General features: G+C 44.5%; 3 protein-coding genes across 3 annotated transcripts in view; 2 read left to right on the forward strand and 1 right to left on the reverse strand.

Annotated features, from left to right (window-relative positions):
- LOC137562257 (G2/mitotic-specific cyclin-B2-like) overlaps nt 1-4,635 on the forward strand; it is a 16,211-nt gene extending 11,576 nt beyond the window's left edge. The window contains exons 7-8 of the mRNA XM_068273589.1: nt 247-357; nt 4,525-4,635. Coding sequence (XP_068129690.1) covers nt 247-357; nt 4,525-4,635 — 222 coding nt within the window. The remainder of the gene's footprint in view (nt 1-246; nt 358-4,524) is intronic.
- A 14,551-nt stretch (nt 4,636-19,186) lies between these two features.
- On the forward strand, nt 19,187-46,456 carry LOC137563281 (G2/mitotic-specific cyclin-B2-like). The gene is made up of 9 exons (XM_068275533.1): nt 19,187-19,373; nt 26,390-26,521; nt 26,622-26,729; nt 29,097-29,267; nt 30,299-30,457; nt 33,321-33,557; nt 35,822-35,962; nt 43,682-43,792; nt 46,172-46,456. The coding sequence occupies exons 1-9, from the start codon at nt 19,353-19,355 to the stop codon at nt 46,274-46,276; spliced, it is 1,185 nt and encodes a 394-aa protein (XP_068131634.1). The 5' UTR covers nt 19,187-19,352; the 3' UTR covers nt 46,277-46,456.
- A 24,843-nt stretch (nt 46,457-71,299) lies between these two features.
- The window catches only part of MYO1E (myosin IE), a 208,078-nt gene continuing 207,288 nt past the window's right edge, over nt 71,300-72,089 (reverse strand). Inside the window, exon 28 of the mRNA XM_068275534.1 lies at nt 71,300-72,089. This exon is cut by the window's right edge and continues 211 nt beyond it. The gene's annotated coding sequence lies outside the window, so the exon portion shown is untranslated.

Genomic DNA, 72,089 nt, shown 5'->3' on the forward strand with positions numbered 1-72,089 from the left:
GGCCCGTAGCAACGGTATTTGACTGGCCCAATTCCATACTGCATGCAATTTACTGTACATTAAATCTTGTTGTAAGTTGGAAAAATGATTATCTTGATGATCATTTCTAGTGATGAGACAATGCAATGTGGCACAAACAAGAAGAGGAAAAATCTAGCACTTGATTTAATGCTAAAAAAACACATTGTCTGTCCTAGCGTCAATGGCATTTTGCATGCTGATGTTATGCCTTCTGTTCTCTCACAGGGACAACGATTACAGTACTGTACTGGCTACACAGAAGACAGTCTTGTCCCAGTTATGCAACATATGGCCAAGAATGTAGTTAGGATTAACAATAACATGACTAAATTTGCTGTAAGTATTACTTTTTATTATGATATCTTGCTATACAAACTGTGAAAAGATGATGATCATTTATGGAGTAGGCAGAAGTACCACCAACCTTTTCTCCTGTACAAGGCTATACTGTAGTGGAAAACAGAGCAACTGCTCCATTATCCTCAATTCAGAGGACTTGCTCATGCCTCTAATAAATCAATTAGTGTACCAACAGTAAAAACTATGTATAACAGAGCCTGTGATGTAAGGCTCTGTGTCTGTGCTGGCAGGATCAGTGAGTGGTAGGGATAATAACTCACCTTGCCCGTCTGTAAATCATTAGACCTAGAAATTCTGCCCGCTTGGCTAGCCGAAGCGTTCAGAAGCTCTTTGGCCACACCCACCTGCATACCTTCCAATGATTTGAGATAAGAAAGAGGGCCACTTTTAGACACGCTCCTGCCACACCTCCTCTGCCACACCCATAGCCATGCAGACCACTAAAAATTCAAAAGCAAAAGATGTAATTACATATATCTGTACATCAGACCTGAAAAAGGGCCAAATGAGCGAAAAGGGGGGGATTTGGTTTCCAAAGAGGTACCGTCCCTCCAAAAAAAAGGTACAGTTCAGAGCTATGACGAGCGACTTATACGGAATTCCGTCGGAAAAATTTTAAAATCTCTCTCTCTCTCTCTCTCTCTCTCTCTCTCTCTCTCTCTCTCTCTCTCTCTCTCTCATACTTCCATTATGATCAATTCGATAGAAAAAGTAGCATGATTAAGGATTTGTACTTTTTGAAAAGCATGCTTATATACCATAGCTGGGATTTGAACCCAGGACCTAGTGTGTAGTAGGTATCTGTCTTACCCTCTAGACCATGACCCACACTACATGCTAAAGCTGGCGGTAGCATAAACCATACTTCCATTATGATCAATTCGATAGAAAAAGTAGCATGATTAAGGATTTTTACTTTTTGAAAAGCATGCTTATATACCATAGCTGGGATTTGAACCCAGGACCTAGTGTGTAGTAGGTATCTGTCTTACCCTCTAGACCATGACCCACACTACATGCTAAAGCTGGCGGTAGCATAAACCATACTTCCATTATGATCAATTCGATAGAAAAAGTAGCATGATTAAGGATTTGTACTTTTTGAAAAGCATGCTTATATACCATAGCTGGGATTTATTTTTTTAACTCTTGGTACTCTTTAAAGGGGAACTGAAGAGAGAGGTATATGGAGGCTGTCATGTTTATTTCCTTTTAGACAATACCAGTTGCCTGGCAGCCCTGCTGATCCTCTGCCTCTAATACTATTAGCCATAGCCCCTGAACAAGCATGCAGCAGATCAGGTGTTTCAGTGGTTCAGACTTATAAGTCTGATCTGACAAGACTAGCTGCATGCTTGTTTCTGGTTTTAATCAGATACTACTGCAGAGAAATAGACCAGCAGGGCTGCCAGGCAACTGGTATTGATTAAAAGGAAATAAACATGACAGCCTCCATATACCTCTCTTCAGTTCCCCTTTAACATTCAAAACTTCTCGAGCAAATACTCAAAAAATCAGTGATTCTAGGGGAGGAAAGAATATGTTTTTTTTCAGAGAGGTTGTGCTTTGGACAGTGTTTGGAGAACAAAGAGGAGATGTACAAGGGAGAAAAATTTAGCTTTGTGGGTTAAGAGTTAAAAGTTTAAAGTGGATCCCCTGGGTTACTGGCAATCATTGAAGAGCTTGACAGAAAAGTGCAGCAGATGACAAGCAAGAAGAAAGGTGAATTCATTTGGATTTTCACTAGCTCACTGTCAGCCAGGAAGATATTTGTAGAAAGAAAATCTAGTGTGTGAACACGTGTCCCCTGACCCCACTGATGACATTACTGGTGATATGCCATGTGATATGTCATTTTGGATCACTAATGATCAACCCATATTGTTCTCCCCCTCCCCTATCTATACAATAGAACAGGTTGCTGAACAGTATGTCTGTACACTAATCCTTTCTGAGTAACAACTATTGAAAGTTCATATGTAGCTTAACATCTGATCACATTTGGGGACAGGAAATTGCCTGGCTGTCCTGCTGATTTTCAGCCTCTATACTTTTAGCCATAGATCCTGAACAAGCATGCAGATCAGATATATGACTAAAGTTTGCCTGGATTTGCTGCATGATTGTTTCAGTTATGTGGTTCAGACAATACTGGTACATGAAAGATCAGCAGGATGCCAGGCAACTGGGATTGCTTAAAAGAAAGTAAATATGGCAGCCTCCATATCCATCTCACTTAAAGGGCAACTGAAGCAAGAGGGATATGGAGGCTGGAATATTTATTTCCTTTTAAGCAATACCAGTTGCCTGGCTATCCTGCTGATCCTCTACTGCTAATACTTTTAGCCATAAACCCTGAACAAGTATGCAGCAGATCAGGTGTTTCTGACATTATTGTCAGATCTGAAGGATTAGCTTCATGCTTGTTTTTGGCATTATGCAGACACTAATGCATCCTAATAGACTAGCAGGACTGCCAGGCAACTGGTATTCTATAAAAGTAAATACATATGTGGCAGCCTTCATATATTTCTGACTTCAGTTGTCCTTTAAGGCCTCATGCTGAAAAATACAGCATCAATTGGGTGAAAGAAGGCCAACCGCTATATCCCCAAGAAGTCTATTTCTTTCAGAGTAAAATGAGCCATAAATTTACTTTTCTCCTATGTTGTCACTTTCAGTAGGTAGTAGAAACCTGACATAACCCACAAGTTTTGGGCTAGCCCATCTCCTCATGGGGGATTCTCAGCATGTCCTTTATTCTTTATAAAGACACTCCTTGAAAGAGATGTTTACAAAGATGTTGGTCAGCCACCGTGCTTGCTGTACACTTTTTGGGCTGTTGGACAGAGCAGCTACTAGCATTCACTAAGTGCTTTTGAAAATAAAGAAAACCCTGACAACCCCCCCCCCATGAGGAGATGGGCTAGGCCAAAATCTGTTGGTTCTGTCAGATCTCTACTGTTTACTGTAAGTGACAGCAACATAGGAGGAAAGTAATTTATGGCTCATTTTACTCTGGAGTGTGTGTGTGTGTGTGTGTGTGTGTGTGTGTGTGTGTGTGTGTGTGTGTGCGTGTGTGTGCGTGCGTGTGTGCGTGTGTGCGTGTGTGTGTGTGTGTGTGTGTGTGTGTGTGCGTGCGCGCGCGTGCGTGCGTGTGTGATTTTATGCTTTTCGCGACAGTGGTCCTTTAGAGTAGGTTCACACTTGTTCTAAAAACATGTCCGTGGCTCTGGTTTTTAGCCCGGGTCAAAACCGGAGCCATGGATACCAATGTTAAAAATAGCAACCGCCTTCACTCAAAAGAAAAACTGATCCCTCTGCGTTCAGGGGGGATCCGCTTTGAAAACCTGAACAGACAGTCCGGATTTGCAACATTTTCACGGACCCCAGATACAGGGAGGGGTAGTGAAAAGTAATAGCAAAACGGATCCCCCTCTACACAGGCATCTTTTGACACACAAACTGATTTATTTTCCGTGTCTCAAGGGTGGGGGCTGCCATGCTGAAGGGGGTAGCAGGAAAGAAGGGGGGCATTGGTGGGGAGGGGAGTCGTGACGTCCCCCCTCCCCACCCGGGTTCCTCGCTCCCCCTCCCCCTCCAGCCAGTTTAATTGATAAAATCATTAAAGTATTCAAATATAAGCCAAGCGGCACAGCGGGGAACTTGCTTCCTTGTGTTCCACCACTCGCCGTCACTTCCTGCAATGCCACCCAATGAACTACAGAGGGCGGCATTGCAGGAAGTGACGGTGAGCGATGGAACGCAAGGAAGTAAGTTTGCCGCTTGGCTTACATTTGAATACTTTCATGATTTTATCAATGAAACTGGCTGGAGGAGGAGTGGGAAAGGGGGGGACCCAGGTGAGCGAGGGGGGCTACCCTCCCCCCCCCCCCCCCCCCCGTTCCTGCCTGCTACCCCTTCCAGCATGGCTGGGGATGTTTCCACGGACTGGAAACGTCCCTGCAAAAAGAAAGCAATTTCTCTCAAAATGGAGAGAAAGAAAAATTGTTTACAAAAACTGATTCGTTTTAAACAGATCGGATCTGCGGCGGACAAGTGTGGACCTAGCCTTAAACAGTACTGGAGCTGTAAACTACTTTTGAATATTTGTACAGTTTCTGACCTGTTCATTTGTTTCAGCTTGTAAAGAACAAATATTCCAGCAGAAAACTGCATCAGATCAGCATAATCCCTCATCTTGGCTCCGATGTTGTACTAAGCCTTGCTGCAAATCATCTGAAAGACTTGTAGTACCATAAAACTGAACTGATGTTTTACCTAATCTAAGCCTAGAGTACCCGCACACTCCTGTCCATTGATTGAGGTGTTTAGATTCACAACCGGTGCCAGGAAATGGTAGAAAAGGAAGCAGTTTTGGTGATCAAGTCACTGCAACGTCACTGAAGAATTCAATGTTCAGCAATCATGAAAACTTTTAAAGCAACCATTGCAAAACCTTTTAATGAATGACTGGACTGCAGCAACTGGGAGATAAATTAGGATCTCGGATTATCTAAATGTCTAGTCATGTTCTACTTTTTTCCTGAACTGCTGGTCTTTGTAAATATACTTTAAATAAATCAGTTTATAAATAGTGTTATTAAACATTCTTTCTAAATAAAAGCACTGTTCTAAGTAGCGTCTTTATAATACAACTACACTAATTATTCAAAGGGAACCTGTCAAAAGTGAAGTAATAATGTGATTACTAGTTTACAGAATGCACTACTAGTTTACAGAATGCCATCTATTTTTCACTCTCCCTCCTTTTAAGCTGTCCCATTCCTTCATTCACAATGGGGTCTGACCATGCTGGAACATATAAAATACAGAACTACCTGAGTATTCCACACAGAGAGAGATGGTCATGGACATGAACAAGTATGACATCTTTTACTGAACCATTTACATTAGCTCAGTGTGTGCTCATGACAAAGCAGCATAATGGCTGCAGATAAGCTTCTCTGCAAATGTAACCTTTCTGGCACTAACTCGGAGTCGAGTCATGCTTGGGGGGTGGGAAAAAATCAACCAAGAGTGGTAATCCCGAGCCTGACTCTGGGTAGCTGCCAGGAGGTAAAGGAAGTCAGCAGCAAGGTGGTGACATTTTATCTCGCCTCCCCTGGAATCCAGCAGCCATCAACTATTCTTCTTCCATACCTCAGAGGCTCTGGATCCCTCTGGTGTAGTGTTGTCCGGATCATGAACGATTCGGATCTTTCATCCGAATCTCTTTTGTAAGTCGAATCATCCAAATCATCAAAATGAACGATTCGGATCACAAAGGGGGTGGAGCCAGGAGCGGCACGCCCCCCTCTCAGCAGGCAGGGGGGTCCAGGAATCAGAGCAGAGATGGAGCGCTCAGTTGGAGGGGAGCCAGCCTTGCAGGGATAGGTGGATGAGAGAGGGGACATGGGTGCCACTGCCAGATATGTGTAGAGCACACGTACTGGCTATAATGTGCTGCTCATTTTAGGTACGGTGACCATACGTCCCGCTTTACCCGGGACGCATCCCGCCTTCGGGGGCGCTGTCCCAGGCTGCATGAGGTCCCGGGAAATGTCCCGCTTTTAGCAGTGGGACGTCCCGACCTCGGGACTCAGGCCACCGTACAATGAACTAGCCGCAGCGTCTCCTAGACGCTGCACTAGTTCATTCCTCGCAGCCCCGCTCCGACAGCCTGCATTGTCGTCCTCCGGCAGGCACAGGCAGAGCAGGGCTACGGGAAGATGGCGTCCTGAGGTGGAGCCCTGTACTGGAGACTATTTGTGTCTCCAGTACAGGGCTCCGCCTCCGGACGCCATCTTGCCGTAGCCCTGCTCCTGCCTGAGTGCCTGTGAGCCCGGGGAGCTGCGCACATACACCAGAGGCCGGCCGGCCGGCTGGCTAACTGACTTATGTCAGGTAAGTAAATGCTTTTATTTTTTCCAGGTGAAATGTTTGCCCACATTGTGTACATTTTGTACTGACATGTTTGCCCCCATTGCGTTCATTTTGTACTGACATGTTTGCCCGCAGTGCGTTTATTTTGTACTGACATGTTTGCCCGCAGTGCATTTATTTTGTACTGACGTTTGCCCGCAGTGCGTTTATTTTGTACTGACATGTTTGCCCGCAGTGCGTATATTTTGTACTGACATGTTTGCCTCCATTGCGTTTATTTTGTACTGACATGTTTGCCCGCAGTGCGTTTATTTTGTACTAACATGTTTGCCCGCAGTGCGTATATTTTGTACTGACATGTTTGCCTCCATTGCGTTTATTTTGTACTGACATGTTGCCCGCAGTGCGTTTATTTTGTACTGACATGTTTGCCCGCAGTGTGTATATTTTGTACTGACATGTTTGCCTCCATTGCGTTTATTTTGTACTGACACGTTTGCCCGCAGTGCGTTTTATTTTGTACTGACACGTTTGCCCGCAGTGCGTTTATTTTGTACTGACATGTTTGCCCGCACTGCGTTTATTTTGTACTGACATGTTTGCCTCCATTGCGTTTATTTTGTACTGACATGTTTGCCTCCATTGCGTTTATTTTGTACTGACATGTTTGCCTGCAGTGCGTTTATTTTGTACTGACATGTTTGCCCGCAGTGCATTTATTTTGTACTGACATGTTTGCCCGCAGTGCGTATATTTTGTACTGACATGTTTGCCTCCATTGCGTTTATTTTGTACTGACATGTTTGCCTCCATTGCGTTTATTTTGTACTGACATGTTTGCCCGCAGTGCATTTATTTTGTACTGACATGTTTGCCCGCAGTGCGTATATTTTGTACTGACATGTTTGCCTCCATTGCGTTTATTTTGTGCTGACATGTTGCCCGCAATGCGTTTATTTTGTGCTGACGTTGCCCATTGCGTTTATTTTGTGGTGTCTGGGCCCGTAGTGTTGGGCAAACATCTAGATGTTCGGGTTCGGGCCGAACAGGCCGAACATGGCCGCGATGTTCGGGTGTTCGAGCCGAACTCCGAACATAATGGAAGTCAATGGGGACCCGAACTTTCGTGCTTTGTAAAGCCTCCTTACATGCTACATACCCCAAATTTACAGGGTATGTGCACCTTGGGAGTAGGTACAAGAGGAAAAAAAAATTAGCAAAAAGAGCTTATAGTTTTTGAGAAAATCGATTTTAAAGTTTCAAAGGGAAAACTGTCTTTTAAATGCGGGAAATGTCTGTTTTCTTTGCACAGGTAACATGCTTTTTGTCGGCATGCAGTCATAAATGTAATACAGATAAGAGGTTCCAGGAAAAGGGACCGGTAACGCTAACCCAGCAGCAGCACACGTGATGGAACAGGAGGAGGATTTGCGATTTATGTACGTCAGACTTGCCACCATTGAAATTGCCCAAATAAACAGGTTTTTGTGACCCTAGGCTATGACCTCTTCGGCCTAGGACTGCATTGAACGCGACCCACGCATTGTGCGCATTCTGGACAACACCAATTACTGTTTATTGTTTATTGAACCTCTCATCTGTATTACATTTATGACTGCATGGCGACAAAATGCAAATTGCTATCCGCACGCTTCTTGTCCTCATGCAAAGCCTGGGTTGTTGTGTCTCAAAGCGTGGCCTTCTCCTCCTGCGCCGCCCTCCTCCTGTTCCATCACGTGTGCTGCTGCTGGGTTAGCGTTACCGGTCCCTTTTCCTGGAACCTCTTATCTGTATTACATTTATGACTGCATGCCGACAAAAAGCATGTTACCTGTGCAAAGAAAACAGACATTTCCAGCATTTAAAAGACAGTTTTCCCTTTGAAACTTTAAAATCGATTTTCTCAAAAACTATAAGCTCTTTTTGCTAATTTTTTTTTCCTCTTGTACCCACTCCCAAGGTGCACATACCCTGTAAATTTGGGGTATGTAGCATGTAAGGAGGCTTTACAAAGCACGAAAGTTCGGGTCCCCATTGACTTCCATTATGTTCGGAGTTCGGCTCGAACACCCGAACATCGCGACCATGTTCGACCCGAACATCTAGATGTTCGCCCAACACTACACGTGACCCGTTCGGCCAATCACAGCGCTAGCCGAACGTTCGGGGAACGTTCGGCCATGCGCTCTTAGTTCGGCCATATGGCCGAACAGTTTGGCCGAACACCATCAGATGTTCGGCCGAACTCGAACATCACCCGAACAGGGTGATGTTCTGCAGAACCCGAACAGTGGCGAACACTGTTCGCCCAACACTAGTCTGGGGTAACTGTTGCTGCATTTATTATTTAATGGTCATAGTCTGTGTTTGCTGCTTTGGAGTTATGGTATACTATTAAATAGCATCACACAGTTTCTGCACACCCATGATGCGAATCCTCGTTTGACCACATCACGGTGTAAACACTGCTTTCTTATGCCTCGCTGTTGCATCATTACGTTAGCTCCGCCCATAAAAGGTTATGGCCACACCCATTTTCCGGCGCGGCAGGCACCACATTTTTCGCCCCAACATTACCGTTCCGCTCTTGCGTCGATCTGTGTTGGCCTGAAAGTCATGATAGTCTATGACGCAGGGTTTTTTTTAAAGTTGACGTTGCAGTGCACATGCGTATTTTTACAATACGGTTCCATGCACTTCCACATACCCGAAGCAGGAAGTGACCGCAAGCGTGCGTCACTTCCTGCTCGGACAATTGCCAAATGGAACATCGTGTACTAACGCGGCGTTCCCTGGAGGTCTGTTTTTTGCGGTGCGATGCGACGGGCGCGACACACCGCATTGCTGACGCTAAAATACAGTCTGAAACCAGCCTGAAGGAAGAGGCAGTATGGTTTGGGTCAGCGCTGGGCAACCTACGACCCGTCAATAGGCGACTGGATTCCTCCCCCCCCCCCCCCCGCAGAGTCGCAAGCGGGTGATAACAGTAGGTTAAAACTCGCCTATTCTATGATTTCCAGTGTCGCGTCTTCATGGCAACAGGGCGTCACATAACACGCTGTCAGGCCCTGCGTATTCTGGTACTAAAAATTAGAGTTGTTAGCGAACCGTTCGCTAGTGAATCTCTATGTGCAAATACTACTTCCGGGTCGCCATGACCCGGAGTAGTACGGCTGCGCTGGGCAGGCGGTGCGCGTCTTTGATCGCGCGCCTGTTGCTGGACACTCTGTGCATGAGCGTGACGTCACTCATGATGTCACGCACATGCGCAGAAAGTGCCCGGCAACAGGCTTGCGAGCAAGGACGCGCACCGCCGGCCCAGCGCAGCCGTACTACTCCGGGTAATAGCGACCCGGAAGTAGTACAGGGTGAGGGGGTAGCCAGCGAACGGTTCCCGAACCGTTCGCTGACATCTCTACTGAAAATGCAATTTACACCTTCTGTGCCTTTAAATTGGCCGAGAGGCTTACCTGCAGCCATTATAAGTCAGGTTCTGCTTGGTCATGGACAAACACCATGCTACTCCTTTGTAACATTTTGCTGAACCATCATATTAGATTTTCCCCAGCAAATTCAATCACTCTGATCAAATATGCCAGAAATGTATAGAACTACGTGCTGCATCAACCATAATTTTGATTTGTGGCAAAAATGGATAGTAATTACGATCAGACAAAAATTTTGGGTAGATTAGAGGTGGAGGTAGATTAACGGCCCATAGTGTTGCACTGTATGGAACAGTGCAGTGCTGCGATTCAATACATTTTCATGGTGAAATCTATTGAAAATCTGTTTGCAGTGTTTGTGGGGATTCAAATCATTTCGGATTCAGATCAGAGAGGGATCGATCCGTTTACCACATTGGATGGCAATCTACATGTGTATGAGCACCTTTATCTGTTGTCCAGTTAGGAAAACAGATTGAGATGCTTCAGATCAAACAAATTAAGTGCTGTTGTTGCATCTGTACCAAGTTGTTCAATGTAATAATAGTTAGAACTGACTGTTCCATATAGAGCCATCATTGGTGCTATAAACAACATCTGGTTTTATTATTCTACCTACCGACATTATACTGCTAGTGTGTACCAAATTACCGTAGTTAACACTGGAACCTTTGCATGTGTTTATATATTTATTATTTATTTATTGTATTTATAAAGCACCAACATATTACACAGCGCTGGACATTAGTTTAGGTTACAGACAATATTTAGGGGTGACATACAGCAATATGACAATACAGGAATACAGGAAAAAACGCAGATCACGCAGCCAGGGCCGGTTCTATCCACAATGGGGTCCCGGGGCAAAAGTAGCCCCCCCCCCCAATGATAGCCTGGGTCCCCCCCCCCCCCCCAAATGATAGCCAGATGTGCTCCCTTCTAATTCCTGCACTAACCAGAAGTACCCCCCTCCAAACCCAGTACAGTAGCCTGATTTGCCCACATCAGACTAAATTAGCTTCCAGGTCTGCACCTGCACCCCCCCCCCCCCGCAGCTGCTCTGCTGGCCAGGTCCCCCCCTCTCACGTATCTCCCCCCTGCATGCTGCACTCCCCCCCCCCCCCCTGCAGACTAATGAAGACAGTGTGGGAGAGACATACACTCAGGGCCGGGCCGAGGCAGAGGCTGTAGAGGCTCCAGCCTCAGGGCGCAGTGTAGGAGGGGGCGCACAATTCATTCTGCTGCCATTCCCAATTGTGTTTGAAGCACAAAGAAATAAGAAAAGGGCATACATAGCAGTGACTGAAAGCCAGATAACTAGAGATTAAGGTGTTGGGGATTTTGGGGGCCCTAGGGTGCCTCTTAGTCTAATAGCAATTAGTGTGTGACGGCTGGGGTGGGAGGGATGGAGGGGCACACTTTGATGTCTCAGCCTCGGGTGCCGGAGGACCTTGTCCCGGCTCTGCATACACTCACCTCCTAAACGATCTGGATGATGCAGTTCCCATTTTTTTGCGGTGTAGCTACTCTGTCCTGCACTTCCTGCTAATCCGTTCAGACACTAGAGCCCAAATGAGAAGCCGGAAGTGAAGGACAGAATCACTACAGGGGAGACAGATGGGAAATGCATCGCCTGGATCATGTGTGTCTCTCCCACTGCCTTCATTAGACTGGGGAAGGGGGGCAGCACGCAGGTGGGAAATGCAAGCGAGCGGGGAATCTGGCCAGCGGCAGCCACGGGTGAGCATGCAGGGGTATCTGGCCGGGAGCCATATAAAGTTATTGAGGTGAAGGGGGACACTTGGGGGCCCTCATGGATTCGGGGGCCTCGGGGCAATTGCCCCCTTTGCCTGTATGGAAGCGCCGGCCCTGCACACAGCACAGTATGAGTACAAGGTAATGCTTAGTCAGTCACTGGATGGGAGCATGGAGATTAGACAGGTTAGGTTCACTCAGATGCATAGCATGGGTTCACAGTAATGCAGGTGCATGATCAGGTAGGACACAAAAGGAGGAGGACCCTGCCCGAAGGCTTACAATCTAGAGGGAGAGGTAGGGACACGAAAGGTAGGGGACCAGAGTTAACTGCGGGTTTAGAGCACTTGTGAGTGGTGGTAGGCCAGAGTGAAAAGGTGAGTTTTGAGGGCCTTTTTGAAGATGTTGAATACAGATATAACTGTGTTCCTCCAGTAGAGACCCGAAACGGGGTTGGAAGGGCTAAAGGTCAGTACACACTATGCCCAACAATCGTCTGAGTTGATCTGCTGGTTGGATCGGGCAAAATGCTGATATTGGTCACTTTTGGCTGTCTATTGGCTACATTTTCTGCAACTACTTTTGCCCGATACAGCAAATCTGTGGTTCAGCAACTTTTGTATACCGTGTGCACATAGCTTAAAGGGACCCTGAGCAGTGCCTTAAAAATGAAATCTGGACTTACCTGGGGCTTCCTCCAGTCCCCCGCAGTCCGCGAGGCCCCTCTTCGTCCCTTCCGTGGTCACGCTGGCAGCTCCGGTAATTTGGCAACTTCAGCTGAAGTCATGCGTATGCGGTTCAATCGCCATAAGTGTACTGCACATGCATGGTTCAGTCTTTAGAGAACCCCACATGGGCAGGACCCTTATGGGGACTAGCGTGATGAAGCGTTGGGGGTGCAAACGTGTAACTTCAGCCGAAGTCGCTGGATTACTGGAGCCGCCAGCAGGACCATGGAAGGGACAAAGAGAATGCCGGGGGACCTCACGGTCTAAACCCCAGGCAAGTCCAGATTTCATTTTTTTATGACACTGCTCAGGATCCCTTAAAGGAATGTGGTCTTATATGAGTTTATAGTACAAATATATGGTTAAGGCAGATAATTAAAGAGAGCAACAAAATGTTATAGTACTGATCGTTGTATTAATGACAGTGATATAGGTAATACTACAGTAATGTTTCTGTAATTTATATTCAGATTATTATTTTTTTTATTATTTATATAATCTTTTGTACAGGTTATTTTATATTATTTGTTTAAACAAAGAATGTTATTATGTATAAAGTGTATGTCTGCTTTTTATACATAATATGTCAATGGCATATTTGTTAAAAATTTGAAATTCCAATAAAAAATATTGAAAACTAAAGGAATGTGGCCATAATTAATACAAATTTGACACACAGCACTAGAGTCCCGGTTTCAATTGTGGGCCTAGGCACTATGTGTGTGTGCAGTTTGCATGTTCTCCCCCGTGTTTCCATGGGTTTCCTCTGGACTTCCTGGTTTCTGCCCATATTCCAAAAGCAAACTGCTAATTTAATTGATTTCACATTTTCAATATTTAAAACAGAATTATTGTTTTTTGTTTTTTTTACTAATGAACTATTTTTTAAACATTAATATGACATAGCAGACAATGATTAAGTTAGACAGTATGCCAAGTGGTTAGCATTCTAGCCTTGCAGCTCTAAAGTCCCAGGTTTGCAATGACTGCAATGCATATGCTCAACTTGCTTATGTGGAGGAGGAAAAATGCCAACCTGACCTCACTAGTAAGCTACTTGTCTGCACTGTTCTATAAGCTGTCTAGGGAAGAAGCTTTATTCAGGCAGTGATTTGACAAATAAGCAATACTAGTTCAGGTTCAATTCACATGGACGGCTGAATTGCACAGTTCAACCACAAACCTGTGGGAGTAAAAGCACTATTCTTTTGGTGTGAATAAAGTCGTTCGTAGCCACACATGTCCCATGGTGCGGTTACTGCTCTGTGGAGAGCCATTACATGTATATGTTACAAATGTCTGGCAAATGGCTGCTCACCTGCGCCATACCATTACCTACTCCAAATGCTGGCAGCTGCCTGACAGGTATTGACTCTTTCCCTCTCAGAATTACATTTAAAGTTCTCTGCCTGACATACAAATCCATCCACCATATCTCCCCTTCCTACATCTCAGCTCTCATGCAGGGATACTCCCCATTCCCCAACCCGCTCTCTCTGCTCCTCCAACACTCTACAGATGTCCCACCCTTGCATCACTTTCTCATTTGTGAGGCTCCAGAATTTCTCCAGAGCAGGCCCTGCTTTATGGAACTTTGCCTACCCCAATAAGGCTTGCGCCACCTGCAAATCATTCAAGCAGGCCTTAAAGGAAATGCCTATTTAGTTATATTGGGCTTCTTCCAGCCCCATGAAATCTTCCTGGTCCCTCGCCATCATCCCGCACTCAGCTGTTCCTCCGGTATCCTCCTCCAACACTAGATGCGCTGTCACGTGCCATGCGCATCCTCTATCGCGCTCCCGTAGCAAGGAGCACTCCGCACTTGCACAGTAAGCAAAAATTGCTACCACACATGTGCAGAACACTCCCGGATGCATGACAATGATAGAGGACGCCAGGGGCAAACCCAGGATTTTCAAAGGGGGGATTCCTGAAAGTAGAATAGAATGGTGTGGCGCTAAACGATAAACAATTCAAACAGATTTCACAGCACAATGCTTTAAATCAGTATAAACTCTTCAGCTCACATAAATAGCAAAGTCCCATATACTTTTCTTAACGGTGCTCCTTTCATGTACTATTTAAGAAACCATATACGCTCACCAGATAGTATCACCAAGCCAATCAGATCAGCACTTGTGTGTGTGGCCTTGCCAGTGTATCCTCGTCCTCCTCAGCTCATTCCTGAAAGGTCTCCCTCAGCCATGCACAATACAGTAAAATAATATGGTAGGACATCTTGCTGTGTACACACAACGTAATTTCCCATCCGACTGACAGGATCTGACTATTATTTCCAAAATGTCCGATCTGCTCCCGATCGACAACGGGATTGATCAGGAGAAGTTTGGATACAGATAATAATGAGGACAGCCAACATTGCTAATAAAGGAGAAAGTAAAGCATGCACACAAAAGGTGCACAGGGATGTGCTCATACCTTACTCTGTTAAGTTCCCCAGAGCTGCTCAATGCTCTGTACACACGCTGCTGCTCTATGCTCTGTACACACGCTGCTGCTCCATGCAAAGTCAAGTGTAGCAGGGAAAGAAAGGGGGCAGTGCTGTGAGCTGCAGGATACTGTAAGAATCTATACGTTGGTTGCTATTGGCAACAACACTACACCTTCGTTCGGTACCATATCTGTAACGATTGTGGAATTCTCTCCGTGATCAGCGCACAAGACGTGCGCTGACACTGCGGAAATCCTCCACAAGCGTGTAATTTGAGGGAACCCAGCAAAAGGTGCAATGCACCTGTAGAGGGAAATTCCTGTCGGCAGATGGAGCTGTGGAGTGCAGAGGAACAGCTCCTCTGCCCTGCTACACACGCCAGACCGGAATTGCACGAAGGGAAGAAACGCAGGGCAAAATAGCCCTGAAAGAGAGAGATCAAAGCGACAGAGGGTATGTGTGTCCACCAAACTAGTCGCCACCCTGCGACGATGAACACACAACCATGAAGACAAAGTGAGAAGGCAATCGCCAGATATGGCGATTGCTAACAGCGACACAAGACCGAATAAGCACAGATGAGGAATGTGTGTATGTCCACCAATCTAGCCGCCAACCTGCGACGGTGGACACACAACAGAAGAAACCAAGTGAGAACGCAATCGCAAGAGAAGCGATTGCGGAAGAGAATGAGCACAGGGACAGATTGTATGTGTGTGCACCAAACTAGTCGCCACCCCGCGACGGTGCATACACAACAGCAGATATGAAGTAGGAACGCAATCGCGAGAGAGGCGATTGCCAAAGGTGACACAAGGCTACAGCAAGGCAGAGCACGAGAGTAGCAAAGGCACAGCAAATATACAATGAGAAGATAAGGAAAATAACAAACGCTAACTAAACGCGAACACCGCACTCATTCGCAACAGTGCACGCGTTTATGCGCGGTCTCCGCATGTTAAGCACAACAGAGACAAGCACGCCTAACTAACCACCGACAGACAAACATAAAACAGAGGACGCGAGCGCTTGCTTAACGGTTACCTCACCGAGCCTCCAGCAAGCGTTCGTAGCAGACAAGACAGATACACGAAAACAGGAATAAGCGAGAGATAGGATCCACAGCACTAGCGCAAGAGGCTAGTGCGATCCAGGAAGACAGAGCAGAAGGATCCACAGCACTAGCGCAAGAGGCTAGTGCGATCCAAGTATAGAAAGAGAGATGGAGATCAGACGGATCCACAGCACTAGCGCAAAGTGAGTGCGATCCTGGCAAGACAGAACAGATGAGATAGCTGGAAGCAACCGCTGCTCCAGCTATACTCCAAGAACAAAGATCAGAATGACTTCCTGTCGACCACCGCTGGGACAGGACAATCGCAACAGACAAACAAAACAGATATGCAATCCTAACTGCACTAGGGAATCTGCCTAGTGCAGTTCCAGGAATTACTCTAGGCTAATCTTCAAACAAAGAGCAAGGCTGACACTCCAGGCGAGTTACACAGGACTAACCCTTATGACCACCAAAGGACTCTGGGAAACATAGCTCTTTATACTGCCAGTCATCAAAGGAGGAAGGTAGGGGATTTGATAACGAGTGTATGCAAATTCCTCAGCAGCAAGCTGCAATACTGACAAAAAGTCTCTCTTCCAGAGACCTGCAGAATGCAGACCTGAACAGTGGTCAAAAGGCTGCTTGCCTGCGCAGGCAGCCAAGCGGATCCTCACAATATCACAGGAAGTGTGATAACTTGACTCTCATCACAGCAACAACATAGGAGATAGAACTTCTTAGGCGTCATCACAGTTTCAAGGAGTTTATTCAGTAAACAGATATACAGATGCTTATCCCTACACAGCGAAGCAATTGTTCTGTAGTAAGTCCTCTTTGCATTACAGCTCTTGGTTCTATTGCATGGCAACCAGGTTTTCTTTTATGTTCCATCTATATTACGTAGCCCATAGGCCTATATACAGCATACAGTTCGATAATATGACAATACATCACAAATAAAAGTAAAGGGTGGAAGTCATCAGCCAGACATCAGAAGAAGCAGCAGCAGTAGTCAGAAGTGTCTCTCTGGAGCCCGTCAGCTGCTTTAGTACCAACCACTAAAGAGTTAAATGTGACATCATCTGAGCAGGAACTCATCGCCTGCTATTGGCTGATAAAACCTCCTGATATAATGACAGGCACAGTCTTTACTGTGCATGCCCGAACTATCACCTAGTTCTAAGACCATTTGTTTAAAGTTCTTGTGAGATTATTTTCATAACAATGGCTCATATTTATGTTGTTCGTCGCCAGCTAGTTTGGCCTCAATACTGGATATCTCTGATACAGCCTTGGGAGACCGAATCACACTGTTCTTCAGTGCTTCTAGAAATCCTCTTTAAAGGCATACTCTGCAAATCAAGTATTTTAACTAACCTCAGTTAAAGTAACTGAGGTCTATGAATTCAATCATTTAATACTTAAATTCTAACAGATACCTGCAGATATTCTGGTGTCTCAACTTGTGCCTGTCCCCAGACACTGCAGCGGCCCTGGTCTGAGGGGGGATTCTGGGCACCTGTAATCTCCCCCTGCGTTTGCCTATGGACGCAAGCATGCACAGTGTCCAGCCCACTAACGAGTCAGCCGGATAACGGAGGGGGATAGTGAAGGAACGGCTGAGAGCAGGAGGATGGCAAGGGACCAGGAAGACTTCATGGAAATGGAAGAAGCCCCAGGTAAGTAAATAGCCTTTTTTTTAAGGTTTAGGTTCACTTTAAGACCCATCTGTTCAACCACCATGTTCATAGTTCCATCCCCCTCTCTTGGACTTACATCCCCCCGCCCCCCTCCTTATTCACCCCTTACTGTAAGCCTATCACTGTACGGGGAGGGAGGTGTGAAACACTGGACACCGGGGATCGCAGTATGAAGGAGGAGGGAAGGGGTCCACTAGACACCAGGGAACTGGATAAGGGAAGGAGGAAGTCCACTAGACACCACAAAACTGTATAGGGCAGGAAGGATTACTACACAACTGTATACGTAAGGGAGGGATCCAATAGACGCCCAGCATGAAGCGGACCTTGGTCTATGAGGTTTCCAGCTAGTTCCCCTCAACTTGACTAGCACTGTCTGATTTGTACTATGTACAGTGCAACATTATGTTTGCGCTTTATGCATAAAAAATAATATATGACCACTGACACTTTCTGGGCCCGTTTCCACTTGAGCCACACGCGTCTGCGAGACAGGCAGCGGCACTTATGGGCCTGTTTCCACTAAACGCGATTTTTCTGATGCAGATTTTTCTCATAGGCATTCATTGGAGTCAGTTTTTCTGCATCCAATCTGCGTGTAGTGGAAACAGGCCCTTACTGTTCATTTTATGTATCCCATTGTAATGTTAAATTTTAATTTAATGCCTGGATTCTTTAGAGCCGCACTGGTTAGCGGCCTCTGTTCACTGCTTTGTAACTATAGTGGTTCAGGAATTTACTCTATAGCACTTGTTATGTACGCCAATATGTGATTTTGATTGTATCGTGCCTCCCAACTTTTTGAGATGAGAAAGAGGGACACTTAAGCCACACCCCTGATCACGCCGCCATCACAACCCTAGTCACGCATACCATAAACATTTCATAAGAAAAATATGTTGTTCCATAATTCAAACCACACTGGTCCTTTCTATCCTGGTTCATTTTCCTTCATATTAACATTTTAAAATTAGTAATATATCAATTTAAAGGATGGGAATAAAGTTTAGAGTCAATCACATTTTTTTTTAGTAGAGAAATATATGTATTTACATAGAAAGAGGGACAAAGTCCTGAAAGAGGGACAAATGAGGAAGAAAGAGGGACAGAGAGACAGGGCTCCGAAAGAGGGACTGTCCCTCCAAAAGAGGGACAGGTGGGAGCTATGTTGTATGTCTTACTATGTATGTTTGATTGTACCTGTTACTTCCTCTTTATTTCAGAAAATTTCTAAATAAAAGTATCTTAAACAAATAATAATAATATATGCATGTCTGTTCATTATATCATAACAGGAATACCTAAAAATAAATAAATTAAAAAAAATGGAACAAACGAGGAGAAAACCCAGCCATGTAATGTAGCTGACTAGCTTGAGTCGAACTTTTTTTTCAAGAAGCAAATGCTAAGGTATCAAGCACCAGCAGAAGCGACGAGCCGAAACACATGCATGTCGCCTCAAGTAACATGGCTGTCAACACACAGCCAGCACTGCCATACTAGACCGCAAAGAATGCCGGGACTTGTAGTCTAAAAAGTTTACAAAACCAGAGGGCGCCATATCAGCGAAACCCGGTTTCCCATAACACCTTTCTCAATTGCTTCTTACTTGTAGAAAACACACTATAAGTGCACCGTAAATATTGAATATTGCCTTATACAGAGATATATTATTACATTTCGTGTGTTCAGCTGTAAAAAAACGTTCACAACTTCACATAACGGCTCTAAATAAAAAGGCCAACCGCTTCCCAGTCACGTGATGCCGCGGAGCTCTTTATCCAATAGGAAGCCAGTGTGAATCGAGGATTGGCCAATAGAAAAAACAGGAGCTGTATTTAAAATGCTTCCAGGGGTGTGAGCTAGAGGCGCGGCGATTCCTGGGATCGGAGTAGCGGCTATTCTATTGCTTTTATATTGACATCGGTCTGGTTTTAGTGAATAATAATGGCCACCCGGCGAGCTGCTGTAAGTAAAACCTGTGCTGTGTTTGTCTGTGTCCAGCATCGCTCTGCCGTCTGTGTAGCGTGGTACACGTAGTCTCTATGTACTGCCTGCGCTGGCATTAGTGGGTACTGGGGCTTTGCCATGTGTGATGTGCCTCTCTACTCGCCCCAAGCAGCTCCCATGCCTGCCATAGCGCAGTGTCCTGCGGCGGGGTTCAAGGAATCATTAGGAAAGTCTGCCTGCTCGGCCACTTTAGGCCAAGATCTTGTCTGCACCCTTCACCTTCTATGTATAGCTGCCCTCCTCTTCCATGTGCAGCCTGTAATTCCCTTTACAGAGTCATGTGTATAGCCTGTGCAGGCTGCCCATGCTGCAATCGTGTCATGTATGCCTCCTGTCAGCTCTCATTCATGTGTAACAAGGTGAGTACTTGGCTTTGGTAAACATTCTGCAGAGATCACTTGTCAGTACTAAAGATGCTGCATGTGATGCATTTCAGAAAGTAAATTTTGGTGGTAAACTTACAATAGGCAAATGCTGACTAAATCAATAAAGGGAGCTCTAGATGGGCTGTATGCCAGTATTTCTTACAAGGGGCTTCCTCCAGCCCCATGAGGTCTGTGCAGGGCTGGATTTGTACTTTTTACTGCCCAAGACCAACTTTCACCAGCTGCCCCCTGACCAACATAAGTCTTTGTGCACTGCACAAGTCTTGGCCAGAGGAGTGCTATCGAGGTTTACAGCTGGGCCTGCACATGTGCAGTAGCTGATGTCTGGGAATGGAGAGCAGCTCCTGAGGTACACAAAGGCCATACATTGTAGCAAAAATAACAAGATTGAAGGTGCCAATATATCTCCTGACTTTGGCTGATCGACAATCCAATTTGATGATTATTGAATTAAATGAAAATCTGTGCCACTAAGCATGCCTGATGATGCAGTCAATTTTGGCCTGTAATTGGTTGCCTGAATTGATTGGACATGCTACAAGATGCTGGGCTGCCATAGTCTATCACAGTGATGGCTAACCTTGGCACTCCAGCTGTGACAAAGCTACAAATCTTATCATGCCTCTGCCTCCCCCAAGTATGCTTAGAGCTGTCAGAGTATTGCAATGCCTCATGGGACTTATAGTTCCACTACAGCTGGAGTGCCAAGGTTAGCCATCACTGGACTCTATCAGGTGTGCAGTGGTAACAGTGAGTGATAATGGGACGAGTGAAATTTGACAGAACAATGGTGCTTTTCCACCAGTGTATAAATGTACCCACCCCCATGTTTGCATTTATACATTACCTGTCCTGTGATGTGCTATACAATGGCAGTGTGTAATTGTAATGGAAGAGCAGGGAGTTCTGGAGATGGCTGGACACCACATGGTGGGTGACACAGGACAGGTAATGTATAAATGCATACATGGGGGGGGGGGGGCTACATTAACCCTCCTGGCGGTAAGCCTGAGCTCAGCTTGGGCTATGCTGTGCAGGAGGATTTTTCAGGCTCTGCTGGGCTGATTTGCGCACTTTTTTTTTAAATTACATGCAGCTAGCACTTTACTAGCTGTGTGCAGTGCCAGATCGCTGCAGCTCTGCCCTGATATGCTGCTACCTGCTGTGCAATTCTGCCCCTCCAAGACCCCATGCGCAGCCTGGCCAGGCAGCACTGAGGGGTGGATTGGGACTCTCTTTGATGTTGTCGTCCTGCCCTGTCGCCATGGCGAAGGGGAAGCCCAAATGGAAATCCCATTTAGAACGGCATTTCTTGATGGGCCTGATCGCCGGAGGCGATCGGAAGGGGTAGGGGGATGCTGCAGCTCAGCGGCTGTCTTGTAGCTAGTGCTAGGCTAGCTACATGATTAAAAAATTTTTTTTTTAAATAGTGCTCTGCTGCCACCTGGCAGTTTTAATTGACCACCAGGAGGGTTAAACATTGGGAGGCAGCAGCTGTGGTGGACTTGTCTTAATTCTGAGAGATTTCATGCTGAAATCAATTTTGAATCTGTCTGTGGTGTATGGTCAGCTGACAGATCTCTCTGTAATCAGATCAAATCTGCACATCATTGCTAGAAGTATGGGCACCTAAAGTGCTCAGTGCTGTACAGCCTAATGCTGGGCATACATGGGTCGATCCAGCGGCCAATTAGCTGCCAGATCGACTCCCGCTGCGTCCCCGCTCGTCTGTGCACGCGGATCGATTCCTGCTCGTCCCCGCCAGCGCTTCCTTATGTGCCGCTCTATACCCTGCCTATATCCGCCGGCGGGGATCGAGCAGAATCATCAGACCTGCTGAATATTATCAGCTGGCCGCATCAGCTGCTCGATACATGGTACAGAAACGTACCATGTATCCCCAGCATCAAACAGGAATAAGATATACCAGTCTGTTGAAAAAACAAAGGAACAAGAAAAAGTACAACTAAATAGAAAAGCATCTGAAGCATGAAAAGTCTAGATAACGCAACCTAGCAGTGGAAGGGTTACTAGATCAGAGGATGCCAACAGTGTTAGAAGATCAGAGTAGAGTAAAGACAGTCCAGTCCACTAGAAAATGACATGTGGAAGTGAGAGGGGGGCTGTTTACCTGGAGGTTGGCTGCATCTACACTTTCACCTGTCATGCTGAGGGAGAGGAGAACTGCAACTGTTTTGTCATGCTGCCTGTAATCTGACAATACTCTGGGAGTCAGATTGGAGCCAACAGAAATCAGTGTGGCCAATGAGGGTGCTGCATACTTCACATACAGGAAATGTGAAGTATACAGTGCCATGACTGGTCACCACTTGCCTGGCTCATCACTAGGTGTCATGCTGATTCCTGCAGGTCTGATGGGGGAAAGCTGGGCAGCAGAGTGAGAAGTTTGGTCTCACACAGGTGGACAGAGTTGGGTGAAAGAGGGCTGTGACCGCACCTGCTAGGATGCGCTACAGTTGCCCCAGTGCTTTAGGCACTGCCTTAGTTTGCCTTCCCACAAATCCAGCCATGGGTCTGTGGGCAGTTGGCATTTATCTGGTGGCTCTGTTCAGTAGCAATTAGCAATTCCCTTAGGTATTCTTGCTGATGACATATGCGCTTAAGGAGCGTGACTGGTCAGAATACGGTGGAGATTGCTACTGAACACTAGGAGCCACTGGAGAGTATGCTGAGAGCCCATAGACCTCATGGGGCTGTAGGAAGCTGCATGGAAGTATAAATACCCAGGGCTTTGGAGTCAGCAATTTTGGGTACCTGGAGTTGGTGGTTTCATAAATGTCAGGGTTGGGATTATTTTAGTACCAAAATAAACAGCCCTGATAAGTATTGGACTAAGGAGTTGGAGCCATTTTGCATACCTGGAGTCAGTAATTTCATAAACTGAGGAGATGGGAGTTGTATGATTTGTGTTCCAACTCCACAGCCCTGATAAATACTGGCATATAGCTTGACTTGGGTACACTAAACATTTGGTTACAGTTCCTCTTTAAAGCCATGTACACATGCTGAAATGATCTCTACTGTGGTGTACAAAAATACACCTTTGGCTGAATTGAGTAGTGGCTGCCTGACAGACCTATAGCAATCCTAGAGCACTGCTGAAGGCATTGCCTGTGTGAATCAGCGACATCACATGCTGCTGCTCATATTCCCTCTGGCTCCCCAACAGATGTTTTGTTAGCCTGGAGGCTAATGATGCATTGGTAATTGGTACAGCATTAGCACAGCACTGGCACCCAACCCCCTGTTAATCTCTGCAGGGATGACAGAAATCCTCTGGTGCAATGTTTTATGAGCAGGATAGATGCATTTGTTTCTCCAGTTTATATTTACCTTGGGTTCACTTCAACCTGTGGGCACAGTAAGATGCAGAGTTTGTATGCAACTTGGTATTGGGCACCCATTCCCAATAGGCAGAAAGTGGGCTGGTGAATGATATGCAAATCATGATGGCTATTGACCTTTTTAGTATACAAATGTAGCTTGGTAGCTTGGAAATTGATCAATCTGAAGTTTGTATGGTTGATCCTGCATCAGGGTAGGAACACACTAGGCAGAATCGCATATGCATATTCCACTGTGCAATGGAGAACACATGCAATTCTGCCTAGTGTTCCTGCCCTCAGCTCAATTATCCATCCCTAGCAGAAAGTGCATGTGACTATACACTACTTACAACTGGGCCAATTTGCATGCTTGTCAGAATAATTAACAGCTTTCTGACCATCTATCAGTTTATCATCCAAATAGTTTTCTTGTTAACCGGTCAGAATGACCAGGCTGATGTACAGTGGCTCTTCTATGCAGTGGTTTTGTCTAGTCTTCTCTTCCATGTACTACACCAAATTCTCTAGTGCACATTACCCTCTTGCCTAGATGGGATTGCCAAAATTACTTAAGGATTATGCAAATTGATGCATTTTGAAAATGGGCCAATTGAATTCCATGTTTGGCTCATCTCTAAGCTTCATCAACTTGGAAATAGTCTTCTGATTGACCTATTGCCTAGCCAGCCAGAGCTGAAGAATCTATTGCCTGTCATGGGGCATCTATTTTTGTTTTTTATAAAGCAAAAATATCTTTAAACTCTTTGAACATGGTTTACACAGAAGGGAGGGTTACAATGCAGAAGTCAGTATTTAAAGGACCTCTGTTGCAAAAATCTTAGAATTTAACTACTGGGTGGCCACCTAACGCCAATGGGCATGGCTGCGGCGGAAGCCCCAGGACTGCCTAACGTCAATTGGCGTCAAGTCCTGGGGCTCTGTTTTGCAGGAGATTGTGCGCAGGCATCTCTTGCTCGGGGCAGGGCTCTGCCCCGCCTTCAGTCTGCAAGTGGCGATTGCCGCTCGGGAGCCTGTTAGACAGTGAAACCGCCATCTTTACATATAGTACAGCACTGCAATCAGCAGCTCTGTTCTGCGGACAGCCGTGTGACACGGCTGTTCCCCCTGGGGGACGAGAGCAACATGCTCATAGGCAGAAGCCTATGACAGCCAATCGCATGATTGGTGGGCTGGGTGGGGAAGGGAATTGCTAAAAAAATAGTAAACATAGCTCTGGTGTCTGATCACCCCCCCTTTTCTCACTACCAACAGAGCTCTGTTGGTGGAGAGAAGGGTGAATCACTCGTGTGCAGCTTGGCCTTAAAGCTGCAGTGGCCAATTATGGAAAAAACAGCCTGGTCTTTAGGGGGTTTACCACTGTGGTCCTCAGTGGTTAAAATACATGTAAAAACATACAAATAAGTATGTATGTTCCAGAGTAAAATGAGCCATAAATTACTTTTCTCCTATGTTGCTGTCGCTTACAGTAAGTAGTAATCTGCCATTGCAACATGCGGTATATTTTGGGCTAGCCTATGTTCTTGGGGTTTACTTTTTTTTTTTTAAAAGCACTTAGTGAATGGCAGTTGCTCCATCCAACTGCCAAAGTGTGCAGCAAGGCTGGCCAGCATCTTTGTATAAATCTTTCAGGGAGTGTCTTAAGAATAAAGGCCGTTCTGAGACTCCCATGAAGAGATGGACTAGACCAAAACCTGTCATGCCAGATTTCTACTACCTGCTGTAAATGACAGCAGCATAGATAGATAGATAGATAGATAGATATTTTGCACAACAGTTCCTCTTTAAATTAGACCTGAGTTCTTGCACAGGACAGAAGGAAAACCTAGAGAAATGCATCCTGGATGTATTTAGGGAGTTTAGCCTAACCCCCCTCAGTTAGTAAATATGCCTGCTTCAATGAATCAAAGTAGAAACAGAGCAGATTTTAAGATTTGTATCACCTGTAACAAATGTTTCTTGTGTTATGCTGTTTATCTTTTGTTTCAGTAATTTTTATATGCAGTTTATCTTTTAGAGCAGAGGATGTTCTGAGTTCAAGTCTGCTTTAGGGCTCTTTCACACCAAGACGTTGCGTTAGATGCGACTAAGGTCTCACAACGTGCCCCTAACGCAACGCATGTTAGCTTTGAAGTTGGACGAAACGGAGCATGCGTCAAAGTTTAAAAAAACAGTACTGAGCATGTGCAAACATTCAAACGCAGCCACATACTAATAACGCACAGCACGCTGAACTTTCATTTACCGTGCTGCGTTATACTCTAACACAACGTGGGCACTGAACAGCCCATTAATTTATCATTGCTATCAGTTGGCTGCGTTACAGGCTGCTCTAACGTGTTCCTGTAATGTCCTAATGTGAAAGCGGCCTTAAAGAATGAAACCTCCCAAGCAGTGTACATGCCTATGCATAGCATGTTTGGCAGTCCCATTTCCTGTATCTAACCAAACCATTGCTATAGTGGGCTCTATTCACAAAACATTACCACATTCGGTAATGCTGATTTTACCAATCACCTTCCTTAATTACAAGAAATTATCACTGACAAGTGAGGTGAATTACCAACTTGTGTTAACTGCCTCAAATGTCAAGCAATTACAATTCACAAATTTCCACATTTTGTTTATCAGGCAAAAGTGTTTGGTATATTTATCCAGCTCACAGCAGCTGATAACCTGTTCTCTATGCAGTAATTAGACATACAGCCTTTGGGGAGAGCCACACAGCTCTGCTTCTCACTGATTTGAAGGGGTATTGGGTGGGACTTTCACTGTATCAGAGCAGAGGAATGTGACAAGGGCTTTTTTGCACCCCTTTAGATGTGACAATCTGTATGGCATACAGAAGAGCTCCCCCTGGTGGCTGCCACACATCCAAAGGGATGACTGGGATGCACAGGACAGAAAACTTCCAAGTGATACATGCAGCTCCCTGCCTCTCAGCTGACCTGCTACACTTACTGAGCAGGGCGTAGTGAATTGAGGCGTTCTGCCTCATGCGCAAAATCTTCAGTGAGTTTAGGAAATGTGTAAAATACTGAATGAGGTATTTTATTGAACAAATAGTTTTTACCAAACTGCATTTTGTGAATGGAGCCCAATGCAGCAAAATGATTCAAGCTAAGGGCTCCAAACATGATGCATTCAATTTTGTATGTTCTGAACTGGGGTCCCTGCTATGATGCCACTGTGTTCACCACTTTTCTCTTCCGTTTATTTCCAGGTTCCACATGAAGCTGACAATGTTATTGGAGCAGCAACAAGAGCAAAAGTCCAGCCGAATGGCAGGAGAGCTGCTCTTGGAGAAATAGGAAACAAGGTGACAGTACGTGGTGGAAAGCAGGCTGCAGTAAAGGTAGTCTTGGCTTAGTTTCTTCTTGCACCTCTACTTGTCATTAACTTTTACAAAACTTTGCATAAATGCCAATGTTTTCACAAGTCTTTACTGTTTCCAGAACTCAAATGCAGCATTAAAGCCAACAAAGCCTGTAGTTGCCAAAGTGTCAAATGTGAGCATGAAACCAAAGCCTGTGAAGGTGACAGTGATTGAAGCATCCCCAAAGGTAAGTTGCTGGCAATTACAGCAAGCCATGTTTGCCTAGTAAAACAAAACTTGGAGCTAATCGAAAGTGGATCATCCACTGGAGGTTCATTTATCTCCCTGGCGTTAGATTTCCCCAGGATTTCTGTGCAAAAGTGATGCAATAAATTTTCATAACTTTTTCCTTATTTATATAGCACCATCTTCCATAGTGCTTTACAAACAAATACACATAAATACAAGACACTGTACAGTCATGTCATTGAATAGAATACAGATGCATACATAGTTGATGTGCAGTTGGTACATGTACATATGTTAAAATTACAGCAGTATGAGAAACACTAGGAGGTCCCTGCCCTTGCGAGCTTACAATCTAGAGGGTAGTGGGGAGGAAACAATAGGGAAGGAAACACGGGTTAGTGGGTGAGCCAGTGTGCCTTCAGTACTGCCTATAGCAAATTATAGGCTTGTCTGAACAGGTGGTTTCAGAGTACGTTTGAAGGTTTCCAGACTCGTGGCATGACGAACCGGCTGAAGGAAAGTTCCAAAGGAGAGGGACAGGCCATGAGAAGTCTTGGATGCGAAAGTGAGAGGAGGTGACTAGGCTGGAGGACAAAAGGGTCTCCTGTGAGGAACGGAGGGTCCGGGTGGGGAGGTATCTGAAGATTAAAGAGGAAATGTATGGAGGTGATAGCTTGTGAAGAGCTTTGAATGCAAGTGTGAAGTTTAAACTGGATCCTTTGGGCAACTGGTAACCAATGGAGGGATTGGCAGAGAGGGGCTGCCTCAGGATCTAGAAGAGAGGTGGATGAGACGGGCCGCAGAGTTTAGTAGGGATTGGAGAGGTGCCAGTCTGCTTTTTGGTAGACGAGTAGGGTGTTGCAGTAGTCAAGACAGGAGATGATTAGGGCATGCACAAGCATTAGTTGCTTCTTGTGAAAGGAAGGGACAGATTCTGGAAATGTGTTTAAAATGGAAGTAGCAGGAGGTAGTTAAAGTGTTAATATGTGTTTTAGAGGAGAGCTCAGAGTCCAGAGTTACCCCTAGGCAACAAGCTTTGGGGGTTGATGCTATAAGGGTGTATCTACATTGATTGTGACAATGGGAGGTGGAACAGAGCAAAGGTGGAAATGTCACTATCAGTTTTGCTCATATTGAGTTTAAGGAAGCGGGATGACATAAATGTAGATACAGCGGATAGACATTCGGGGACTTTTGATAGTAGTGTGGAGAGGTCTGGGGCAGAACAATAACAATTTGCCACACTGTCAAGCAAGGGTCTAGTATACAATGCAGGAGTATTGACATGTGCACATTTATACTGTTCACAGCATGTGTTGTATGGATGTGCATATCCATCAATACTACTAGGGAGGTTAAAGGGGAACTTCAGCCTAAACAAACATACTGTCATCAAAATACATTAGTTATGTTAATTAGAATAGATAGGTAATATAATCTCTTACCCACACTGTTTTAAAAGAACAGGCAAATGTTTGTGATTCATGGGGGCTGCCATCTTTGTCATGGGGCAGCCATCTTTTTGGTTGAAAGGAGGTGACAGGGAGCATAAGACACAGTTCCAACTGTCCTGTGTCCTGATTAACCCTCCCAGCTGCACACGCTAGGCTTGAAATGTCAAATTCAAAATGTAAAAAAAAATTGCACCAAGACAGCAGAACGAGAACACAATCAGAAATCCCATCATGCTTTGCACAGCATCAGGGGAAAAAGCCCGGGCAGTTTTCTTCTGTGCAGCTAAAAATGAGGCTTGTATAAGAGAAACAAAGTTCTGATGCTATGAAACTGTTAAAGAAACACCAAGCCTTTTCAGTGCTGCTGAGTCAATTTTTAGTCCGGAGGTTCACTTTAAAGCCCAGGTTCCAGAAGTGATTTCTTCTAGACTTAGCTCAATGGGTCCCTCCACCTTTCCTTAACTATCAGTCATATTTTGGTGCAAATCTTTAAACTGTGGGTACATTGATTTACAACAGTTTCTGACTTCCACTTTTTTTTTTTCAGTCTGCATCCACCTCACATCTATCTGAGGACCCGTTAAACTAGAAGCACTTTTCTTAGATTTTTGTCATTAGTGTTTAAATTGCTTCCATTCGCTTTCATTAAAATCATGGAGAAATGGACAATTTCACAATCACACAAATCACTGTGCTCTTTAATGAACAGGAATGGGAGCAATTTAAAAATGCTAATCGCAAAACACTCAAAGCACTTCTAGTGTGAATGGGCCCTGAGTCAAACATGAAGGGGGGGGGGGGGGTACGGAACCTGGGACTGAGCAATAAATGCCATAATGCTCATACCTTGCCTTGAAACTGTCCTTTTAATATTTTGTCTATGGAGTTCTAAACTGAAACTTGCTTTCCAGGAACCCTCCCCAGTTCCTATGGATGTATCAATGAAGGAGGAAGAGGACTTGTGTCAGGCCTTCTCTGATGTCCTAAACAACATTGATGATATTGATGCTGAAGATGGTGGAAATCCCCAGCTTTGTAGCGAGTATGTCATGGATATCTACAACTACTTAAGAGAACTAGAGGTAAACAGGCTTTTGAAATTTTTTTTTCCTTGTATGTGCTTCACCCTGCCTTATGAAAACCAAATCACAAGGGGAATTCTATTGGTCTAGAAGCCAAGGGTAAAGCATGGTACACACATTCAATTTTGGCAGATTTTAACCCCATGTAGTAAGGCGCCTACATAGTTTGAATATTAACAGGTTCTGTAGGCAAGCACTCATACTACATGGAGGTGGTAAAATTGGCTAATCAAGTTGTATGCACCAGGTGTGGCTGTCTACAATCCAGTAGCTGCACTTGCAGCCTCTTTGGGCATGTAAGACTTTAAAGGATACCCTAAGTGACATGAGATAGACATGGGTAAGTACAGTGCCTAGCTCACAAATAACTATGCTGTTTTTGTTTTCTTCCCCCCCCCCCCTTTCTCTGCCTCAGTGTTAAATATCAGGTATGTAAGTGGCTGACTCCTGACTTGGACAGGAAGTGACCAGTGTGACCCTCACTGATAAATTCCCCTTTTTTATTTATCTTGCTCTTAGAAGCCATTTTCTGCTAGGAAGGTTTTATAGTTGGAATTATCGGTGAGGGTCACACTGTAGTCACTTCCTGTCTGAGTCAGGACTGAGTCAGCCACTTGCATGCCTGATATTTAACTCAGGCAGAGAAAGGGAAAAGAACAGCATAGTTGTGCTAGGCACTGTACATACCCATGTCTATCATCATGTCACTTCGGGTATCCTTTAAACAAGGGACTGCTAATGGGCACTCTGTACTTGAGCTGGATTGTTGCCAGCCTCCGTCTGCAATAGTTTCAAACAGAGGCTGGCAACACTCTTCCTATGAGGGAAGGGGAAGCCCTCCTGAGGCAGCAAAGTTAATTGATCACCTGTTCTGTAATTCTGTCTGCACATGAACTGCTTTTCCTAGGCAAATGGTGTCCGGTGTCTATCATGCCATACCCTTGGTTTTAGGACTATACTGGCCATTTTACTGTAAATTTTAAGACCTTTCTTGGTTGATATGTGGCATCCTAACCATTTATCCCCAACAGGTCAAACAGTCTGTAACACAAAGATATCTGGAAGGAAAGGAAGTAAATGAGCGAATGAGAGCCATCCTGGTTGACTGGCTGGTCCAGGTTCACTCCAGATTTCAGCTGCTCCAGGAAACACTGTACATGGCTATTGCTGTCATGGATCGTTTTCTACAAGTAAGTTGTTTGGTTTGTTCTCTTTTCCTCCACTATGATCCCATAAAAAGTGAAACTCCTTATTTTGAGGATGGTGCATACAAATTTTTTTTTGGGGGGTGTCTAAGTGTAACCACAAACTCATTCTGTAAAGTGCACATAATCCCTTTCCAGATGAGTGACTTGGTGAAGCTAATTGGCCTAAAGCTTTGAAGTTCAGTGGTACTACAGCAAACATGCTTGCCACCTGCTGCTTGCTTCAAACATGACTCTAGTTTTAGGTCAGTGAAGTGGCAGTTAGGGCCCCTTTCAACAAGCTGCAATCTGCTTAAACAAGCAAGTTGCAGCTGTCTTGCCAATAGCCATGTGCACTTACTGTAAAAAGCAGGGCTCATATTCTACTACAGCAGTTTGTTTTGTTCAGGAGAGAAATCACTGGCCTGTATGTTTTTGGTATTACACTTAGTTCCTGACAGCTGCATGACACAACTTCAGCTAGGGGGTGCAAGTGGGTTGTGAGTGGAAAAGTGGCCTAATGCTGATGGCAGCTTTTAAAGTAGTACTGCCATAAGGCGCAAGATGGGTAAACTGAAAGCTGTGAGATTATCACTTCTATAAGGCCCCTTTCAGATGGAAGGCTGAACTGCATGCTTGTCAAGCAGTTCAATCTGTCTGTTGCCAGTGCAATTTTTAAATGCAACACAAAGCATGTCAAGTGGTGGTACAGGGTGGCTGAGGAACACATGATTGCCCAGATGTCTCAATGGAAGTCTTTGCAATGAGACAGGTAACGTGGTAACCCTCAGGCTAGGTTCACACTGAGGTATTGCATCTTCTATAATGCATGCAACAGAGGGGAATAATCACATGCACCATGAGATGGTAAAACATAGTTTAAAGAAACTTTAGTAAATATGGAGGCTTCCATATTGAATTTTTTTTTTTTTTGTATGGTGTCTGGCAGCCCTTCTACCTGAGATATTTGGCTGCATGCTTTATTTTAGTTTTATACAGACTACTGCAGCCAATCTTGTCAGATTGGACTATCTCAAATGCCTGAGCTGCTGTATGCTCGTTCAGGGTCTATGGCTAAAAGTATCAGGATCAGCAGGACAGCCAGGCAACTGGCCTTGCTGAAAAATTCCAACAGATTCTGTCCCACTAACACACTGATGTAAAATATCATTACAATATAACTTCATTTGCTATGCAATGGTCAACATTCAAATGTCAGTGTAAGGCCTGGTTCACACATGTTAGAGTGGCAAATGGATCCATGAAAACTAATCTGATCACCAGTCAATTGGATCCATTGCCACTTTTATTTATTATATTTTTTCCCCTCATTGCTTCAATGCAGTGCTAGTTTCAGTTCTACTGGGCTCAACAGTCCAGAAAATTTGGTGCTGCAAAAAACTTGCAGGACAGATGTGAACAAATCCATAGTGTAACATTGAATCTGATCCAGAACTTTTTTTAGCACAAATCTGAACCAGGCCTAACCCTAGCCGAAAGGTTTCTAGTTCTTGCCTGCTCTGTATCCAGAATTGAATCTTTTTATACTGATTTTTAGTTGAAAGCAGACTAGTAGTTTATGGTAGCCTTTAACAAAATTACTTTTTCCCTGATTGAAAAATCAGGAAATGTCTCATTGCTGTGTATTTAAAAAAAAAAAAATGATCTTAATCAGTCCACTTATAAAATGTACCATAGATGAATGGGGCTAAAAGTCGGGGCTTTCTCCAGGCTGCTTGAATTGTCCACTAGCAACTTGGCTCAATCATTGTCATGCATTAATAGGGCAAGGGAGCCCTAGGTATGTATTTTAGACCTTTTGCCTTGTTTTCTTTAAAGGAGTTCTTCCCCGAATGAGGAAAAATTAAACATTCTTCTAAAATAGTGTAAAGGTTTTTTTTTTGTTTCAAATGGTTTCATCACATGTAATGTAAATAGTGACAGATGATGGCCCAGACTAGTCCATTTGTTGTTTTTTTTTTTTTATTATACTTTTCACAACCATAACTCCTGCCTAAGTAGTTTTAAGTGGTATAACCCACTTCTAGCAGGAATCGCCATTATAGCCCTAATGGCTCCGCTGAGCTGCTGAATGTGTTTACATTTTTGCTAGGCAACCAGAGTGCAAAGACTCGTTTGTGAGTAGTCATAAGCTGCTGTAGAGAATCAGTCCAATCTACACCATATGATTGTCAGATTTGATTCATTGATTTGATTCAATCTGACATGTCCAATTCATGGTTAGATTTGATTCAAATTGAATCGAATCATGAATCAGACATGTCAGATTAAATCAAATCAATGAATCGAATCTGACAAAGATGGGACTGATTCTCCCAGCAGCTTATGACTCTTCACAAACTAGTCTCTGCACCCGGGGTCTGGTTGCCCAGCAACAATGTAAACACATATTCAGGAGCTCAGTCAGCCATCATCCGTCACTATTTACATTACATGTTGTATTGATGAAACCCTTTAAACTTTTTACACTATATTTTAGGATGTTTAATAATTTATGCATAAACCACTTTTTATTCCCTCATTCGCAAAAGAACCCCTCTAACTTTAATGCTGTGTAAGTTTATGTAGCCGTCTCTACAATGTGCTGCTATACCAGTCTTATTGTACATACCTGTCATGTAAACGCCTATGCAATGTGTAGCACAACCAATTCCAGGTACAACTGTTGTACTTGGCAAAGGCAATTCTGAATGGCACACCCTTTCTAGCTTCAGCCCTCATCCCTGGCATTCTCCATTAAAACTGCCTTGAGTTTATAGGTTTCAATATAAACTTGCTTAATTTTCATTTAGTATTTATCAAACTCTTCTAATAGTGTACAGTACCTATAACAGTCTTGGTTTTCTAGGTTCAGACTATCTCTCGGGGCAAGCTTCAGCTAGTTGGTGTAACATCACTCCTTTTGGCTTCAAAATATGAAGAGATGTATGCTCCTGAAGTTGCAGACTTTGTGTACATCACGGACAACGCCTACACATCCTCACAGATTAGAGAGATGGAGATGCTGATCCTTCGCGAGTTGAACTTTGACTTGGGACGGCCACTTCCCCTCCACTTCCTAAGACGTGCCTCAAAGTCATGCAGTGTAAGTTTGTATAAAGCATCTCAGGACACAACCTTAACTTTCAGTGGGTGGCTTTATTCTTGCTGAAATTTTAGTTTCAAGTTTTTTTTTATTGAAAGTTTAAAAGGTACATGTAATACATTGAAGGCATTAATTTTGTCCCAATGGGACTAGGCTCGAGTGATAAGTGGGGCATAATTTATACAAAGAAATAAAAGAGGACATGTCAACAGAGCAGATTTTGGTAGATCAGGTCTTAAAATGGTATGATAGGAAGAATTTACAATAACCAAGCAGTACTTAAATCGTTGTAGGGGATAACTATATGGTTAGCACAGGGTGTCTCAGGTTGTGAGTGTCAGCTAGGCATAGCCAAGGCTGCCATGTGTTAGTAAATGGTATGGTTGAATCATTGACAATTGCGATAAGTCGTTTAATCATTATCTCATTGATTTCCTTCGGGTTATAGAGATATTTGGTTGGAGCCATTGTCTGGCTAAATGTATTCTGGCGGCCTTGGCTATGTGCTGGGCTAGCCTATGTTGGGGATATTTCCAACCTTTAGGCTTGTGGCACTTTCTTGCTGAAATTTTGATGAGACTTTTTTACCAGTCAGTGTGGGCTTGAACAGTGGCTCACTGCTCTGAAGGAGTCTACAGCCAGATTGCCTAATGAGTATTGGGTTGAGCATGAAATGTAGTGTTGAATTGAGGGCTTGGACATAGCTAGCTTGCAATTTGGCAGTGATCTAAAGTGCAAAGGCTCTTCTGATCTTGTTCAGATGTTGTAATGGTGAGCAATGTTTAAAAATGCCAGTATGCTTGGTAGGACTTGATCTGACACTGCAGGGTAACAGACAGAAGAAGAAATCTGAGAAACTACAGCCTATAGCTATAAGGGTGCAAACCCACTAGCAGCCTTTAAGTGCTAGTTATTTGATAAGCTCTTGCTAATGCAATGGGGGATTTTTATTAAATCAGATTGCTCAAGTGGGATCACAAGATGTGATTTGAAAAGCTCTTGCTAACATGCCAAGTGCTCAAATGGCTTAGTAATCTACTGCTAGTGGGTTCCAGGCCTGACATTGGTACAGGAAATGGCCATTGCATGAGCTAAATACCAGGTATGCCAAACTAAATGTATCTTCTTTGTAACATCACAACCTACAATACTGTACCACTGCTTGCATAAATATTTTCCCAAGCTTGTGTAGAGTTCAGCTTTAAAATGAACTAACCTATAGAATTTCACGCTCCCTTCCCAAGTTTGCCTGGCTTAGGAGGCTTGTCTTGCTCACTGAGGTGACTATTTTTGTGAAACTACCAAGTAAGATCCAACAATTTGTTTCTGATATAACCACTAATCAGTTTTACCATTTTTATGTAATGGACTGCCTATAGTATCCAATATATTCATTTTCTACTACAGATTGGCTAAGATTGGATCATTGACTACCTTAAGGGGCCCATACACTATTTTCCTGCCAATATACAGCCGTTTCGATCAGTGATCAAAACTGCTGTGAAATCGCCATGCACACCGCTGACAGATTTCCATCCCAAATCGATCATTCCCATCGACCCATCCGTGCGGAAGATTTTTCTCGGTCGTCGGGAGTGCATCAGCGGCATTCAAATGCCTGCAATACAATACCTGCTCCAGCTGGCGCGAGTCACTGCTGTCTTCTCCGGTCTGGTCTCCGGCATGCTCCCCTTCTTCCTGCCCGGCAGGAAGTTTAAACATTAGAGGGCGCTCTACTGTTTAAACTTCCTGCCGGGCAGGAAGAAGGGAAGCATGCCGGAGAGCGGAGAAGACAACGAGGACTCGCGCTGGCAGAGCAGGTAATGTATGCGGGAGGAGCAGCAGCACCACCACAGATTGTGAACGGTTTCAGGCTGAAATCGGTTCACAATCAGTTTGCAGTAAAGGTGGCCATATGATCCCTCTCTGATCAGATTTGATCAGAGAGGGATCTATCTGATGGCAAATCGACCAGTGTATGGCCACCTTTATGCAGTGTTAAATTCAATAAAAGCAGTAATACTATAGGTGCATTCTCATCTGACACATTTTTTCCAAACAGCAGTACAGTAAAATCCCCTTATCTTCAAAGGACCTGGCCAAGTAACCTATATCTGAAGCTTACTGTATCAGAATTGGTAATGCATTGTGTAATCAGACATGCATGGCTGGGTTTACTAGAACAAGCTTCTACTGTATTCAACATGTTTCTAAACAAGTCAATTTGTAAGGTCTTGTGTTATAAGATTTTGTTTTGTACACAGGCTGATGCAGAGCAGCATACACTAGCAAAGTACCTGATGGAGCTCACCCTTATTGACTACGACATGGTTCACTTCCACCCTTCTGCAATTGCAGCAGCTGCACTCTGCTTAGCCCAGAAGATCCTTGGAGTTGGCGGCTGGGTAAGTTGCATTAGTTTCCACAATCTAAGGGCCTGTTCAGACTATGCGCGTTCCTGGACGTTTTCAGGGAATGTGTCTGGGTACCAAAAACACATAGGAACGGCTCCTAATGCTTTTGAATGGGCTAGTTCACATGTATGCGTATGAGACACATACGTTTCTCATCCGCATTGCTGCACGCAGTTCTGTGCGATACGCATAGAAACGGACGCAATGAAAGTATGGACGCGTATCAAACGCGTACTATTGCATTTTTAGCGTCCGTTTTCCTCTACGGTTCCCATAATTTTTTTTTTCCCCTGGGTCACATGTTTGTGCAAAACGCAATAGAAAACGCATTCAAACGCAAGAAAAACGCATGCGTTTTTCAACTTGCGTTTCTTTGAATTTATACGCGTTCTACAAACGCAGCAAGTATGAACAGGCCCTAAGCCTCTTGCCATACAGGATCAGATCTTGAGGTCAGTATATAGTCTGCAGTGCTTCCATGGAAGCTAGCAACACATTTTAATGCATTCTATGGTGCAACATATTTGTTAAAATCAGTTAGCTGGGGCGTGGCTAGCGCGGGCATGTGAGCAGACGTGTGTTCCTGAGCTCTGCTCTCCGGCAACCTTAATCCTACTTCATCCTGCCTTTTATCGAGGAAAAAAACATTCTACACTACTTGGGAAGAACGCTAAAGAACCCACAGCGTAATTATGCCTCCAAAAGACAAAGACAAGGAGAAGACAACAGGCCCGCTTGATAAATACAGGCAGCCGATCCAAGATGGCGCGGTGCCGGATCCCCCTCCAGAGACTGAGGACGTCTCCCTGCCAGACACTGTGCAGATACTGGAAGCTATCAACGCTATGCATGCCTCGCTTACAACAACCTTCACAACAAAGGTGGATGAGGTTAAGGCTGATATCCAGCTAATCCGTGCCGACATGGGAAACCTGCGGGAAAGACTGAGAAACGGAGAGGCGTATTTCTGCTCTGGAGGATGATACGAGGCACCTACCACGCGAACAATGCTTACACAATCCCAGGTGAGAACCAAGCTTCTCCGGCAAGAAGATATGGAAAACAGTCTTTGGCGGAACAACATCCGTCTTATAGGCCTGCCGGAGAAAGCAGAGGGAGATAATGCCGAGGAATTTTTGGAGCAATTTCTTACAGAGCACTTCGGCCGAGATGCCTTCACCACGTGCTTCTCCGTTGAACGGGCCCATCGGATTCCTTCTAGGCCTCAACCTGTTGGCGCCAAACCCCGCACTTTCATCGGGCGGCTACTCCACTTCAGAGATCGAGACACAGTGCTGCGTTTATCTCGAGAGAAGGGAGATATACAAATGGAGAATGTTACCATCTCTATCTTTCCTGATTTTGGTGTGGAGACACAGAAAATGCGCGCCAGTTTCATCGAGGCGAAACGAAAGCTCCGACAACATGGAATACAGTATGCTATTTCCAGCCCGCCTAAGGGTAGTTGCTGACGGGGAAACACATTTTTTCACATCGGCCTCTGGTCTTCTCCTGGCTAGATAAACGGCCAATAACGGCAGTATCTCCGCTGCGGGATTCCTAGGATCTATGTCCAACATGTCTGCAAAGACTATCTTGTTTCCTTTGAATGATCCAGTAGTCATCTATCCATGCCGTAAGTACTGCTACACAGTCTCGCTATTATGAAGCAAATTATAACTTTCCTTTATTGTTTATATATCTACTGCGTGGCATGGCAGGATGACATTGATATTGATGCTATTTCTCATTACTCCTCTTTGCCGGGGCGAGATTGGGCCGCCCTGCTCGCTTTATGTCTGCGCTGGAACTTGTTCTTACCCCCCCCCCCTGGGGTGACTGACTGCACTAATACAATGCCACACTTCTGCTATGAAGCTCTGCAACCTGCAGTTTGGCTAAAGAAGAGTCACCACCTCAGACTGTTTTATTGGGAGTAATGCTCCGGCCACGTTATGGCAAGGAGCTGGGAGTTTATCTGGTTCTCTGTTTAAAGCCTGTATGTTATGATACCTGTGGGGGGGACGGGGGTGGGCTGGGATACTATGCGTTAATACTATACCATGGAGGCTAAAGTGTCCTTTATAACCTGGAATGTACGGGGAATGCGGGATAAAATAAAAAGATCTGTGATTTTGAATACCTTAAGGAAACATGCGGTGGATGTAATAGCTATACAGGAGACCCACTTAGATGATTCACTAGCCAGAGCAGTGTCTAGGCCTTGGATAGGGTGGAGCTACCACTCTTTATATACTTCTCACTCTCGTGGAGTCTCTATCTTAATCACACGCAGAGCTTATTTTCAACATTGTGATAGTAAAATAGACAGTGAAGGCAGATTTATTTTTCTAAATTGTATCCTATACAATGTACCAATTCTTGTAATTGCAATATACATACCACCTCCCTTCCAATATGACGTAATTAAACAAGCACTGTCATATATGGCCAAATTTCCACACTTGCCTGCTATATGGCTAGGGGATTTCAATTATGTGCTGTTCCCCTCCCTTGACAAGCACCCCAATGCTAATACATCCACCGCACCTACTAAGCTATGGCAAATGCTACAAATTGTATCTGTAACTGATATATGGCATGAGTTCTTTCCTGGGGCATCAGCATACTCCTGTTACTCAGCTACCCATCATTCACGTTCACGCATCGATTATCTTCTTGCTAGTGATTCACTTTTACCAAACTGTAAGTCTATTGAATATCTACCTGCAGTACTGTCTGATCACTCTCCATGTAAAGCAGTCTTCGCTTGGGTTTTTCCGCCACGAGCTGACCTATGGAAGTTAAACTCCTTTTGGATAACTAAGATTCTGCCCACAATATCTATGGAACAGCTTATACAGGGGTATGTGGATGCCCAGGGAGAGGAGGCCTCTTATGCTTCAATTTGGAGCGTGCTAAAACTGCATATCAAAGATAACTTTTGTAAAGAAATTAAAAACTGCAAAGCAGCATCTGCACAACAAGAACAGTCTGCTAAAAATGATCTGGCTAAGGCGGAACAGGCATATACTGTCTCTCCTACCCTAGCTACGGAACAGAACTATAAATCTAAATTAGCTGCAAATGAGCATCTATTGGTAGAGAAAGCTAATCGCAAACTACTTTTTGCCAAGCAGGGGTGGTACGAATCAGGTGACCAGTGCGGTGCCCTGTTAGCCAAAATATCTAGGCAGCGAGAGACACCACAGGTAATCTCCCATATTATAGAAACCAATGGCCAAATCCTAACTGAACCTGCTGCAATATTAAAAAGATTTGAGCTTTACTATAGTACTTTGTACACTAAGCAGACATTTAAATCACCTGCTGAAATTGAGGAATATCTTGCACAGATAAATATACCCACTCTTACAGAATCTCAAACTTTATTACTAGACAGACCCATCAGTATGACAGAGATTAATGATGCTATAGCGTCTCTTCCCCCCCCCCCCTCTAAGTCCCCTGGCTCAGACGGCCTCCCGGCAGAACTATATAAAGAACTGGCAACTACACTCAGCCCTATTTTACTGAAATTATATAATGTAGCACTGGAACAAGGTGAATTACCTTATTCAATGCGAGAAGCAATTATTTCGCTCATTTTAAAACCCGGGAAAAATCCCAAGAATGCAGCTCGTATCGTCCAATATCATTACTGCAGACAGATATAAAAATTTTAGCTAAAGTAATAGCGCGCAGACTCAATACTGTGATAGTGGACCTTGTCCATAGAAACCAGTCTGGATTTATCCCCAATAGGTCCACGGCTTTGAATCTGCGTCGCCTATATGTCAACCTGAAAGCTAAACATAGTAATGTCGGGACTCGCGTTCTAGTGTCATTAGACACAGAAAAAGCTTTCGACACAATAGAATGGGACTTCCTTTTTGCAGTTTTAAGTAAATTCGGTTTTGGAAATAAATTCTCCTCATGGGTTCGTCTGCTTTACAGTGGCCCTGTGGCTAAGGTCAAGGTGAATGGCTGGCTGTCATCCTCCTTTATATTACAACGAGGAACACGCCAAGGATGCCCCTTGTCTCCCCTGCTCTTTGACCTGGCCATAGAGCCACTGGCAGCATTAATCAGAAATGAAGGTAGAATCAGAGGATGGGAAAAGGGTAATATTGTGGAGAAAGTCAGTTTATATGCGGACGACATGCTCCTATATTTATCAGATTCAGGTGAGTCCCTTAGAGTGTCTCTCGCTGTTATTTCTACATTTGGTCTTTTTTCAGGGCTACGCATAAATTGGTCCAAATCCTCCATTCTACCAGTAGATACTTTTGCCCCGACGAAGGATCAGCTGGAATCCCCCTTGCAGTGGGTCAGTGTATTTCGCTACCTTGGTATAAATGTATCACGATCAATAATAGAATGATAGCCTTAATCTAGCCCCTCTACTACAATTTACGATTGCAAAGCTCCGGGCATGGGAAAAGCTACCACTATCAACTTTGGGTCGAGCCAATATATTCAAAATGATACTGCTCCCCAAGATATTATGTTACCTGGCATTCTCCTGAATACCTCCCTCCAGCTAAATTTGCAAAAGTAAATGCACAACTTACACAATTTATATGGTCCAATCACAGACAGACTATCCTTATCAGTGTTGCAACGTCCCAAGGATATGGGCGGAATAGCATTACCTGATTGCCACTCGTATTATTTAGCAGCTCAGTTGTCTTTACTCTATGATGGATTCAGGGAGGGTAAAGGGACTCTGCAGTGTCTTCTTTTCGATGAATTGGGGTTGCAATACACTGATCCGCTGTACAATTTATTAAAGGGCAGGAGGGGCATCTCACACTTCCGAAGGCTTCCCCCAACGCTTAAACGTTTATCGTCTGGGACAAGGCACATCAAAAATCACTCCATACCAACACAATTAAACATCTCCCGCTATGGGAAAACCAAACCCTAAAAGAATTCTGCAAACTTACTGATAACACTTTTTGGCTAAATAAAGGGATAAAGTTCCTTTTCCAACTGATGCAGGGGAATATGGTCAAGTCGTTTGCCCAAGTGGCTGAGGAATTTCATTTGCAAAGTACCGCCTTCTATAAATATATGCAATTAACACATGCCCTTTACAAGCAATTTGACCTTCTCCCAGCGGAATTAAAAGATACAGTTATATATGACATATTGGGGGACAGCATCTCTAAGCATTTAATAACTATGTTATATAACCAGGGCTGTGGAGTCGGAGTCGGGCAATTTTGGGTGCCTGGAGTCGGAGTCGGGAAAAAATGCTCCGACTCCTAATGAATTTGTAACTGTAATTAAAATAGAAAATATGATAAAATGTTCTATTTCTCAGATAAAAGTCATTAAAAATAATGTGTATATATACAGTAATAGCTGTGCTTAGTCTACAAAAATGAAATAAACCAATCAAAATTAGTTACTTGTGCTGCTTCAATAAAGCAGCCCCCTGTATTTTTAAGGTCAGATATACAGATCTGATTGTGACTGTATATATGATGTGTACACAGGAATCTCTTATATATACGAAATAACATCTATGCTGTAAGAATAAAGCCTGATGTGTAGCTGTGTCACTAATAGAGATGGTCAATGAGATGGAAATAATTCTGCATCAATGCTGATTTATGCAAATATATGCACTCCCTTTGCTCATGAAATCAAATAATTTGATATGTTAAAATTTGGTTTGGTGACTACGAATTAAAGGGTACCTGAGATGGATGAAAAGTAAAGTTTTATACATACCTGGGGCTTCCTCCAGCCCCCTTCAGGTTAATCGGTCCCTCGCTGTCATCCACCACCCGGATCTTCTGCTATGAGTTCTGGTAATTTAGCCAGTCAGCGCTGTCCGGCCGCATGCCGCTCCCACAGCCAGGAACATTCTGCACCTGCGCAATAGTGCTGCACAGGTGTAGTATGCTCCTGGCGGCGGAGTGTGTGCATGCGCACTACGCCCGACGGGCTCAAGTACCTGGACGCATAGCAGAAGATCCAGGTGGTGGAGGAGGACAACGAGGGACTGATTATCCTGAAGGAGGCTGGAGGAAGCCCCAGGTATGTATAAAACTTTAATTTCATCTGTCTCAGGTTTACTTTGTTACACAGTAGTACTATACTCTACATATGCACTCCCCACAGAGCTGCAGGGAATCCACTGAGAATGCTGTGCACATTGAACACAGAGGTGTTGTCTGTTTACAATCTCCTTATTCCCCTGCAGAGTACCTGCACATCACTCTTACATGTACCCACACTTGCATTGCCTGGGGCCTGATAGATGTTCTTTGTTCCGGTTTGTACCTTTTACAAGTACTCTTACCAAGGACTAGTTTTAGTCTAAAGGGAATAAATATAGTAGTCTACATATCCTTCTCACTTCAGTTGTCTTGTAAAATTCCTAAGCGTTGGCAGTTAAGAGACTAATTTCATGTTACATACTTTTAATCAACAAAATTGTAATATGCAAATTAGAGGAGTCGGAGTCGGTGGAATCCTAAACTGAGGAGTCGGAGGATTTTTGGACCGACTCCACAGCCCTGTATATAACGCAATTATCTCCCCTGAAGCTAGTGTCAAAGCTAATTCTCGCAAGCTACTATGGGAAATGGATGTTGGCACGATAGATGATCAGGAATGGGAAGACTCGCTTGATAGGGTTTTGTTAGTATCTCCGCACGCCCCTGATAGGTTGATTTACCTGTATATCCTCCATAGAGCATTTCTTACTCCAATTCGCCTTTCTAAATTTAAACCTGGAGTCTCTCCAAATTGCCCTAAATGTATGACAGACAGAGGCACCTTTTTCCACATGGTCTGGTCCTGTCCGGAGGTTAATATGTACTGGACCCAGATAGTCAAATTGTTAAATGATTATATGGGCTGCCCAATCACATGTGATCCAAAGATCTGCTTACTTCATATTTTTCCAACTACATTTTCAGATAAAAATGCCCAACGTTTCACTTTAGAAGTCCTGCATATAGCCCGAAAGCTCCTTACTCGATATTGGATACTTCCCACAGTCCCTACTCGCTCTGAATGGATCAGCTGTGTTAACAAAGTCATCCCACTTTGAAAGGCCATTTATGAAAAAAGAGGCACTCTAAACAAATTTAATACTATATGGAGATTATGGATAGACTCCCCTCGCACCCGTAGATAAACCGCCTGGATATTGTAATAACTCCACTACGTACACCTCTCAAGACTTCTTATCTCCCTCTTTGTAATTGCCTCCCCAGAAATGCCTCCCATCTCCCGGGCCTCCTCCCTTCCCCCTCTTTCCCCCCCCCCCACGGGTCTAATTACTCTTTTAGGTCTTGCTACCTATTGCAAGCAACAGGCTATGTTATGGTTGATGATGTTCATGTTGGGATTCATGTTCTGAAGGCAGATCTGGTTAAACTACTATCAAGATTGTATAATTGTACTCCTTCATAATCCTCATTGTCACTGTTTATACATATATTTTATGTTAACTTGGACGATGTATGTTTTACTATGATCAATAAACTTGATTTGCTTTCAAAAAAAAAAAAAAAAAAAATCAGTTAGCTAGTTTTGGTTTTCAAACTTGGGAAAAATGTGGTTGCACTTAATCAGTGAATTTTTGGTTTGAGTCTTGCGTTTATCAGATGCATAATTGCCAATGTGTGGCCATGCAAGTCCTCTTCCAAAGCTGTTCAATGTGAATAGGTTTCTTTTCTGTTTTAGGGGGCCACACAACACCACTACACTGGGTACACAGAGGAAGACCTGACTCCCATCATGAAAAACATGGCTAAGAATGTTACCAAAATCAACCGGAATCATACAAAGCATGTGGTAAGTGAAATTTTTCAACCAACTTTGGAACAAAACTCTATTTTTAAATGGCAAATGCTGGCATTGGTTCCAAATTATCACTTGGTGCTTGTTTGTCCTTCGCTCTCCACTTGTACACAAAATGTAGAGATGCCCAGTTAAAGAGACACTGCTGCTATTCTAGTAATTAATAGTACACCTTTTTTTGTTTTCTTTTTTTTTGCTTCAAAGAAAATATTCTCATATTTTCAGGTATAGTGTTTTTCTAACATTGCATCATTCTATAATATGTGCAGATTACACAACACTCAGCATTCAAAGTGATTCTTTCAGAGCAGTCTTTGGTAGTGACCTCTCCTCTAGTAGAGAAAAGATTGTTCACTAACAGTTGAGAGAATTCAGACAGCCCTCTCCACAACTTTGACAGTCGTAGAGCTTAATGGCTTTTTTGCATAGAGCTAACTGGAGTTTCTTAACTCTTCCTGTACTGGAAACAGTTAGACCAGGCATGGGCAAACTCGGCCCTCCAGCTGTTACAGAACTACTGGAAACAGTTAGACCAGGCATGGGCAAACTCAGCCCTCCAGCTGTTACGGAACTATAAGTCCCACAATGCATTTGCCTTTCTGAATCATGACTGTGGCTGTCAGACTCCTGCAATGCATTGTGGGACTTGTAGTTCCGTAACAGCTGGAGGGCCGAGTTTGCCCATGCCTGAGTTAGACTGATGTATCTGATCTTAATGTTTTGTTAGCTGTAATTCACATACAAATCTTTTTTTTTTTTAACTTCAGTGTCTCTTTAACCACTTCGCCATATCTGGACGCATATATCCGTCCAGATAGGCAGTGGTGCTGCAGCCGTGTGGTGCGCGCGATCGGGCCCGCGCGCGCTCCCGCTGCCCCCCGATCAGTGAATGGGAATATAATTCCCATTCACCGATCCAAGTCCCCGGCAGAAATACCGACGCTTTCTCATCAGCGTGGTATTTCTGCCCCCAGGAAACAACTTCTCTTCATTTTAGTTCCTAGATGCGACATCGTTCGCATCTAGGAATTTTTTGAATGTGGCCAAATGGTAAACTGCACCCACATACCTGTATTGAATAAAAAATACATTATATTACATCTAAAATTGGCTATTTACCTCCCAAACTAAAATTACCCAAATACATTTTTGTATTAAAAAATAATAAAAAAAATTACAATTAAAAAAAAAAAACTAAATAGTTAAGGGTCTGAACTTTTTAAATATACATGTCAAGAGAGTATCTTATTACATTTTTTAAAATTATAAGCTTGTAAATAGTGATGGACGCAAATTGAAAAAATGCACCTTTATTTCTAAATAAAATATCGGCGCCATAAATTGTGATAGGGACGTAATTTAAATGGTGTAATAAGCGGGACAAATGGGCACATAAAATGCATGGGTTTTAATTACTGTAGCATGTATTCATTTTAAACTATAATGGCCAAAAACTGAGAAATGATTTTTTTCCATTTCTATCTTAATCTTCCTGTTAAAATGTATTTACAGTAAAGTGGCTCTTAGCAAAATGTACTACCTAATTAGTGGCGGAAAAAACGAGATATAGATCAATTAATTTTGATAAGTAGCGATAATGTTATTAGCGAATGAATGGGAGGTGAACATTGCTCGGATGCATAAGATTTTCGAAGCTGTAGGCTGAAGTGGTTAAGGAGTTCTGGAACTGTCAAGACAAACTGTCCAGTGCATGTGGTGCAGGAGTAGCTGAGTTAGCAGACAATGGGAAGGGGAAAGGAGCATGTGTTATACTACTGGACCTTCAGCTATTGAGGGAACTTTTTTGTATAGTCAATAAAATGCAAATTCTGAGGTGATGCAGCTTGAGAATGGCCTAATTGACTTTACTCTTTGCAGAAATAGAATTGTCAATGTTTTGTTTAATGCTGCATCAACTTAAAATCTGCATCTACTTTATTTTTTAGTAGTAGCTTAAATGTAGCACAAACATCTGGATCTGATGCTTTTGAAACTACCCATTGTGTCAGTACTAGTTGATGTACATTGGTGGCCATTTTCTACACACTTAACACTGCTTACCAGTACAGCATGCCATGTTTGCCTTGTCCACTGAATAGGCACTTTTCCAGTCAATCTTTTCCTTGCTATAGAGGGCTATTTTGTACAATGTTAATTTCCTTTAACTTTATCCCATTATTGGGCGTAAGGGTGCTTTGGCTATTTTCTGTCAAGCTACTGTGGAGGGGAAAGCAGTGTGCTGGCTTTTACTGCTTACAATGATGCACATTTTGATCTTGAGGGCCAGATTTGGCCCACAGGCCTTGAGTTTGAAACATGCTACAGAAGGTAATGCTTCACATAAGCTGTAGTGACTCTGCTGCTTTCTTTCAGGCTGTGAGGAACAAGTACGCCAGCAGCAAGCTGATGAAGATTAGCACCATTCCTCAGCTGATGTCTCCGGTTATAACCAAACTGGCTGAAAGTCTGTCCTCATAGAACGGTCTTGAGAACAGCATGGACGCTACCACTTGCACTTTTACAAAACTGCCAATACAGGCATAAATGCTGCTGACTGTAAATATGTTCTATTTTATGATCTTTTTAACATTCTTGTGTAAGCATTGCGCAACTGCTGGAACTTTTTATCTGAAATAAAACTCTTCCCTTTTTTTTTAAGATCGTTGTTGTGGAAATACTTACTTTAAAGGTATACTTAATACATCTCCATGAGGTTTTTAACTTGTATGTTCTAACTTAAATGTGATGAAACCTATAGCTGCACAGTAAAGGACAACAAGAGATATAGAGGCTGCCATATTTCCTTTTAAACTATGCCAGTTGCATGGTTTCCTGCAGTTCCTGTCTAACAACCTATAGACCCTGAACAAGCATGCAGCAGATCAGGTGTTTCTGACATGACTGTCAAATGACAAGATTAGCGCATGCTTGTTTCTCGTGTTAAAACACTACTGCAGCCAAATGCATTAGCAGATCTGCCAGGCAACTAGTATTAAAGGACAACTGTAGTGAGGGCTATTGAGACTGCCATGTTCCATTTTTAAACAATACCAGTTGCCTGGCAGCCCTACTGATTTGGCTACTGTAGTGTCTGACTCACAACATACAAGCGTGCAGCTAATCTTGTCAAATCTGACAGTCAGACTCCTGATATGCTGCATAGCTGTTCAGTGTCTATGGCTAAAAGTATTAGAGGCAGAGGATCAGCAGGATAGCCAGGCATCTGGTATTGCAAGTAAATGCATATGGCAGCCTCCATATACCTCAGAGTTGTCTTAATGTGGCTGCCTCCATATTGGCAAACCAGAGGATGACCCAGCGCAGTCTAGGTAATGTATTTATAAGCTCTTAATACATCAATGGCAGGATACAGCATAACAGGAGGCTAATGCATTAAATAGCAATGTTTCGGGAGGATGTCCTCCTAAAACATTGCTGTTTAATGCATTAGCCTCCTGTTCTGTATCTTGCCTTTGCTTGATACCTTAAAGCACAGGTGTCGAACTCCAGGCCTGGAGGGCCAGATCCATGCCAGTGTTTAGGATGGACTGAGAAAGAGAGGAATGTGTTCTACCTAATGGACCACACCTTTCCTGATTCAGACCCATCAATTTATTTGAGCTGTATCAAAAATGTGAGGAGCTTGGCCCTTGAAGGACCAGTTTGACATCCCTGCCTTGAAGAGAATCTGTACTCTAATATTCTTACAATAAAAAGCATACCATTCTATTTCTCCTTACCCCTCTGTGCTGTTTCTGCCACTCTCTGCTGCAATCCTGGCTTGTAATAGTTTTAGGCAGTGTTTACAAACTAACCAGCTTCTAATAGGCTCAGCTAAGCATAGAGTGAGTCATTCAGAGTATGCAGGGGGCCTGCAGAGGGTGTGTATCGCTTCTACCAATCACAAGCAGCCCTGCACATTCCACACAATCAAGCTTTAGCCCGACAAACAGGACAGAGGAAAGATACATTGATTTATTACAGAGACAGTGCAGTTAGGAAAGACTGCAGTAAGCCAGAGCAGATTAGAACAGGCATAGGAACTTATAGAATAGAAGAACTAAGGCTGAAAAATTTGTTAGAGTCTCTTTAAAGAGCTTATAAATTACAAAGACTGTGCTTGGGTCATCTTCTGCTTTGCCAGTCTACTTCAATCCCCAAGGTCTGAGGGATTTGGACCTACAAGCTTGTCGACCTGTTTAGTGGGTGCATCTTGGCTGTTCCACTACCTCCATATTCTCATTTTCAGTTTTCCAGTGTGGGATGGACACACAGCTCCCGCCAGACAGCGTCATATAGTCAGACTGAACTCCTCTTCAGCTTAGCTATTACTCTGCAAAAGCCTTATGGGTTTGTACACACTCAAGATATCAGACCAATTTTACCCCTTCTATGTAGTATGAGCCATACTCTACAGTCTATTCTATTGAGCTGAACTCCCCATAAGATAAAAATCTTTGAAAGATCCTGTACACAAAGATGCTGTACACGTTCAAAAGATCAGTATCTGCAAAAGATCTGTTCCTGCAAAATGCATTCGTAGTCTATATCTGCAGATGCTCATACACCTTCTTTAACAGACATTCATCTGCATATCAGATCCACCAGGATGGATCTTCAGGTCTGCAGATTGTCAGATATGCAGATGAATGTCTGTTAAACAAGGTGTGTATGAGGATCTGCAGATATCAGACTGCGAATGCATTTTGCAGGAACAGATCTTTTGCAGATGCGATCTTTTGAATGTGTGCAGGATCTTGCAAAGATTTTTATCTGAAGTTCAGCTCTCTAGAATAGACTGTGTAGAGCAGTGGTCCTCGAAGGCCCACATGCCGAATGTGAACCCCAGAGGCTTTTTTTTTACCAGCCCTTCACACAATGTATCGCTTGTAGATATGGTCAGCTACATCTTTAAATATTGGTGGTCCGCATATAGAATGGCAGTGCTGGCACCACCCATCCACATGGTAGCCAGAAAGCGGTAATTTGCTGGTTTCCACTCAAATTTCACTCAGGTGACAATGCTGTCCACTTGGCCTGCAGGTTGTCCTCTGGGTATGCTTCACTGTGTGGCCTGCAAAGACTTCATTTTATGTATACTTCAGCCCCCCAGCAAGTCTGAAGTATGTTGACCCAAAACATTTGGGGACCCCTGGTGTAGAGTATGGCTCTCATACTACATGGAAGGTGGTAAAATTGGTCTAATCTTTCATCTTTCAAGTGTGTACGCGCCATTAGAAGTGGTGGTTTTTCTGTGGAATGGCCAAACCACACCTTTTAGGTATACACTTGCCCACAGCTTTGCATAGAGCTTGCCCTGAGGCTAGACACATGTCTGCACACTGGTATTCTGTGGTGGGATCTGTGCAGTAAGAACTTGGAATACCACACATCAGTGCTGATTCTATGCATTGATCTGGCCTCTGGGAGGTGCATTTGGACATGCACTTTTCCTCAACCTTCAAACTCGTGGCGGGCACCAGGGCAGGTAACCAGCAGTGGTGTTTAAAAGCTTGTGAACTAGGGTTGCAACGGTACGTCCAACTGGTATTAAACAATTATTCAGAGCAGGGGGCCCCCTTAAATTGTGCCCACCCCAGTAGTATGTGGCCACAGTATAGGTAGCCAGGGATAGGTGTAGCTAGGATTGGTGTCCACAGTATAGAGCCAGGGGGATGCAGCAGGGGTACAAAACACTCACTTGCCGGCAGCTGGGTTGTCATGCATGCGGTACTGGCTTCATTCTACTGTATTTTCCTGCGTATAAGACTACTTTTTAACCCTCAAATCTTCTGGAAAGTTGGGGGTCGTCTTATACGCCGGGTGTCATTGATGCCGGGTGATACACCCTATCCTGTTACCGCCTCTCAGATCTCCCTGCTGAGGGAGCGCAATCTATTCTTCCATACCGCTCTGATAAACAGGTAGACAAGGAGAGCTGACCAGTCGGATCCACTTTAAGGAGATTTGACCAATGCAACAAGTCAAGTGACTATATACTGTTATATACTGGGTAACACATACAGTACAGCACCAGTATCTGTTCATACACAGCACCAGTACATGATTTTTTAAATTTTTATTTGGTGTTGGAAGAGGGGTAGTCTTATATGGCGAGTATATCCCAAACTCCATATTTTAACTGGAAAAGTTGGGGGGGTCATCTTATACGCCCAGTCATCTTATATGCCGGAAAATACGGTACTTCCTGTTCTTGCATCATCTCCTTGTAATAGTGCCTGGGGGCACTGTTTCAGGGAAATGGGACAAGAACAGGAATTAGAATGAAGCTAGTAGTGTGCAGGACACCCAGGCTGCTGGTGTAATGACAGTGCAGCCCTGCATGTGCAGTAGGAGCCTGAATCTCATTTAACTGTGCTGCCACAACGTCCTAAATATCTCTGCTTCCGCACTACATACTCCCAAAATTTTCAGGGTAGGGAGGGGACCCCAATCTAGCTCTGTCAAATTGCAGCCCCGAGATGGGTTTGCTGTAATCTTGGAAAGCAGCACAGCTCAGGCTGCAATTCAGCACAGAGCTAATCAGGGGTTTTTGTGTACATGGTGCTGATGCAGAGTTCAGGAAAATGACCACTCCACAGTTTATAGATATATATATTTTTTTTTTGAATTAAAATGGCTTGATTTTGATACCCCTGCTCCCTCCCTGCCAACCAATCGGGTGATCAACTGTCATAGGCTTCAGCCTATGCCAGCTGATCATTCCCCAGCCTCAGGAGGGGGCAGCCATGTCACACAGCTGTCCCCAGTACAGCGCTGCTGCCAATCGCAGCGCTGTAAATGGCAATTACACCATCTAACAGTCTTCCGATCGGAGACTGAACGGGGTGGATGCGTGATCTCCTGCAAACTGCCATGACTTGACACAATCGGCATTAGGCAGTCCTGGGGCTGCCGGCATGGAGCGATCTTAAGGTAGTTAAAAGGAAACATCTATATTCCTCTCGGTTTAAAGAGTCTGAAGCGAGAATAAATCTCGCTTCAGACCTCATAGATAGCAGGGGCATGTGTGCCCCTGCTAAAACGTCGCTATCCCGCGGCTTAACGGGGGTCCCTTCACCCCAAATCCCCTCCGTGCAGCAGGGGAGCACTTCCGCATTGGGGCAGGGCTAACCACGGCAGCCCTGCCTCCCGCGCGTCTATCAGATGCGTATCTCTGCCTCTCCCCCGCCCCTCAGTCTTCCTTCACTGAGAGGGGTGGGGGAGAGGGCGGCGATGCGCGTCTCATAGACGCGACTAGAGGCAGGGCTGCAGCCGTTAGCCCTGCCTCCAGGAAGAGATAATATACGACCAAGTTTTGCGGGGGGGGGGGGGCGGTTGGGGGTGAAGGGACCCCCATTTATCCACAGGATAGCAACATTTTAGCAGGGGCACACATGCCCTTGCTAACTATGAGCTCTGAAGCGAGATTTATTCTCGCTTCAGTCTCTTTAAGGTGAACTGTAAGCAACACCAGTTGCCTGGCAGCCATGCTAGTCTGCCATTAACCCGGAACAAGTATTCACTGCATGCTTTTTTCCTCTATCATTCGTGACAACCTGAGATCCGGCTCCGCCCAGGATCTGTGGAAACACACAACCAAGAAGTTTAAAAGCCACCGCCCATCCTCAGTTCATCTGTGTTTCCGTGACAGGAACACCTAAAGAAGCAAGCTCCCGGTTGTTATTTTTTTGGACTTACCAGAGGGAGTTTTTTTTTTCTTCCCCGGAGGTCAGAGCAAGCAGGGCGGTGGAGAGGCTTACAGGAGGTAACGCCGACCGCGGGCCTCCTCCTAAAAATATTCTTTCAGCAGGTATTTGGCCTCTGTGTGGCCAGAATACCTTTGCCTCTCTCTGCCAAACGCCGGCTCTGCAAGGCGCATCCGGTCTGGCAGCCAATCGCAAGGGCGGAAGTGATGTCACTGTAGGAGGGCGCAGAGCGGAAGAACTTCACACAGCTAAAGGAGGGGGCGGATCAAGGAGAGCCAGGAAGTTGAGACAGCGTGTGCCTGGCATCTCTATCGCACCGCCGAGCAGGGGAGAATGTCGCAGCCTCAGACGCAACAGCAGCAGGCACAACAGCGGGAGGCAGACGCGGCAGCCAAATCCTCTTCACAGGATCTGGGGTGGTAAGCCCTCCAGTTGGAGGATATTCATATAAGATGATCTTTAAATATATCACCTCAGCATGGCTATTACTCAGTGGATGTCTTATCTGTTTGATTTTTTTAGGCAAAGACTGAGCTCAAAGTTACTGCACCACCTAAATATAAGATGTGGTCTATGTAATACCAAGATTGCCCTAGAGACCCCTAGAAACATATGTCAGGCCTGTACTGATGCTATAGTGGTTTCTGAAACTTCAAACATTTTGAAGGGGGTGATGGAGTCTGTAAAAAAAAATATGCAGGAGACTTTGGATAAGTTTAAAGAAAGTTTTGTACCACCTTCTGCTGAGCCTCTTCCAGGCCCTTCCAATGCTACTTTCTTACATCCTTCTACAATTCCTGATATATTAGGTGTGGAAGAGGGAGAAGATTTATCTGAGATTGTATCACAGGAGGAGGGGGAGCAGCCTAAGTCAGAGGGAGAGGAGACAGTTAAAACTCCCAGATTTTTATTTTCACCTGACGAATCTTCTGACTTACTTAAAGGAATACTGTAGGGGTGTCGGGGGAAAATGAGTTGAACTTACCCGTGGCTTGTAATGGTCCCCCGCAGACATCCTGTGCCCGCGCAGCCACTCACCGATGCTCTGGCCCCGCCTCTGGCTCACTTCTGAAATTTCCGACTTTAAAGTCAGAAAACCCATGCGCCTGCGTTGCCGTGTCCTCATTCCCGCTGATGTCACCAGGAGTGTATAGCACAAGCCCAGTATGGTCTGTGCCTGCGCAGTGCGCTCCTGGTGACATCAGGGGAAGCGAGGACACGGCAACGCAGGCGCAGGGGTTTTCTGACTTTAAAGTCAGAAATTACAGAAGTGAACCGGAGGCGGGGCCGGAGCATCAGTGAGCGGCTGCGTGGGCACAGGATGCCTGCGGGGGACCATTAGAAGCCCCGGGTAAGTTCAACTCATTTTCCCCCGACCCCCCCCCCCCCCCCTACAGTATCCCTTTAAGGCTGTGTACTCTACGGAACAAATTAAGTAGATAGTTCCTGAGATTACACCTCAGGATCAAGTTTACTCAGGCCTGGGTCAGTCCGCAGGTAGGGTGTTTCCTATCCATAAGGCTTTGCAGGAACTCATTACCTCCCAGTGGCAGAATCCAGAAAGGCCCTTGTTTGTTCCTAAATCGGCAAAGAGGAAGTTTCCTTTTGCGCAGTCAGAGATCGATAAATGGACAAAATGTCCTAAGTTGGATGCGTCCTTATCTAAATATTTCAAAGATTCTGACTTATCTTTGAGGGCGCAGGAGTCCTTAAAGATGTAATGGATAAAAAAGTAGATTCACTCCTTAAAAAAGCATGGGAATCTGCTGCGTTTGGCTTCATCCCAGGTATTTCAGCCACCTGTATTTCGCATAATCTTAGAATATGGATGGATAATTTGGTAGATCAGATTTCTAAGGGAGTACCGCTAAAAGATTATGCAGCCTCCCTTCCGGTAGTTTTAAGAGCGGTAGCTTTTTTTAGCCTACGTGGTTACGGAACGTATTCGCATTTCTGCACGTACTACAGCCCTTGTTAATTCAGCCAGGCGGGCAGTATGGTTGAAGACCTGGGAGGGAGACCAAACATCCAAAAACAAACTATGTGCTATTCCATTCGAAGGTAACCTTCTTTTTGGCACAGGTTTAGAGGAAGTGCTTTCCCGTTCTGCTGAAAAAGGGAAACCATTCCCAAATAAAAAGAAAACTTTAAGGGTAAAAGACCTTTTGTCCCTAAAACAAGATTCTGAGTTAGCAAAAAATAGGAATGTGCAAAGAAAATGGTCCTTTCCGAAGGGGAGAGGTAGAGGGGGATTCACTCTTGGAAAGACGGAACCCCCCAAACCAGGTAAATGACGTTCTTTCAGTAGGGGGCAGACTTCTTTATTTTTGGGCAGAATGGGAGAAATTGAATCCCAACCCGTTTGTTTTGCAGATTATAAAGCAGGGCTATCTCCTTCAGTCTTCTGTCAAGCCCCCTCAGAGGAGTTTTGTAAATCAGATTCCGAAATATCTGGAAAAAGCCAGGGGTTTGGAATCGGAAATTCAGACTATATACGCTATAGCAGCATAGAGGGGTGATATAGCGTCTGGGAACGCGGAAAAACAGCCGCGTTCCCAGCCTGTCGGCGGCTGTCGCCGGACCCGGAAGTAGCCGCCGGCGGGGACAGGATGATCGGAGCGGGGCTGCGAGGGCACCATCCAGCTTCAGGGGGCTGAGGGATGCCCCGGGTGAGTAAATGTCATTTTTTTTGTTTGGCTTAAGTTTTCCTTTAAGGTTGCAGGGAATCTCGATTGTTCATTATCTAGACGATCTTCTAATTTTTGCAGAGACAGAGGATCTAGTCAGGACCCACAGGGATATTGTAATCAAGACACTGTCTCAGGTGGGTTGGATAGTGAATTACGCCAAGTCGTCCCTAAATCCAACCCAAGAAATTATTTTTCTAGGGTACAGAATAAATTCGCTGGAAGCAAAGATATTTTTACCGTCAGAGATTATAAAAATACAGTCTGAGGTAAACCTTTTGATCAGTCGAGAGAGATCATCTCTGAGGCCTGGAACCCACTGAAAACCGCAAACGCAAAACGCAACCGCTAGCGTTTTGTCTGAGCGGTTTGCAAGCGGATTCATGCGCGTTTTTGGTCGTGTTTTGCAACATTGTATTTTTTTTCCCAGCGGGTGCCTAGCGTTTTGCGTTTTGCGTTTTTATCCTGATTGGTCCTGTGAATTATTTTTCATTTTGTTACAGTGTGCTGAACCGCAAAACGCTAGCAAAACCGCTCAGTTTAGGTTTTGCTGAGCGTTTCTGCTAGCGTTTCAATACTTTACATTGAAGCGCTAACGCTCCCAAAATGCTGCAGGTCCTGCGTTTGCGTTTGTGGGAAACGCAAACGCTCCTGTGGAAGTTGCCCCATCCATTAACATCAGCTGAGCGTTTTGGCAAAACGCTAGCGTATCGCAGCGCTGCCAAAATGCTCAAAAAACCGCTCTTGTGGGTTCCAGCCCTAAGACAGATTATGAGGGTATTGGGTCTATTTTCAGCGTCAATTCCAGCAGTCACTTGGGCTCAAGCGCACGGGAGAGATCTTCAATCTCTTCTCCTGTCAAATTGGGACAAATCCAAGGATTCATTGGATCTACAAATTCCGATCCCGGAGTCAGTCAAAGCCAGTTTAGGATGGTGGTTGAACCAACAGAACTTGGAAAGAGGGAGATTCTGGAGGCAAAACGAACCAGTAAAAATATTTACGGATGCAAGTTCTTGGGGCTGGGGAGCAACAGCATTGGGCAATCATGCCCAAGGAAGTTGGTCCCAGGCCATCAGCAAAAAGTCGTCCAATTTCAGAGAATTACTGGCAGTTCAGAGAGCTCTTATATTTATTCAATCTCTACTAGAAGAAAATCATGTTCAAATTTTTTCAGACAATATCACGACGGTGGCGTATCTCTCGAAGCAGGGGGGTACGAGATCAAGCAAACTCATGTGTCTCTGCTCGGAGAGCCTCGACTGGATAGAACCACGAGTTCTATCCTTATCAGCTATCCACATAAAGGGGATCCTCAATGTGGAGGCGGACTTCCTGAGCCCGTCAAGAGGTGAACCAATCGGAGTGGCAACTTCACCCTGAGATTTTTCAGTTGATAACGGAAAAATTCGGAGTCCCGGAGATAGATCTCTTCGCCTCTCCAAAAAACGCAAAGGTGGAACACTTCTTCTCTCTCCACAGGTGCCAGAGGTCTCTGGGATTGGACGCACTCAGCCTTCCATGGAGGTTCAAGCTTTGCTACGCTTTTCCTCCGACACTGCTGCTCCCTCAGGTGCTAGTAAAGCTACAAAGAGAAAGGGTGAAATTAATTCTAATAGCTCCTCAATGGCCAAAAAGACCATGGTATGCAACGATGTTGAAGATGTCAGTGGAACCTCCGTTTCCTCTGCCATTCCGTCCAGATCTTCTGATTCAGGGCCCGCTCTCGCATCCCAGGCCTCAATTATTCAAACTGGCAGCCTGGATCCTGAAAGGGTAATTCTTAGACAAAAGGGTCTTTCGGAAAAAGTTATTGAGACACTTATGAAATGTAGAAAGCTGGTAACTCAAAAGATCTACCGTAAAGTTTGGAAAGTATATTTGTCATGGTTGTATATTTGACTAGTTCAGTTCTGGAGTTTCTCCAGGATGGATTTGACATGAAGTTAGCACCAAGTACTCTCAAGGTTCAATGTTCAGCTCTGTCCATTCTTTTGGATAGGCATTTAGCGCAGGAGGAATTGGTCAGAAATTTCTTTAAAGCTTTACACAGATCAACTCCAGTGAAGCAAAAGATTTTTCCACAATGTGATTTGTCTCTAGTTCTGAATTGTCTTATGAAGAGCCGCTTTGAACCCATTGAAGATATTGATATTAAGTTTTTGACCCTTAAACTAGCTTTCCTCATCGCAATCACGTCTGCTAGGCGTTTAAGGGATTTACAGGCACTATCCATTAAAGATCCATTCCTAATCATTTGTCCGGACAGTACAAAGGCCCATACACACGTCGGATTTTTGCGAACGACCCGTCGTTTGAACATTCCGTCGTTCCGTCGTTCACACGTCAAATCCGGCGTGTGTACAGACTATCGTTCGGGTGATAAGACTGGTTTTCTGCTGAAAACCAGTCTTATCACCCGAACGATAGTCTGTACACACACCGGATTTGACGTGTGAACGACGGAACGTTCAAACGACGGGTCGTTCGCAAAAATCCGACGTGTATGGGCCTTAAAGCTCAGGTTAGACCCTGTTTATTTGCCAAAAGTATCTTCTGAGTTTCATAGATCTCAAGAGATTATTCTTCCCTCCTTTTGTTCTAGGCCTTCGGGGTCCAGGGAGGAGGGGTTCCACTGTTTAGATGTCAGACGTTCCCTTCTAACCTATCTCTCCAGATCAAGAGAGTTTAGAAAGTCTAGTAATCTGTTAGTGTTGTTTGCAGTAAAGAATAGGGGCCAGCAAGCATCTAGACAGACCATTGCAAGATGGATTAGACAAATTATAGCTTTAGCCTATGAGAGTAGTGATTGTCCCCTACCACCTAACATTAGGGCTCATTCAACTCGCTCCTTATTCACATCATGGGCAGAGAGGGCAGGAGCTACCATTCAACAGATTTGTCAAGCGGCAACCTGGTCAAGTGCATCTACTTTCATCAAACACTACAGAGTGGATGTATTATCTCAACAAGATCAGTCGTTTGGCAGAAAGGTGCTCCAGGCGGTTGTCCCTCCCTAGGTGAGTCTTTTCTTTGTAAAGACTTCTTGCCTATCTCTCAGGTTGTCCCGGATGACAATTAGAGAGACTCCTATTAGACCTACCGGTAATGGAGTTTCTGATTGTCATCCGGGACAACGTCTATAACCCTTCCCTTTTCCTGTCTCTCACCTTTCTCTGTTATATTCAGGATCACAGGGTATTATTTTAATAGGCCTCAATTCACTAAGATCATGCTAGAGATAATAAGGCAAGAGAAAACTTACCTCCACACGTGAGAGAGTTATCTTACCTCTTCATTCCTTAAGTTACCTCTCCTGTAGTTAATTTACCTCCTCTGTAGTTAATTTACCTCCTCTGTAGCTAATTAACAGCCTGTCTTTAACTCTGGAGTTATTTTAAGGATTGGAGAGTTAATTTACAGACAGAAGAGTTAACTTTAGGCTTGCCTGAGGTAAAATGTTTCCTGAATACTACATGCCTTATCACCATGGTAACAACTCTAGAAGAGTTATTAAAGACAGGAGATAAGTTTAGTGAATTGAGGCCATAGTCACTTATAGGTGTCTAAATCTCTTCCTTCATCTTGGTGTTTCTAGTCTGTTACTTTCAGACGCACTGAGGATGGAGGGTGGGCGGGGGCTTTTAAACTTCTTGGTTGTGTGTTTCCACAGATCCTGGGCGGAGCCGGATCTCAGGTTGTCCCGGATGACAACCAGAAACTCCATTACCGGTAGGTCTAATAGGAGTCTTTTCTGGTGTAATTCAAAGAATTAGAGGCAGAGGTTCAGCAGGACAGCCAGGTGACTTGTATTGCTTAACCACTTGAGGACCCACGCTTTACCCCCCCTTAAGGACCAGCGCTGTATTCTGTGATCTGTGCTGGGTGGGCTCTGCAGCCCCCAGCACAGATCAGGTAGCAGGCAGAGCGACCAGATCGCCCCCCTTTTTTCCCCCCTATGGGGATGATGTGCAGGGGGGGTCTGATTTCTCCTGCCTGCCTGAGTTTTGAGGGGGCACCTCAAAGCCCCCCTCCGCGGCGACATTCCCCCCTCCCTCTCCTACCTCCCTTCCCCCCGGAGAACGGAGGCTGCACAGGAATGGATCTGTCCTGTGCAGCCTCTAACAGGCTCCTGCCTGTCATGTGACAGCGATCCCCGGCCGCTGATTGGCCAGGGATCGCTGATCTGGTACAACGCTGCTACTGTTAGCAGCGTTGTACGAATGTAAACAAAGCGGATTATTTCCGCTTGTGTTTACATTTAGCCTGCGAGCCGCGATCGGCGGCCTGCAGGCTATTCACAGAGCCCCCCGCCGTGAATTGACAGGAAGCAGCCGCTCGCGCGAGCGGCTGCTTCCTGATTAATTAGCCTGCAGCCGGCGACGCAGAACTGCGTCGCTGGTCCTGCAGCTGCCACTTTGCCGACGCGCGTTATGAGTGCGCGGTCGGCAAGTGGTTAAAATGTCAGCCTCCATTATACACCTCACTTTAGTTGTGTTTTATTTAAAATTGAATATAAGAACTCAATCTATTGCATTCACAATGTTTAAGGCTTGATTGGTGTGGGTTGTGCCCCTATGTTCATGAAGTGTACAATTTTTCTTAAATTGTAAAATTGAATGTCCGGCTCCAAATCCCTCACTTCACGTCCCCTTTAAACAATAGCAGTTGCCTGGCAGTCCTGCTCATCCATCCAGCTTTTAGCCATAGACTGTGAAGAAAGATGCAGATCAGAGGTTTCAACAATATCTACCGATTAGCTGCATGCTTGATTCCAACACTGTTGGTCAACAGAGCAGCAGCTTCCATATACCCTTTGCTTCAGGTTCCCACTTGATAACCCACCTTTACCCCCCCTTAAGGACCAGCGCTGTTTTTACTGATCTGTGCTGGGTGGGCTCTGCAGCCCCCAGCACAGATCAGGTAGCAGGCAGAGAGATCAGATTGCCCCCCTTTTTTCCCCCCTATGGGGATGATGTGCAGGGGGGGTCTGATCTCTTCTGCCTGCTGGGTGATGCGGGGGGGGCACCTCAAAGCCCCCCTCCGCGGCGAAATTCCCCCCTCCCTCTCCTACCTGCTGCCCCCCCGGCGATCGAGGCTGCACAGGACGCTATCCGTCCTGTGCAGCCAGTGACAGGACGTCCCCTGTCACATGGAGGCGATCCCCGGCCGCTGATTGGCCGGGGATCGCCGATCTGCCTTACGGCGCTGCTGCGCAGCAGCGCCGTACAAATGTAAACAAAGCGGATTATTTCCGCTTGTGTTTACATTTAGCCTGCGAGCCGCCATCGGCGGCCCGCAGGCTATTCACGGAGCCCCCCGCCGTGAATTGACAGGAAGCAGCCGCTTCCTGATTAATTAGCCTGCAGCTGGCGACGCAGTACTGCGTCGCTGGTCCTGCAGCTGCCACTTTGCCGACGCACGGTATAAGCGTGCGGTCGGCAAGTGGTTAACTGGGAGGATTTTTATCCCATTACTTCACACTGAAGAGACTATACCATGATGATCACACATACCATGGGATTTTAAATCGTGCATTAAATAGTTTTTTGTGGCCTAGTTTTCTATAACATTTGATATCTGTTTGTAAAAAACAAAAATTTAAGGGTCTTTTCACACTGCATCTGTTTTGCAGAATTACATGTCAACTCACTGCTCATACAGTCCTATGGTCCTGTTCACAGTACTGCATTGTGAATGATTGCGTTATTTGAACTTGCTCCATGCAGACTTTGTATTGTCCATTTTCAGTCTTCATTGCACTTCACACGCCACCTGTGAAGTGTGAATCCAGTTTAATTGACCTGCAAATTAACCACTTGCCGACCGCGCACTCATACCGTGCGTCGGCAAAGTGGCAGCTGCAGGACCAGTTCTGCGTCGCTAGCTGCAGGCTGATTAATCAGGAAGCAGCCGCTCGCGCGAGCGGCTGCTTCCTGTCAATTCACCGCGGGGGGCTCCGTGAATAGCCTGCGGGCCGCCGAGAGACAATGCTGTGGGAGTAGGCGCGTTCAATCACCAATGGAAATTTCCTTTGATTTATGTTTTTCCTCCTCTAAACATGATTCCAGCAGTTCTCAGGAAATGGAGAAAACTGAGAGGACGCATGATTCTGATTGCGCCTCGTTGGCCAAGAAGAAGCTGGTTTGCAATGATGAAATAATTTGCAGTCGAGGAGCCTTGGATGCTTCCTCTGATGCCAGATCTCCTGGTTCAGGGAGACCTGTGGCATCCTCATCCAGAACGCCTGAATCTGGCGGCTTGGATCCTGAGTTAATTTGGTTAAAAGGTCTAGGGGGGTGTCTGATAAAGCAGCCTTGACATTGATTGGAAGTCGTAAAGATGTTACGAGAAAGATTTATTTAAAATACTGGAAAACTTTCCACCTTTGGTTAAAAAAAGTCTAAATTTAATAGCTTATCTATCCGAGCAGTCCTGGATTTTCTCCAGGACGGATGGGATAAAAAATTATCGGTCACTACATTAAAAGTTCAGATGGCAGTTCTATCTGCGCTGTCAGGTCTTCCGATTTCTTCATCTTCTTTGATTTTAAGATTTATGAAAGCTGTATCAAGGAAGTCTCCGGTTTTTAAACCGTATGTTTCTCCGTGGGATTTATCTATAGTATTACAGCTATTATCTAGAGCAGGGCTTTTTAATCTTTTCACTAATTGTACCACTTTTATCACCTAAAAAATTTAGAAGTACCACCCGTGGGCCTGCGCAGTAGAGCGGACCCGATCAGGCTCGGCTGTTTCCACCAAAATCAAAGCGGAGAGCTGCTACGGCATATGCGGGTATGCTGACAAGGAGATCTTTGGGCGTCCTTTTGCTGGATCCCCTCTACTGTGGAGGAAGGTGGAAGCCTCTTTAGCCCCCGAGGTCCTCGCTGTGCTGCCCTGCAGAATAGTTCAGACCTCAGATCAGCAGTAACCCGACTGTCACTGTGCACCGATTGCCTGGCTGTCTCTTCACCACTGATCTGAGGTCTGAAGTATGCCGCAGGGCAGCACAGCACAGCGGGGAGTGAAGGAGGGGAGCTGAACTTTGTGGAGGCAAGATGGAATAAGTGGCAGACCAACCTGGTGGGTACCACCTGGCCAACAGCAAAGTACCACAGGTTGAAAAGCCCTGATCTAGAGGACCATTTGAGCCGTTAGCAGATTGTTCCCTTAAAGTGATCTAAGCAGCTCCTGGCTTCAAATAGCTGAAAGGGCTGCCATGTTTCAGGAGTTAAAAAAACCCTGCTGCTTTTACACCAAGATAGGTGTGAAATTCTTCAAGTGCGTCTTATGTTTTCTGTTTGAAGTACAATGGGGAAGGCTCAGGGTTTGTTTGTGGTCAATTAAGTCTAATGAGGTAATTTCTTATCAGCCTTCCATCATCTGTTGCTCTCAGTCCACAGGTCCTTTCACGGAAGCAAGAAGTGTGTATTTCAAGACTTCCATGACAAATTAGTGCTGCAGACTGATCCAAAATTTTGTCCAAAAGTGATGTCTAAATTTCATAGGTCTCAGGATATAGTTTTGCCTACATTCTGTGTAAACCCGAGTTGTGAGAAAGAAAGAATTTTTTCACACGTTGGATGGTAGAAGATGTGTGTTACAATATTTAGCTAGGACAACTGAGTTTAGAAAAGCAGATTCATTATTTTTGTTATTTTCAGGTAAGAGTTCAGGACAGGCTGCATCTAAATCTATTATTGTAAATTGGATTAGATTAGCTATTATTGAGGCTTACAGGGTAATGAAGGTAGATCATCCAGCTTCATTTAAAGCCCATTCTACAAGGGCTATGGCCGCTTCATGGGCAAATAGGGCAGGAGCCTCACCTGAGCAAATCTGCAAAGCGGCGACATGGTCGACCTTTTCTACATTCAATCGCCATTATCGAGTTGATGCATTATCGGCTCATGACCAAGCGTTTAGAAGGAAGATTCTCCAAGTGGTGGTCCCACCCTGAGGTTGTATTACTTGTTAATCATCTCACCTTGCACTGAAGGATTGTGGGAAAGCAGAGTTAGTACCTGCTAACAATGTTATAAACAATCCTTCAGGGCAACGATCCCACCCGGGTGTTTTGTGTATGTCAAATAGTTGCACTTTGTGTGGGTTAGTTGGTTGTTCACCTGTCGGGTACTTGTCTAAACGCACTGAGGGTGGACTAACTGGTTCAATGTTTTATAGGGGAAGTGCTCTCTGTTCCTGCGTCTGGCAGGGCGACGTCTCACCTTGCCGTGAAGGATTGTTCAAAACATCATTAGCAGGTACTAACTCTGCTTTTTTTTAACCTTAATAGATTTTCCTCTATCATGCATAAACAAGTCAAATTTTCCCCATTATCCTAACCCTACTCATCATATGAAGCTCTCCCGTCCCATATAATTCTGCCTCCAGCTTTAGAGAACAGGTCTGGAACGTTCTCTAGGTCTAAATATCCCATGTCACTGACAAGTGGCATTTTTACCACATCCCTTTTCAAATGAGCATTCCCTGTATGACTAAATGGGTTCTAGCCATCTATCAAACTCATCTTCAATGTCACTCTGGCATATGTTCCCAGTTAGCCTTGAACACCTGAAGTAAGTTATATGGAGTCTGCTTTTTTTTTTTTCCTTTCAAACAATGCAAATGGGATAGCTGTCCTGCTGATCCTCTGCCTCTAATTACTATTAGCCACAGACTCTGAACAAGCATGCTGATCAGATGTTTGAAGTGAGTATTTGTTGCATGCTTGTTTTAGATACTAGTGATGCATGAAATGGCAACTGGTACTAAAAGGAAAAAATGGTGGCCTCCATATCCATCTCACTTCAGGTGTCCTTTCATTAACCTTCTTAGCGGTAACCAAAAGTCAGGCTCAGGACAAATCCGCAGCTGTGTAGTAATCCTGAGTTGGATTCATGGGAGGTGAGTTATGTGCAAGGCTGCCGCAAATCTAGCGGTATGATTTTTAGGGTCTAAAAGCTTGTGAGAAAAACTTACCACCAGGGAGGTTAAGTACTATAATGGGAGAAGTCTCAGCTTAAGCAGGAAGGTGTCTGCTGGCATTAACCCTCCTGGCGGTCTATTAAAAACCGCCAGGGGCAGCACAGCATTTTTATTTAAAGGTTTTTTTGTTTTTTAAATCATGTAGCGAGCGCAGGGCTCGCTACATGTAGGGGCGGCTAATCGGCGCGTAGCGGCGGCGATCGGAGTGCACACGCAGCTAGCAAAGTGCTAGCTGCGTGTTGCAAAAAAAAAAAATTAGGCAAATCAGCCCAGCAGGGCCTGAGAAATCCTCCTGCGCGGTTTACCCCGAACGTACCGCCAGGAAGGTTAAAGACCAGCAGCAAGTAAGTAATCTGGTCCAAGCAGCCAATACAGATTTTGGAAAGCAAAATACAATTATATTATGGTGGCTTTCACTGCCCAACCAGCAGCCCATTACCTGCAACCAGAAAAAAAAAAAAAAGTATGGCTACTGAAACCTGACCTGCCTCCCAAGTTATGCATCTACTATAATATGGCAAGACAAGACAAATAACATTTATATTGCGCTTTTCTCCTTGCGGACTCAAAGCGCCATATGGTGCATTAGCAGGTGAAGATCCACTGCCCATAGAACCCTATGAGCATATTCACATCTCTGAATTGTAACTGATAGTGCTGTATATTCATAGACCAGGTTATGAAAATGTATGTGCCTTAACATGCTCATTGCATTGGTCTCGATTCATAAATGACAATGTTAAAATGCCACATTCGGTATCTTAGATTTGTGTGCCAATACTTTTAGCCATAGACCATAAACAAGCATGCAGATAAGATGTTTCTGACTGAAGTCTAGATTACCCTGATGCTAGTTTCAAGAGATTCAGAATGGTATTGTTTAAAAAGAAAAATATGGCAGCCTCCATATCCCTCTCAGTTCAGGTGTACTTTAACCACTCTGCGACCGCCAACACCAATCGCAGCCTCATAGTGGCTTCCCCAGGACTGCCTAACGCCGATTGGTGTCAAGTCCTGGGGGGCAGAGGTTTGCAGGGATCGTGAGCTTGCATCCCTGTTCAGCTTGCCAGCCGCGGTCAGAGCTGGCAGGCTGTTAAAAAAAAAAAAGGGAATAACTTGTACAGTGCTGCAATCTAGTGCAGCACTGTACAGAGGACAGCTCTGTCACTAAGTTGTCCCCAGGAGAAGCTCAACACGATCCTTCTCATAGGCTGATGTCTGAGAGGTGATTGCACTGATTGGATCTGGGGTGGTTAATTTAACTTTTTTGTAATAAAATAAAAACCACAGCAGCAATTGGATGCCACCCACAGAAAGCTCTGTTGGTGGCAAGAAAAGGAGGCAGGATTCATTTGTGTGCTAAGTTCTATGGCCGTGCAGCGAACTGTTAAAGGACACCAGAGGTGAAAAACTAGTGTAAAACAGTTGTATCTATCCTCCGTATCAGTGAGGCTCACTGTAGTCTGACCCAGTCCTGACTCAGATAGGAACTGCCACTTACATACCTGATTAACTTTCAGGCAGAGTAAGTAAAAAGCAACACAGCATAGTTGTGTGCTAGGTACTGTACATACACATGTCTATATCATCATCACATCAGGTATCCTTTAAAGCTGCAGTGTGCTGAATTGTACAAAATGGGGGCTGTAAGCCTGTGGTCTTCAAACAGTTAAGGGCCAGAGCTTGCCAGTCCCAAAAAGGTTACATTTCTGTTTACATATACAAACATCCAAGCTCTTAACCACTTCCGTACCAGAAGTTTCTGCCCCCTTAAGGACCAGAGACTGCTGGTATGGTAAATCGCCGCACATACCTGCCGGTCACGACGCTGTCTCATTGCTGCAGGCTTCTCTTTGGCAGAGTGCTGACAGCCAGTCAGGAGCCAATTTCATTGGCTCCTGATGCTATGAATGGGGGCAAATGTGATTGGTACTCTGATCACGCGGTCAGGAGCCAATGAAAGCGGCTCTTGACCTGCTTACGGAGCTCTGCTCTTATAGATGGCAGAGCAAGCGAATTGCAGCGAGATCGGTGGTAACACTTAGTTCCTCAGGACGTTGAATCTACGTTCAGTCGGGAGGCACCACCTGCTGGTTGTAGATTCGTATTGTGTCGGTCCGGAACCAGTTAAAGAGTAAGTGTACATGCACAGAAAAAGACATCTGGCCACCAGAAATGTGAGCAGGTTTTCTCTACATTCATTGTAATGGACAGCAGTGATGGTCAATGACATGCAAATTTGTATGCAGCTTGGCATTGGACCAATCAAAAGCACTTCATGCTGAATTAGACTGACGCAGTTTCACTCTGCATGAAACTGGCAAACAAGCTGGAATCATTAGCATCTCATTGACCATCTGTAATGGAGAGACCATTCTTCTATATACTCACTGTGCTCTAGAGACTGGAAAATTGAGTTCTTTGACAAGACCACTTAATTAAAGCAAACCTGAACTGAAAATGCATTTTAGATAATTGTATGGTTAGCAGTATAGTAATAGTATTTAGAACCACCCTGCTGTCTCCTATTCCTGTTTCAGGAGTTAATGGAACCTGAGGTGAGTGACATGGAGGCTGCCATGTTTATTTCCTTATAGAAAATACCAGTTGCCCAGCAGTCCTGTTGTACTTCTGGCATCACTAGTGTCTGAGTCACTACCCTGAGTCACTACTACACTTACTCGATTTCCCACCGATACACAGTGGATTCGATCACTGATCGAATCTGCTATGAAATCGATGCGCAAATGCTGACCAATCATTCGATTTCCATCCAAAATCAATCGATCCTGTTGATCAGTCCATTTGGAAAATTTTGCTCGACCGCCAGCGGGTAGGGAGTGCGTCGATAGCAGCCTTCGAATTACCGACGACCAACGCTAGCGGCAATACATTACCTGTTCCGCCGGCGCGTGTCCCTGCGGTCCCTTCTCTGCACTGGGCTCCGGGTGGCTTCACTTACTTCCTTGTCGGGGGAAGTTTAAACAGTAGAGTGCCCTCTACTGTTTAAACTTCCCCCGACAGAAAGTAAAGTGAAGCTGAAGCCCAGGGCGGAGACCGGGGGACTTGCGCCGGCCGGATCAGGTAATGTATGCTGGCGGCAGCGGCAGCTCCACAGATTGTGAATCGATTTCATAGTGAAATCGAATCAAAATCTGTTTGCAGTGTAGGCAGCCAATAGATCCCTCTTTGATCAGATTCAATCACAGAGGGATCTATCTGCTGGTCGATCTGGTGGCAATCGACCAGTGTATGGCTGCCTTTAAACAGGATCAGGGGGACAGCTGGGCAACTGGTATTATTTAAAAAGATGAACATGCTAGCCCCCATATCCCTCTCAGCTCAGGTTCCCTTTAAATTTGCTAAGCTGCCATTTAATTGTGAGGTAAAAACTGGTTTACTCAGCAGCCAACAAAGAAACGTTTTCCAGCTCTTATCAGCAGGGTTTGTTCGTCCCGATAAAGTTAATTTGCTTTGGCTTTCTCTTCAGGACAGCTCCTCTGAATTGGACTTGGTTCCCATACATCAGGAGATTATGGGCAGAATGGACAGAGACAAATTTATCTCTAATCTGATTACAGATAAATTTGTCTGTTCATCGAAGCTTCCTATATACTGCAGGCTGATTCCCCTCCGATTTCAGCATGAAATCTGGCCGCTGTGTCTGCCCCGCCAGTGCCCCCTAATGTATAAATGTGCCTCCCCAGTGTGTGCATTTATACATTACCTGTCCTGTGGCAGCCTTCAATGCAGTGTCCGTAACCTCAGGAAGGCTGTCCGCACTTAGTGTCTGACATCAGACGCTATGCGCCGAGGTTAGACGCTCCGTGCAAGTGGTGTGGAGGCCGCTGACACAGGTAGGTAATGTATAAATGTACACGGGGCGGGGGGGCACATTTATACATTAAAGCGGCGGTGGTTTCGTCATTCGTTCTGAAATCAGCCGCTGTAATGCCGAACAACCAACTTTGCCCGACATCTTGCCCCAGGCGTTATCGACTAACACCACTAATTTCAGCCCGAAATGAGTCATATCGTCAATCGGGCCTGCACTTGGCAGCACTGATTTTAAACCAATTCCATAATAATCAAATTGGTTGGTCAATCGGCCGCCAATGTTGCCTGATGTATGGGCACCTTATCTGTTCAACTGCTTCATTTACATACAGAACACTTTAACTCTGAATGCAGAAGAAGGTTATAAGTAGGCAAGGTTTACACGAGGCCCAAAAATTGTTTTCCACAACACAGAGCAACAGATAACATTGAATCCATTGCCATGTTCATTTATCTATAGGAGCCATAAGGACATGTCAGTTTTCAATGCATCTGTTGTCTCCGTTGTGTAGGTGGAATGCACAGTGGTTTGATAACGCTATAAAAGAGCTGAAAAGACAAGGCCGAAAACTTGAGAGGCTGTGGCGCAAATCTCAGTCCCCAGAAGACAAACATGCCCTAATCTTCCACTTGAAGAGCTACCAAAAGGTAATCACGGGAAAAAAAATCATCCTTTCTATCACAAGAGATTGCAAATGCAGTTAAACCAGCCCAACTGTTCCGCACAGTGGAAAAACTCTGCAACCCAGCATGTCAAAAACTTAATATCGAGTCTTCAAAGGACCTCTGTGACCAATTTGCCCATTTCTTCACAGACAAAGTCTCCGCTATAAGGTCCGCCATCCAACTTACAGCATCTGAGCCTAATATAGCGCCGAAGACCATTAGCAGAGACAACGTAACACCTTGGTCAAACTTCAAAGAAATTGATGAAGAAGTCACATCAAGCATCCTCCTTCACGTCCGCCTAACTACCTGTGACCTGGATCCTGGCCCAACACAGTTCATGTTGAACTGCCCCGACCTGTTCGTACCGGTATTCCTCAAAATTGTTAACTGTTCCTTACAATCAGGGATATTTCCTGCTTTACTGAAGGAAGCAATCATCAGGCCTCTCCTCAAAAAACCCTCCCTGGACCCAGATGCAATGACCAGCTACAGACCTGTCTCTAACCTCCCCTTTCTGGGCAAGCTAATTGAAAAAGCTGTATACCTCCAGCTAGAAGCCAGAATCCTACAAAATAACAGTTATGACCCATTCCAGTCTGGCTTCAGGAAACACCACAGCACTGAAACTGCCCTCATCCAAATATGCAACCACCTGCTCATGGCAAGAGACAGAGGAGAGTGCTCGATCCTCATACTGCTAGACCTTTCTGCAGCCTTTGACACAGTTGACCATGACATCTTGATAAACAGGCTACAGGAATACTGCGGCATTGATGGCATAGTACTTCAGTGGTTCCAATCCTTCTTGAGTGGCAGAACCCACAAAGTGTCTATGGGGCCCTTCCTGTCCACCCCTGTAACACTTAAGTATGGGGTGCCCCAGGGCTCAATCCTCTCTCCCCTGCTTTTCACGATTTACATGCTACCGTTGGGAAAACTAATCCAAAAACATGGCCTGACATACCACTGCTATGCAGACGACACCCAACTATATCTTTCCTTCAAGCCTGGTGTGACAGACCCAACTCTAACTATAAACGCCTGCTTACGCGAACTACAGCAATGGATGAATGACAACTGGCTGAAACTAAATGCAGACAAAACTGAAGTCCTTCTGATTGGAGGGCAGAGCATGATAACAAAACAACTTAACTTGCAGTCTTCACCACTGGGAATAGGAGGCACGGATCTACGCAGCTCTGATCATGTGCGTAGCCTGGGAGTTCTAATTGATGGGGATTTAAACTTCAGAACTCAAATCTCTGCTGTGGTGAAATCATCCTATTTTCACCTGAAGAACATTGCAAAAATCAAGCACCTCATACCCCCAGAAGATCTGCCAACCTTAGTCCACGCCTTCATCACATCCCGACTGGACTACTGCAATGCTCTCTACACTGGCCTTCCAAAAAAGGCCTTGTACCGCCTACAGCTGATACAGAATACTGCTGCCAGACTGCTAACCAACCAACCCCGTCACTGCCACATAACGCCAGTCCTGCATTCCCTTCACTGGCTACCTATAGAATGGAGGGTCCTATTCAAGATCGGCCTACTGACATTTAAATCCCTGAATAATCTAGGCCCTGGATACATGAAAGATATGTTACAGCTGCGTAGCAATCCCCGCACTCTCAGATCCACAGGTTCTAATAATCTAGTCATACCCAGAGTCCACTTGGAAACTTTTGGTCCCAGAGCCTTCTGTCATGCTGCCCCTACGTTTTGGAACTCCTTACCTCAACAGATCAGGACAGCCCCATCCCTGGACGTGTTTAAATCCAGACTGAAAACCCACCTGTTCAGTCTGGCATTTGCAGAAATATAACTTTTGTTGTGTGAATACTTCATCCTACTAATTACTGAATCTGAGAGAGCCTAATCGCTTTGAGTCCTATGGGAGAAAAGCGCTATAGAAATGTTATTGTATTGTATTATTGTATATTGTATAAAGTTCTGTCTTGCACAACTTTTCCAGAAGCTGCCTGGAACATGGACATCCGGACTAAATACAAGTACACAGCAGATCATATATATTGGATTTGCTGTGACCATCCACAATCAGGGACCTGGCACAGTGTGAACTCTCAATACTGTGTGTTATCTGAACTTGCATGTCAGTTCATGTATACCTTAATGTAACATACATCATACAGGTAGGCCCCGATATTCAACTGCCGATACAAAGGGCACAACATTTTTTTTTTTTTTTCAAAATGTCCTGTATTTTTTGATGGCTTATTCACAGTGGGACGTTGCGGAGCTGCGACATTAGCATCACATTGTAACATGTAGCGTTATGGTAACGTACTGCTGCAGTGCGTTACATCTAAACGCACACGTTACTAGGTGCAGGAAAGCATACTTTTAATTTCCTGTATGCTTTACTGAACCTACTGTATGGGACGGTAACAGCGTTAATACCTTTTTTATTTTTTTTGCATTGTGTTGTAATGCTGTGTTGTGACCAACGTCACATTACAATGCAACGTCCCACTGTGAAGGTAGCCTCAGAAAATAATTTTTAAAATCCTAAGGAAAAAAATGGTTTTTAAAACCGTAAAATTACGGTACATTTTGCTGTGGTACACTGAGGACATGGGAACAGAGGTGACAGTGTGGGGCCATAGAGGAAGTACAGGGGACATAGATGGCACAGTGTTTTTACTTATGTCCAGATTCAGGTTAAGAAGACCCTTCAGTCCTCTATCGAATTTGTTAACCGGGAACTACTTGTTTTGCCGAAAGTATTGGGAATTGGCTTCCCCATCCAAACCATTGAATCCTGCTGTTCCAATCACTTAAGTGCTTATACATTAAAAGTTTTAGATTTGTTGATTTGATAAAAAATAAATAATTGAAATATCAAATAGTATAGGAGTGCTGTTAGTCTATGATAGGGAGCGTTTTTCAGATATTTGCTAGTGTGAAGTTGCAGGGCCACATCTGTCATTCAGTTACTAGCATGTAATATATTTTGCCCTGTGCTGTCGCACTGATTAATTTACCCTAAGGTCGCATTCACAGTGGGACGTTATTGTCCTGCGTTATAAAGTCATAACACAGGAAAACGCACTGTAATGTTAAGCCTATGCGTCATTCACAGTGCGACGTTAACATCGCGTTGTAAATGGTGCGTTATGGTAACTGTCTGCTTGCAGTGCGTTACTTCTAAACACAGACGTTAACAGATACAGAGAGGCATACTTTTCATTGCCTGTATGCTTCACTGTATCTACTGTATGCCATGGTAAGGCAGCGTTAATGTGCGTTACCACTTTTTTTTGCGTTGTAATGCCGCGCTGTGACTTTAACGTCACATTACAATGCAACATTACACTGTGAATATGCCCTAAATGAATTTCCATAAAGGAGGAATAATGGAGAAGGATGAGATCTACATATAAGTCTGACAGTCATGACGTGATCATGTGACTAGGTCATTTTGCTTCCTGTTAAGACTAAAACAGGAATCCTTCGTGAAATGAAGTCACATGATCATAACCAAACTATAAAAGACATACAAATCGATCACATGCTTATTATTTTCTCTATTAAGAAACAGATCATTGTTACCATGTAGTACATTCACACAAACACTTATGGGTAAAAACAAAAAAAAAATATTTATTAAATAGCCTATTAAATGTTTCAGAAAGCAATTCTGCTTTGACTGGGCTGGCTTCTGTTAACTGCTATTCAGGAAATTCACAACACCTCCTCTCATCATTAGCAACAGCTAAGGCTAGAAAGCTTTAAAACACAGTATGAAGTGCATATTTTAAGTACCTGACATAATAGCCCTAAAAATTACAATAAAAACATCAGGATTATGATTTACATTCACGGATAATTTGAACATAATTATACATTTTTATATATATTTATCTGTACAGTATAGGATCTGCTTTATCCACTTACAGCTTGAGATGTTTTGTGTAACAGGTAACAGCATTTTATACCAAGACATTAACATGGGCCAGCCATATTTCTCATATAAGACTATGCAAATGTGCAGCAAATATACAGCTAATGGATATGCAGTGCCTAGCGGATTCTGCAATGTGTGGATAGATAGCACATACATTATTAGTGCATTTCATCTCAACCCGCATCACCCTTTCCTACGTCAGATGATGTATTAGCAGCATGTGGAACCTTTTCCTTCACTCGGAGAGAAAAACGGTCTTCATCTTCATATAACTTAACACCAGTAAACAAGACAATTAAGGCACTTACTGTCACAAACCCTTCATCATTCATTCTGCTCAGATCTCTTGCTGCCATAAAAGTCTTGCAACACACTGCTCAGCAATGCATTGTGATCGGCTAGGCAGCAAACAGACTAGAGATAGCATTAAGGAAATAAATAGTTTCCAGTTCAGTGCTTTGGTGTCCA

The sequence above is a fragment of the Hyperolius riggenbachi genome, chromosome 3, assembly GCF_040937935.1.
Source record: "Hyperolius riggenbachi isolate aHypRig1 chromosome 3, aHypRig1.pri, whole genome shotgun sequence".
Lineage (NCBI taxonomy): Eukaryota > Metazoa > Chordata > Amphibia > Anura > Hyperoliidae > Hyperolius > Hyperolius riggenbachi.

Coding starts and splice junctions, on each gene's coding strand:
- LOC137563281 (XM_068275533.1), top strand. CDS start 19,353: ATGGCCACCCGGCGAGCTGCT. Junction 29,268..30,298: donor ACTACTTAAGAGAACTAGAG/GTAAACAGGCTT, acceptor TATCCCCAACAG/GTCAAACAGTCTGTAACACA. Junction 33,558..35,821: donor GTGCCTCAAAGTCATGCAGT/GTAAGTTTGTAT, acceptor TTTTGTACACAG/GCTGATGCAGAGCAGCATAC.